The sequence below is a fragment of the Arachis hypogaea genome, chromosome 15 (genome assembly GCF_003086295.3).
Source record: "Arachis hypogaea cultivar Tifrunner chromosome 15, arahy.Tifrunner.gnm2.J5K5, whole genome shotgun sequence".
NCBI classification, from domain to species: domain Eukaryota; kingdom Viridiplantae; phylum Streptophyta; class Magnoliopsida; order Fabales; family Fabaceae; genus Arachis; species Arachis hypogaea.
Genome location: NC_092050.1, coordinates 107,970,234 through 108,042,322, shown reverse-complemented (window position 1 = coordinate 108,042,322; position 72,089 = coordinate 107,970,234). Strand labels below are relative to the sequence as shown.

At 39.2% G+C, this 72,089-nt stretch overlaps 2 non-coding genes across 2 annotated transcripts; both read left to right on the top strand.

Moving 5' to 3' along the window:
* The first annotated feature begins 20,847 nt into the window (after window positions 1-20,847).
* Window positions 20,848-20,954, top strand: LOC112752700 (small nucleolar RNA R71). The gene has a single exon (XR_003177124.1). It is a non-coding gene; the product is annotated as a small nucleolar RNA R71 (small nucleolar RNA).
* An 18,777-nt stretch (window positions 20,955-39,731) lies between these two features.
* On the top strand, window positions 39,732-39,839 carry LOC112753768 (small nucleolar RNA R71). Its single transcript, XR_003178136.1, has one exon. It is a non-coding gene; the product is annotated as a small nucleolar RNA R71 (small nucleolar RNA).
* Window positions 39,840-72,089: the final 32,250 nt, after the last annotated feature.

Genomic DNA, 72,089 nt, shown 5'->3' with positions numbered 1-72,089 from the left:
GGTTGAACCGGCGGTTAACTGGCAGAACTAGACGGTTTTTTAAAGGTTTTTCGGTTTGAGAATCCACTTTAAAACGTTGCCGTTTTGGCCTAAAATTTTTTTTTCTATACCCGAAGCCCACTAGCCCAGACCCTCCAATCCCCTTCATCTCTTCTCCTCTCTCAAATAAACAAAGATGAAACTTGAAAGAACAAACAAAAGATGAAAGAAGAACCCTAGCGAACTAGCCCCCCAACTCTGTAGCACACTGTCTCCGCAGCCATTGCAGCCGCCGCACCCACCGCAGCACCCGCACTCACCGTAACCCCCGCAGCCCCACAGCCCCGCGGAACCCACATCCACCGCATCTCCTCTCCTCTATTCGAGCGCGCTCTCTCTCTCTCTCTCTCTCTGTTCGCCGGTGTCGCGCTGTCTCCTCTGTCGTCATCGTCACTTTCCTTCCTCTTCACCGCCGGTAAGTACTGTGATAATAGTTAATTAGTTATGCTGTGTAGTTTACTTACTTAATTGGTCACTCCCCTCTATATAGTTTGCTGAGTTAATTCGTCACTCTCCTCTGTGTCCAGTGTTCCCTTTCTCTGAATTATTTTTTATTTTTTGCTGATTTAGTTTGTTGATTTAGTTTACTAATTTTGTTCATAATTTTCCTTATAATCTTCAATGAAGATCTTTGGTTCGTTATACATTTTAAATGGTTATTTCTTTTCAACTTTTCCCATCTAATTTTCAATGATTGTGATAAAATCATTAATATCATTACCTTGCCTTTTATTCAATGCAGAGGCATGTGGTGGACTTTTACATATCTGATTTTCAATTTGGATTGAGAGATTTGGTTAAAACAGGCTATGGTGCTAGGGTGACACCTTATGTCGATGATTCTATTGTAATTGATGTCAATCTAGCCAATAAAGACATGTCCCCTGAGTTTTTTCGATGGTTAAGGAAGAGAAAGCTTTCTAGTGACAATCGTATAATGCAGTTAAAAGAAGGGTAATGTACTTTATCTTATTGAAGAGTTAAAATTTTTTGGGTAAAATTGGTGTAAAATGAAGCACTTAATCCTGCTGCATTTGTTCTTGAGAAAACTTTGTTTCATTCTATAAAGATATATGTCCTTAATATTGATTTCTTATTGAGTTTTTTTCCTATTTTATTAGATAGAGGAGACATGGAAGTTGAAGTAGATTTGTCTGAAGTTGTAAAACATTTTGTTTTTGTCATTTATGTACGTTTTGATTTTCTTTAGTTATAAATTTTGATATTTGAAGTTGTTTATGAACTTTTAATTATAAATTATGGTTGCATGAAATTATCAAATTTTGAATTTTATTAGTTTAGAAATGGTTCAATTTAAATATTTAAAATTATATATTGAATTTTTTTTATAATTTTACTCTATATTTAATTAAACCGGTTTAACCACGGTTCGACTCTAGTTGAACTATTGAACCATTGAACCAGTCACTTGACCGATTCGATGACCAGTATGGTTCTCACAACCTTGATATCTTCTTTCAAGGAACTGGCGCGATCTTTCGTTGACTACTTTTCTGCATCAAGGATATATGTACACTGATAAGACTACCTAAGCACCATCAAGCATGGGCAATATGAGAGTTTAAAGGACTACATGACGCGATTTGTCAAGGCTACCATGGAAATTCCCGACCTAAGCTCAGAGGTCCATCTGCATGCCCTGAAAAGCGGGCTTAGACTGGCAAGTTCCAAGAAACAATAGCTGTAAGTAAACCAAAAACACTAGAAGAGTTTCGAGAAAAGGCCGCAGGTCAGATGGAAATAGAGGAGCTTAGGGAAGCCCGGCGAGCTGATAAACAGCTACCTCTTCGGGAGGAGGAGAAGCACCCAAAGACACTAAATCACAAGGACCACAAGAAACCCTTTAAACTGACACCAAAATATGACGCATAAACACAATTCAATACCAGGAGGGAAGATATCATCAAAGAGATACTAAACGAGAAAATCATCAAACCACCGAGCAGAACAGGTTCATACCAAGATCAGAGATATGTTGACAAATCAAAGCACTGTGCTTTTCACCAAAAGTTCGGTCACACCACCGACAAATGCGTGATTGCAAAAGATCTTCTAGAAAGGCTGGCCAGACAAGGCCATCTGGACAAATATGTAAGCGGACGAGTACATCGAGGTCAACAAAGCTCAATCGATGTCTAGTTTTAGCAAAAACTGAACACCACCGAGAAAACTAAGTACCAACCCTCACCAACAAGGGGGGTTATTAATTGTATTTTAGATGGGTTCGCAGGCGGCAGACATACGAGCTCGGCAAGGAAAAGAAGCTACCAAGCAATGCTAATGATCTAGGGAGCAATAGAAGAAGTCGTCCACCCACCATGCATGTCCATCATAACCTTCGAGCAATTTGACTACCAAGCAAAGGCCACCAATTTGGACGATCCCGTGGTCATTTCCATCCAAGCAGGAGGCCTCCTAGTTAAGAAAGTCCTACTTGACCCAGGCAACAGCACTGATCTCCTGTTCTACTCCACCTTCCAAAAGATGAAGCTAAGCGACAAAACAATGCAGCCTTCCCCGAGAAATTGGTAGGGTTCTCAGGGGAACGAGTACCTATTCTCGGGAGCATATGGATGAAAGTAACAATGGGTGACCACCTATTCCGAGGGTTACCTGAAACTGTAGGTCGATCTCGGACGAGATCTTCTGTGTTGGTCGGTGGTTGATGTGTCTGATTTGTGGGACTTGTTGGTGATGCTGATCCTTCGCCACCGGAAGGTGGGGGGTACCTACAAGGGACTCCAATGCTTAAGTTAGCAAGGGTATTGAGTAGGTTTTTAGTAGAATCAGAGTATGAGTTATACCTGGGTGCTCCAGTGTATTTATAACGGTGAGGAATGACCTTTCTGGAGATAAGATAGTTATCTTATCTTATCTTATCTTTGAGTGAAGTCATCTTATCTTCAAGGGAACCGCCCTTATCTCTATAGGCTCGTGCTGCCTTTGGATTTGGGTCGTGTTCCTTTGTTTGAGCCCTTATTGGGCTTTTCGAGTGATTTGGCCGAGTTCTTTAAGAAGAGGTCGGGTAGTCCTGACCTGAAGAGGTCGGTCGACTTGTCGTCAAACATCCCGGGTCGGACAGCTCGACCCAGAGTATGAACAGTGCCCCTGCTCGAGTGTGGTCTTCCTTTGAGGTCGAGTCCTTAGTTTTAGGACTTCGATCCTTCTCTGGTGAAGCCGAACGCGAGCATTTTGTCAACTTCTTCTTTGTAGAGTTTTCCTTTGAATGTGGAACGTTTTCTTTAATTTTTTGAAACAGGCGTTCCTTTATTCTTTTGAAACGCGCGTCTCTCTGCCTTGGGAACGTGCGAGGGTTTAATAACCCATTAATTCTTTCTTTTTCTGTTTTTTCCCCTTTCTTCATTTTGAATTTTAGTTTTTTCAAAGATTTGGCTTCCGTTTCTTCTTCTCCTTTGCTCACTGTAACTCCACTCTTCTTCGTTTTTCTGTTTTTGCCTGAGCCCCTTTTTCACGCTTCTTTTCGTGGCGTCATCGGTGGTCACTAGGGCTTCCTTTGCTCAAAAGGCTTTTCTGGATTTTGCCTCTTCGCCTTCAACTTTTTCGGTGCTTCCTCCTCTTTCAGGTTGGTTCTTCTTTCTTTGACTTCTTTCGTTGTTCTTCCTTTATACTTGCATTGTTCTATTCTTGGTAAAGTTTTGATTTGGCTTAACTTTTGTGTTGGAAAAATTGAACGTTTTGGTATCGTCGTGCATTTGCTTGTTACTGCTCTGGGAGTATCTTTTGGTTTTGAAATGGTCTTTTTAGGGTTTCTACGTGCCGTTTATTGTTTTCTTGTTTGTGCTCCTCTTCTATGAACTGCATGTTGTTACTGAGGCCTATGAACCTGTTTGCTTCCTCAAAAGATTGCTCCTTTGATGACTTTCGTTATGTTGGTAGTTTTGCTGATGAACTTCGTAGAAAATAACGATTTTTCTGGTGGTTTGTTTTGGTTTTCTTCGTGTTGTTGCTTGTTTGGAAGGGATTATTTTTCTTCGCTAAGAGTTTTTGTTAGGGTGTAACCTTGTAGACTCTTTTCTGAGTCCTTACTCTATCCCTGCCTCCAAAGGATGCCCCTAGACCCTGGTGTGTGTCTTGGGATTTTCCTTTTACTATTTGCATTGCTCTGAGTCATGTTTGTCCGAGTTGTTTTGATTTCGCCCGAGCTGTTTTGGTTAGTAATCCATTTTCTTTTTCTTGTTGTAGGACTAGTTGGCCATGTCTTCTCACAAAAATATTGTTGAGACGTCTTCTAAGGTTCCTGAGGGGATGTCCGACTGGTTGGACTCCCTTGTGTTGCTATGTGTTTCTCTAGCTAACTCTGAATTCTGTGTGGAGCTTAGAAAACATCATCGAATCTGTAGTAGTAGAGATCAAGAGAACAACAATGAATTGGTAGCACCTGATTCTGATGAAAGGGTTTGCTTCCCTGTTCCGACCCAGGGGGAGCGTCCCTTTTTTTTATGCATACGACTTCTTTTTTAGCCAGATGAACATCACCCTTCCTTTCACTCCTTTTGAGACCGACCTGTAGTGGTCGTGTAACGTAGCTCCATGTCAGCTTTATCCGAACTCGTGGGGATTTATCAAAATTTTTCAATTGGTTTGTCAAGAATTTGATGTTAAACCTTCTCAAACTCTCTTTCTGTACCTCTTTGTGTTGACCAAGCCTGGAACTTCCAAAAAGAAAGCTTCTTTGATTTCTTTTAGGTCTGTCCAGGGACACAAAGTTTTTTTTTCATGTATGATGAGTCTTTCAGGGATTTTAAGAATTACTTTTTTAAGATCCGAGCTGTTGAAGGAGCTCGTCCTTTCTTTTTGGATGAGAATGGCCAGCCCAGCTTTCCCTTAGATTGGCAGAGGAATGTAGTGGTGTCTAGGTACACCTGGGAGATGTTGGACGAAGTTGAGCAAGCTTTTGTAACTATGTTGGAAGAAAACTGGGGGCAGCCTCCCCATCTTGATACTAAGAAATTTTTAGGAAATCCTTTACTTCTCCGAACTGAGTTGGGTAGGGGTGACTTCCTTGATATTTGTCGTATTTGTTTATTTTGTCGAGTTCATTCTTCTTTCTTTCTGGTTGATGACTTGATTTTCTTTGTGTAATTTCAGAGATGGTTAACAATAATGACTCCATGAGGGCCTTTAAGAAGGCGAAGAAGGCTACAACTGCCCAAAATATCTCTGCCAAAGTGGCTGGGGAAGGATCCTTTCATGCTCTGCCAAATCAGCTAGTACTGAGCTCTCCAGGACCGAGGAGGATGATTCCTACCCCTCGGGTTCATGTGATCAATCCTCCCCAGACTTCAGCTGCTAGCTCTTCTCCTACTGCCGTTCCTCCTCCAAAAAGACAAAGAACTGTTGAGCCCTTCAATCTGGATGCCTCCGACTTTGATGCTGTCGGGTTTGTTGATCAACAGATTGCTCCTTATGGTGTTATTCCTACTGACGATGTCTCTCTTCTTCGTCATTTGGATTTTATTACTCGGAGCAGCATTAAAATGGCACATATGGGAGCAGTTTTATATCGAACTGCCCAGGATCTTCCTATCCACGCAACAAAGGCCTTTATGGAGGAGGCCAAATCAAAGTTCGATCGGATGAAGGGTTTGAAGGAAGAGCTTGAGGCAAAAGTGGCTAAGTTGGAGAAAGAGTTGGAGGGGAAGAAGACTCGGGCTATTGCTTTGGCGGCTTCTGCCAAGTTGTCTGAAGACATGGCGTTGAAGCATAAGGAGAGTTATGTCATGACTTATAGGGAGATGATGGGTCTTAGGGAGGATTTGGAGTCTACCCGAGCTAATTACGCCGAGCTCCAGGATCACCTTGTAGGTAGTGTAAATCCTGCTTATGAGATTTTGAAGGATCAAGTTCGAGTTCTTGCGCCCGAGCTTGACCTCACTCTTTTTAGCCTGGACAACATTGTAAAAGATGGTAAGATCGTCCCAGATGACCCTGATGATGATGATGATGTCGACCCTCCTCCTGTGCCTTCTGCCAAAGTCTCCGTTGCCCCGCCTCCTTCAACTCTGGCAACTGAAGTCGGCCAACCTGAGTCTGATCCCGATGTCCAGATCCTAAACCGGGATGACGGGATGGTAGATGCAGTACCTCTTCAGACTCGTCCTCCTTCACCTCGGGATGCAGCTACTGGGAAGTCCTTGGATCCGCTCTAATTATTTCAGATACATTTGTGTATAGCAAGGCCTGTGGGTTTTGAACTCTTTTATTTTGTAGTTTTGTGGTTTTTGACTGTGGATACTTTTAGTTGCTTTTCTGTTTGCAACTCTGTTTTTGGGAAAAACAAAGTAGTTTCTCAGGCTTTTGGGGTTGACTTCAGGTGGCCTCTTGATTTTTGTTATGATAACAACCTTGTTTCTTTTTGTGATATGCTTTGTCTGCATCTTTCTGAAAACTTAGGGAATCTTGAGAGTGTCGGAGCCTTGTTCTCCAATCTCTTTTGATTGCCTTTTTCTTCTACGTTGGTCCGACTTCTCCTTGTCGGTCCGAGTTGTAGCTTTAATTGGCTCGGGCCGACTTCTTCATATCGGCTTCTTCTAAGTTATTTCTAGTAATCCTCTTTTTTGGACCTTTGTCAGGTCTCTTTTAGGGATTACTTTTTATAACTTTTTTTTTGTTTTGGGCCGATTTCACCACGCTGGTCCCTTCTAAGTTATTTCTAGCAATCCTCTTTTTTGGACCTTTGTCAGGTCTCTTTTAGGGATTACTTTTTATAACTTTTTTGTTTTGGGCCGACTTCATCACGTCGGTCCCTTCTAAGTTATTTCTAGTAATCCTCTTTTTTGGACCTTTGTCAGGTCTCTTTTAGGGATTACTTTTTATAACTTTTTTGTTTTGGGCTGACTTCATCATGTCGGTCCCTTCTAAGTTATTTCTAGTAATTCTCTTTTTTAGGGCTGGCCAGGCCTCTTTCCAGGGATTTACTTTTTATAACATTGGTTATTGTGGTTGACTGGTCCGACTTTTTTACGTCGGCCTGTCTTTAAGATATTTTTAGCAACCCATTTTTATTGAGACCTCGTCAGGTCCTTTCCATGGATCACTTTCGATAACTTCTTGCATTATTCTGTTTTTGTCGCCTTTTCATCTTTGCCGATTTCGTAGAAATTGGGTTTGATCCCCGTTTGGTCGACCTTTTGATGAATTTGGTTTTCATCTTCGTTGGTCTTTATCGTGATCGAGCAGTGAATTTGATTTTCACTTTCTGCTGATCTGTAGCTTTATAATCGCGCGATGAATTTTTGCGTTTTAGATTAATGCGTCTTAATGATTTGTAGAAAATCTAAAAACTTTATTTAAAATAAAAAAAATGTAAATATATACATGTGGGTATTCTAAGTCAGGTAGTTCATGGATATTGGCTTGGTGCCTCGTTAAAAAACCTTTTTCAGGAAAAAGAGTGCACCTTATCTTAAGATCTTTTATTACCTCCTAACTGTAATGCCTTCTTAAATTGTAGGCGTGCCATGACCTTGGGAGCTCTCGTCCTTCGAGTTCGGTCAGCTTGTAGTATCCTTTTCCGAGTACTTCTATGACTCGGTAGGGTCCTTTCCAGTTTACTGCCAGCTTCCCTTCTCCAGGTCGACTTGTTCCGATATCATTTCGGATTAAGACGAGATCGTCCTCGGCAAAACCTCGCTGTATTACTTTTCGGTTATATCTTAAGACCATCCGACGTTTTAACGCCTCTTCCTTGATCCGAGCTTTTTCTCGAATTTCTAAAAGTAGGTTGGTGCGCAGAAATCGTGACGGTTCCATTCCTTGGTAACGGTGCTAAAAACTCAATACGCACGTTCATAATCTTAGTTCTTTGTCACAACTTCGCACAACTAACCAGCAAGTGCACTAGGTCGTCCAAGTAATAATTAAAAGATAAATAAAATATAAAATAAAGATAGTGATACTTATGTAATTCATTGGTGAGAATTTCAGATAAGCGTATGAAGATGCTTTCGTTCCTCTTGAATCTCTGCTTTCCTGTTGTCTTCATCCAATCATTCATACTCCTTTCTATGGCAAGCTGTATGTTAGGCATCACCGTTGTCAATGGCTACATCCTGTCCTCTCAGTGAAAATGGTCCAATGCGCTGTCACTGCATGGCTAATCATCTGTCGGTTCTCGATCATACTGGAATAGGATCCATTGATCCTTTTGCGTCTGTCACTACGCCCAGCACTCGCGAGTTTGAAGCTCGTCGCAGCCATCCCTTCCCAGATCCTACTCGGAATACCACAGACAAGGTTTAGACTTTTCGGATCTCAAGAATGGCTGTCCATGGATTCTAACTTATACCACGAAGATTCTGATTAAGGAATCCCAGAGATACTCATTCAATCTAAGGTAGAACGGAAGTGGTTGTCAGGCACGCGTTCATAGGTTGGGAATGATGATGACTGTCACGATCATCACATTCATATTAAGTTGCGAATGAATATCTTAGAATTGGAATAAGCTTGAATTGAATAGAAAAACAATAGTACTTTGTATTAATTCATGAGGAACAGCAGAGCTCCACACCTTACTCTGAAAATACATAAGTGATGAAGGTCTAGGCATGGCCAAGAGGCCAGCCCCCTTAACATGATCAAAAGATCAAAAGATAATCCAAATTTGATCCGAAGATTCAAATACAATAGTAAAAAGTCCTATTTATACTAAACTAGTTACTAGGGTTTACAGAAATGAGTAAATGATGCAGAAATCCACTTTTGGGGCCCACTTGGTGTGTGCTTGGGCTGAGCATTAAGATTTATACCTGTAGAGGCTTCTCTTGGAGTTGAACGCCAGTTTGTAACCTGTTTCTGGCGTTTAACTCCACTTTACAACCTATTTCTGGCGTTTAACTCCAGAATGCAACATGGAACTGGCGTTGAACGCCAGTTTGCATCATCTAAACTCGGGCAAAGTATGGACTATTATATATTGATGGAAAGCCATGTATGTCTACTTTCTAACGCAATTGAGAGCGCACCATTTGAAGTTCTGTAGCTCCAGAAAATACACTTTGAGTGCAGGGAGGTCAGAATCCAACAACATCTGCAGTCCTTCTTCAACCTCTGAATCTGATTTTTGCTCAAGTCCCTCAATTTCAGCCAGAAATTACCTGAAATCACAGAAAAACACACAAACTCATAGTAAAGTCTAGAAATGTGATTTTTATTTAAAAACTAATAAAAATATACTGAAAACTAATTAAATCATACTAAAAACTATGTAAAAACAATGCCAAAAAGTGTATAAATTATTCGCTCATCACAACACCAAACTTAAATTGTTGCTTGTCCCCAAGAAACTGAAAATCAAATAGGATAAAAAGAAGAGAATATACTATAAATTCCAAAATATCAATGAAACTTAGCTCCAATCAGATGAGCGGGACTTGTAGCTTTTTGCCTCTTGAATAGTTTTGGCATCTCACTTTATCCATTGAAGTTCAGAATGATTGGCATCTATAGGAACTCAGAGTTCAGATAGTGTTATTGATTCTCCTAGTTCAGTATGTTGATTCTTGAACACAGCTAATTTATGAGTCTTGGTCGTGGCCCTAAGCACTTTGTTTTCCAGTATTACCACCGGATACATAAATGCCACAGGCACATAACTGGGTGAATCTTTTCATATTGTGACTCAGCTTTGCTAAAGTCCCCAATTAGAGGTGTCCAGGGTTCTTAAGCACACTCTTCTTTTGCTTTGGACCTCGACTTTAACTGCTCAGTCTCAAGTTTTCACTTGACACCTTCACGCCACAAGCACATGGTTAGAGACAGATTGGTTTAACCGCTTAGACCAGGATTTTATTCCTTTAGGCCCTCCTATCCACTTATGCTCAAAGCCTTGGATCCTTTTTATTTACCCTTGCCTTTTGGTTTTAAAGGCTATTGGCTTTTTCTGCTTGCTTTTTCTTTTTCTTTCTCTTCTTTTTTTTTCGCCATTTTTTTCTTTTTTTTTCGCAAGCTTTTGTATTCACTGCTTTTTCTTGCTTCAAGAATCATTTTTATGATTTTTCAGATTATCAAATAACATGTCTCCTTTTTCATCATTCTTTCAAGAGCCAACATATTTAACATTCATAAACATCAACTTCAAAAGACATATGCACTGTTCAAGCATTCATTCAGAAAACAAAAAGTATTGTCACCACATCAAAATAATTAAACTAGTTTCAAGGATGAATTCGAAACCATGTACTTCTTGTTCTTTTGTAATTAAAACATTTTTCATTTAAGAGAGGTGATGGATTCATAGGACATTCATAGCTTTAAGACATAGACACTTAAACACTAATGATCATATAGTAAAGACACAAACATCAATAAAACATAAGGCTCAAAAATCGAAAAATAGTAAAATAAATAGATAAGGAGATTAAGGAATGAGTCCACCTTAGTGAGGGTGGCGTCTTCCTCTTCTTGAAGAACCAATGGTGCTTTTGAGCTCCTCTATGTCTCTTCCTTGCCTTTGTTGCTCCTCCCTCATGGCTCTTTGATCTTCTCTATTCTCATGGAGGATGATGGAGTGCTCTTGGTGTTCCACCCTTAGTTGTCCCATGTTGGAATTTAATTCTCCTAGGGAGGTGTTGATTTGCTCCCAATAGTTTTATGGAGGAATGTGCATCCCTTGAGGCATCTCAGGGATTTCATGGTGAGAAATTTTCTCATGCTCTTGTTGAGGTCCATGAGTGGGCTCTCTTGTTTGCTCCATCCTTTTCTTAGTGATGAGCTTTTGAGATGAATCTCTCCATCTCCCATGACTCAGAGGTGGAAGCTTTTGCCTTCCCTTTCCTCTTTCTAGAGGTTTCTCTGGCCTTAGGTGTCATAAATGGTTATGGAAAAATAAAAAACAATGCTTTTACCGCACCAAACTTAGAAGGTTTGCTCGTCCTCGAGTGATGAGCGGATAATTTATACGCTTTTTGGCATTGTTTTTAGTATGTTTTTAGTAGAATCTAGTTACTTTTAGGGATGTTTTCATTAGTTTTTATGTTAAATTCACATTTTTGGACTTTACTATGAGTTTGTGTGTTTTTCTGTGATTTCAAGTATTTTCTGGCTGAAATTGAGGGACTTGAGCAAAAATCAGATTCAGAGGTTGAAGAAGGACTGCTGATGCTGTTGGATTCTGACCTCCCTGCACTTAAAATGGATTTTCTGGAGCTACAGAACTCAAAATGGCGCGCTTCCAATTGCGTTGGAAAGTAGACATCCAGGGCTTTCCAGAAATATATAATAGTCCATACTTTGACCGGGTTTAGACGATGTAAAAGGGCGTTGAACGCCAGTTCTACGCTGCTGTCTAGAGTTAAACGCCAGAAACAAGTCACAAACCAGAGTTAAACGCCAGAAATACGTTACAACCTAGCGTTCAACTCCAGAAAGAGCCTCTGCATATGTAACATTCAGGCTCAGCCCAAGCACACACCAAGTGGGCCCCGGAAGTGGATTTATGCATCAATTACTTACTTCTGTAAACCCTAGTAACTAGTTTAGTATAAATAGGACTTTTTAATATTATCTTTGAACATCTTGGGACGTCTAGTTCTTAGATCATGGGGGTTGGCCATTCGGCCATGCCTGGACCTTTCACTTATGTATTTTCAACGGTAGAGTTTCTGCACTCCATAGATTAAGGTGTGGAGCTCTGCTGTTCCTCAAAGATTAATGCAAAGTACTACTATTTTTCTATTCAATTCAACTTATTCCGCTTCTAAGATATTCATTCGCACTTCAACATGAATATGATGAACGTGACAATCATCATTATTCCTCCACGAATGCGTGCCTGACAACCATTTCCGTTCCACCTTAGATTGAATGAGTATCTCTTGGATCTCTTAATCAGAATCTTCGTGGTATAAGCTAGATTGATGGCAGCATTCATGAGAGTCTGGAAAGTCTAAACCTTGTCTGTGGTATTCCGAGTAGGACTCTGGGATTGAATGACTGTGACGAACTTCAAACTCGCGAGTGCTGGGCGTAGTGACAGACGCAAAAGGAGGGTGAATCCTATTCCAGTATGATCGAGAACCTCAGATGATTAGCCGTGCTGTGACAGAGTATTTGGACCATTTTCACAAGAGGATGGGATGCAACCATTGACAAGGGTGATGCCTCCAGACGATTAGCCATGCAGTGACAGCGCATCGGACCATTTTCCAGAGAGGATAAAAAGTTGCCATTGACAACGGTGATGTCCTTACATAAAGCCAGCCATGGAAAGGAGTAGGATTGATTGGATGAAGACAGCAGAAAAGCAAAGGTTCAGAGGAACGAAAGCATCTCTATGCGCTTATCTGAAATTCTCACCAATGATTTACATAAGTATTTCTATCCTTATTTTATTATATATTTTCGAAAACTCCATAACTATTTTATATCCGCCTGACTGAGATTTACAAGATGACCATAGCTTGCTTCATACCAACAATCTCCGTGGGATCGCCCTTACTCGCGTAAGGTTTATTACTTGGACGACCCAGTGCACTTGCTGGTTAGTTGTATCGAAGTTGTGAATGAAAAACAATTTATTAAGATGTGCGTACAGAGTTTTTGGCGCCGTTGCCTGAGATCACAATTTCGTGCACCATCGAGCAAAAGAAGAGAAGAGGGAGTAGAAGAAGAAGAAAATAGATGAGATAGAGAGGTGTGAGTGGTACGGCCAATGGGGTTTTAGGTGGTTATGATGTGTGAAAAGGAAGGAGTGATGGTTTGAATTTGAGTGGGTGGGTGTAGGTGGGTTGTATGATGGTTTTGGAGGAGTAATGGAGGTGATTGGTGGAGGTTATTTTGGGGAAGAGTGTTATGAGAAGGTGTGAAGAGGAGAGAAGAAGTGGTGGGGATCCTGTGGGGTCCACAGATCCAGTGGGGCCAAAGACTTAACATCCCTGCTCCAATTAGGCGTGTAAAACGCCCTTGCTGTACAATCCTGGCGTTTAACGCCAGACTATTGCTTGTTTCTGGCATTAAACACCCAAATGTAGCCTGTTTCTGGCATTTAACGCCAGGCAGACGCTTGTTTCTGGCGTTAAACGCCAGCTTGGTGCCTGTTTTTGGCGTTAAACACCAGACAGATGCTTGTTTCTGGCGTTTAAACGCCAGACTACTCTCCTCCAGGGTGTGCTATTTTCAATGCTGTTTTTCATTCTGTTTTTGATTTTTCAGTAGTTTTTGTGACTTCACATGATCATCAACCTAATAAAACACGAAATAACAAAAAGAAAATAAAATAGATATGATTAAATAACATTGAGTTGCCTCCCAACAAGCGCTTCTTTAATGTCAATAGCTTGACAGTGAGCTCTCATGGAGCCTCACAGATGTTCAGAGCATTGTTGGGACCTCCCAACACCAAACTTAGAGTTTGAATGTGGGGGTTCAACACCAAACTTAGAGTTTGCTTGTGGCCTCCCAACACCAAACTTAGAGTTTGGCTGTGGGGGCTTTGGTTGACTCTGCAGTGAGAGAAGCTTTTCATGCTTCCTCTCCATGGTTACAGAAGGAGATCCTTGAGTCTTAAACACAAGGTTGTCCTTATTCAGTTGAAGGACCAACTCTCCTCTGTCCACATCAATCACAGCTCTTGCTGTGGCTAGGAAAGGTCTTTCAAGGATGATGGATTCATCCTCATCCTTCTCAGTGTCTAGGATTATGAAATCAGCAGGGATGTAAAGGCCTTCAACCTTTACTAACACGTCCTCTACTTGTCTATAAGCCTGTTTTCTTGAGTTGTCTTCCATCTCTAAAGAGATTCTGGTAGCTTGCACCTCAAAGATCCCAAGTTTCTCCATTACAGAGAGTGGCATTAAGTTTATTCCTGACCCCAGGTCACACAGAGCCTTCTCAAAGGTCATGGTGCCTATGGTATAGGGTATTAAGAATTTGCCAGGATCCTGTTTCTTTTGAGGCAATTTTTGCCTATCCAATGCATTTAGTTCATTGGTGAGCAAGGGAGGTTCATCTTCCCAAGTCTCATTACCAAATAGCTTGGAATTTAGCTTTATGATTGCACCAAGGTATTTATCAACTTGCTCTTCAGTAATGTCTTCATCCTCTTCAGAGGAAGAATACTCATCAGAGCTCATGAAGGGCAGAAGGAGGTTCAATGGAATCCCTATGGTCTCTAGATGAGCCTCAGATTCCTTTGGTTCCTCAAAAGGATACTCCTTATTGGTCACTGAACGTCCCAGGAGGTCTTCCTCACTAGGATTCACGTTCTCCTCCTCCTCTTTGGGTTCGGTCACATCATGTAAGGCTATGGCCTTGCACTCTCTTTTTGAATTTTCTTTTGTATTGCTTGGGAGAGTACTTAGAGGGATTTCAGTGACTCTTTTACTCAGCTGGCCCACTTGTGCCTCTAAATTCTTAATGGAGGACCTTGTTTCATTCATGAAACTCACAGTGGCCTTAGATAGATCAGAGACTATATTTGCTAAGCTAGATGGATTCTGCTCAGAATTCTCTGTCTGTTGCTGATGCACGGAAAACTTGTCTCATAACAAATTTCCTTCGGCAAGTGTACCGAATTTGTCGTCAAGTAAAAACTCACAATAGAGTGAGGTCGAATCCCACAGGGATTGATTGATCAAGCAACTTTAATTAGAGGAATGTTCTAGTTGAGCGAATCAGAATTTGAGTTGAGAATTGCAGAAAATTAAATGGCGAAAAAGTAAATAACAGAAAAGTAAATGCTAGAATAAGAGCTGAATGTAGATGACGGAAAGTAAATTGCAGAATCTTAAATGGGATTGGGGAAATTGCTCATAAAAGTAAATGACAGAAATTAAAGAGAATGGGTAAGATCAGAAATGGGGGGTTCATTGGGCTAAGGAAATGTTGCATTCTCCGGATCAATTTCATTTTCATCTCTTCCTCAATCAATGTACTCATTGATCTCCTTGGCAATCTTAAATGATCGAATTACAATTTCTTGTAATTCAATCTCTCAAATCTTGATCAATAGCCAATTCCTTGGTCAATTGCTCATGAGAAGAGATGAAGTATGGTCACTGATTATACCACATGCATTTCCCAAATCAAGTGTTGTGAGGATTATAGTCACATATCTATTCAAACCCAATTTGGTCTAGCATGAGAAAGCATTTCTAGCATGATCTCTTCATTCCTCTTTCAAGGTTCAGAAGAGATCCAAGTATGAATAGCTTCTTTTCCAAGATAACTACCCAATTGGATAAAGATCGAAAACTTTCAAGTAAAATCAAGAGAAAAGATAGAAGAAGAATAATGAAAACTAATATTGATCCATCAAATTACAACAGAGCTCCCTAATCCAATGAAAGGGGTGTAGTTGTTGATAGCTCTGGAAAATGAAGACAAAGATGGAGAATACATGATGAAACTAGAAGTACAGAGAAAGTAAAATACAGAGAGTAATTCTATGCCAAGAGGCTCCTTATAATTTCCAACTCCCTCATTTGATTCAAAGCTACTCCTATATATACTACTCTTCTGTTCTTCTAGCTGGCTCTTCAAGTCTTGGGTATGGGTATTTGGATCTTGAGTTTGAAGCAGTTCTCTTCTTCATTGGGCTTGGCTTTACTTGCAAAGAGAAAGTGTGAAGTGGGCAGAGACTTTAGCTCAGGACGTTAGTGGTGTTAACGATCAGTGAAAATATGGGTTCGAGAACGTTAGTGACAATCACCTTTTTCACTAACGTTCCTCACCCAAGTAAGAGCCACGTTATCTTCAACGTTAGTGGCACAAACGTTGCCACTAACGTTGCCCCTTTGTCCTTCGCACATGTTATTGGGACTTGCCTTTCCCAATAACGTTGAGAAGTCTCCCCCTTCCCTACGTTAGAGTCCACGTTAACTTAGTTAACGTGGCTCTTTTAACGTAGGCTTGCCAACCTTCGAGAACGTTAGTGACACTTACCATTGTCACTAACGTTCTAATGTGCCCCTATTTCTCACGTTAGAGTCCACATTAACTAGGTTAACGTGGCTTCTAATGTGGCCATGCTAGCCATCTCCAACGTTAGTGACAAAGTTGAGTGTCACTAACGTTGGCTCATCATTCCCTTATCCACGTTAGCTTCCACGTTAACTAAGTTAACGTGGGAGTTAACGTGGCTAATAGTGGTTTATGTGGGCTAATTCCAACGTTAGTGAAAATGTTGGGTGTCACTAACGTTGGCGATCACCTCCCTTCTTCACGTTAACCTCCACGTTAACTAAGTTAACGTGGGAGTTATCGTGGCTTATTGGGGCTTGTGTGGGTTCCTTCCAATGTTAGTGACAATGTTTGGTGTCACTAACGTTGTCGACCACTTTGTCTCCTCACGTTAGCTTCCACGTTAACTAACGTGGAAGTTAACGTGGCTTATTGTGACTTGGCCAACGTTAGTGACAAAGTTGAATGTCACTAACGTTGGCTTCCCCTTTACTTCTTAACGTTAGAGGCCACGTTAACTAAGTTAACGTTGAAACTAATGTGGCCACTTATGAGCTTGGTCCAACGTTAGTGATAATGTTAAGTGTCACTAACGTTGGCTCCATTTCCTTTCTTCCACGTTAGAGTTCACGTTAACTTAGTTAACGTGACTCTTAACGTGGGCAATGATGGCTTCGAGAGTGTTATTGGCAATTACTTTTCTCATTAACTTTGCAAGTTACTTCCATTCCACGTTAGTGTTAACGTTAGTGTAACTAACGTAGCCACTAATGTGGTTCTTCTTTGCTTCCTTTGTCCTGAAATCAAGCAATAAAGTGCGTCAAAGTTCTAGTCCAAGTCATGGGAAATGCAACATCCAATTTGTCCTTAAATTCATGCAAAATCCTCATGAAATCATGTAAAGTGCACAATGTATGCTTGAATCAAGATGTAAGTGAAAATCTACCCAAAACTAGCTTATTTCCTAAGGAAATGCATGAAACTACCCTAAAAACAGTAAAGAAAAGGCCAGTGAAACTGGCCAAAATGCCCTGGCATCACAACACCAAACTTAAAGCTTGCTTGTCCCTAAGCAAGTACTGGAACAAGAGAATGATGAATGGAATGCCAAGAGAAATGAGTCATTCTTGTGGAAGTCATGTCTCTGGTTTTATGGTGGTTTCATGCATAGCAACTTAGGTTCATTCCTGGCTTTCAGACCTTTATCATGTCCTAGAATAATCACTGTGATTGCATCCCATGAGACTTTTATTCATTGATCCTTTTGTTGTTATTTCAGGGCTTATTTTCGTTCTTAGGCTAAGTGCTCTGTAAGGGGGCAACTCTTTAAAATAAGCTTTCAGCCAACACTCCCGAACCAGTTGGTTCAAGGTGCTAGGTGTTGAAGCACCCCTAAGGACTTACTTGCTCAAGTCTCTCCCCCATACATACACACCACAGGCACATAGTTTATTTATTTTCTTTTCTTGAGACCTTGGTGTCCAGCACCTCTTTGGGTTTCTAAATGCTCTGTATTGAGGGTTACTCTTGATAGTGGACTTTCAGCTGATAATCCCGAGTTAGTTAACCCAAGTTACCAAGTGATAAGGCACCCATAAGAGCTTATTCATCCAAGTAGATCCCTCACACAGGAGAACCACAGACACATGCCTCAAGATTAAAACCATTGGTGCCTAACCTTATTGCTTACTCTTTTTCTTTTATTTTTCAACCTTTATTGTTTTTTCCCTTTTTCTTATTAGGATCTTCTTATTTAGCTAGTCTCATGGGGTGTGTTCAAAGCATAGTATTCATGACAGATAGTTGTCTTCTCACCTTGTGGTTGAACCAACTTAGCTAACTTATGATCACACCATAAACTCATGAACTTACTCCATAGTATGAACTCCTCTCTGGTCTTTAAAAACACTCATTCTCTTTTCATTTGATTTAAAGGGACAAACATACAAGTAAGCAAAGTAAGGGTGCAGTGACATAAAGACCAGCAAACATAGACCTTTTCAACAAAAAAACTTAAAAGACAGAATTTAAAAAGGTTTAAACATAACATGGAAGCAAGTTCTATTTCATACAAGATCTTCCTTATTCAAAGCATAGAAAAAGATGGACCAAAGAAGGAACGTCACCACCTTTTACTCTTGTGGATGCCCATGCTTTCCTCCTTGTTTGTCTTCTTTGTGTCCTCTTGCATTCTCTCGCATCCGTGCCAATCTTGCTTACTTCCAATCCTCAAGTGCCTTCTTCATGAAGTGGCCGAGCCTTTCTCATTCAATTGTCCAATCAATCTCCTTCAATGCTCCTCTCCTTTTCCCTATAAAATAAGAAAAATTAATGTCCTAAAAAGTATTTAAACTTTACGGCTAAAATAATAAAAAGAAGAAAAGATTTTGTTTATTCATGAACTCCAACTAACTAACTAACTGTGTATCCTTATATGCACATTGGTGGCACCATGGGGTGACACCAAACTTAGTTTGGAGCACTGTGATGAAAAGTTCTGTTCAAAGCTCCAAGACTAGCATGCTCTCAGTTGCATTCATGCTTTCTTGGCCCGCTTTGAACACCAAACTTGTTCTTCACTATATACTGCAATATAAGGATTTCACCAAGTGTTTGTCAAGTTTAGGTTGGAATTCATGAATATTGACTTATTTACTAGTTAAAGCTCATAAAACATGGGTTGCCTCCCATGAAGCGCTTCTTTAGCGTCACTAGCTTGACGTTTCTCCTTCATCAGGGAGGTTGATAATGCTTCAAGTCCTCCCCTCTTGCCTTGGACTTATATCCATTAGTTGTATCAATGATCTCTACATGTTCCATGGAGAGAACTTTGTTGATAGTGAAGTCCTTAGGTAACTGAGATGGTACAGTGGGGAGATTAGGGGGGATATCTGGGAAGTAAGCTGAAATCACTTTATCTCCTGGAGAGAAGTCTTCCGTAGGGATTTTCTTGTTCCTCCACCCCCTTGGTACCTTCTTCGTTGTCCCTTTTGATGTTTCCTTGCCCTTGGTTACTTCTTCTTCTAAGGAAATTTTGTTGTTGTCTTCACATGTCTCTGGTGGTTTAGGTTCCTCCAGCTTTCCTTGAGTTGTGACAACTGCTTATTTCCTTGTTCATCAACCAAGGGCTTTCCCAGATGGGCTGGTTGTGCTTCAGTGCTTGCTTCCTCTGCCAGCATCTCATTATGATCTTTGCTTGGTTCTTTGTTTTCTTGGTCTGCTTCTTGTGAGAGTTTGAAGACATTAAAGCTGAGTCGTTCATCATGGATCCTCAATATTAGCTCCCCTCGCTCCATATCTATGACTGCTCTGGCTGTAGCTAGGAATGGTCTTCCCAATATGATTGGGTGAGTGTGACTCTCTTCCATGTCCAAGATGACAAAGTCTGTGGGAAGAAAATATTTCCCAACCTTTAGTAACACATTTTCCACCACCCCTATTGCTTGTTTTTGAGTTTTGTCAGCCAGCCTGATGACTACATCTGTGGGCAATATCTCATTGATCTGCAGCCTCTTCACCAGGGATAAGGGCATTAAGTTGATGCTTGCTCCCAAATCACAGAGTGCTCTATCAAACATTGTTTCCCCTATGGCACAGGGGACATGAAAACTCCCTGGATCTTTTCTTTTCATAGGCAACTGTGGTTGAATGAGGGCACTGCACTCCTTGTTCATCACTATAGTTTGGCCTCCCTTGAGTGAGTTTTTCCTAGGAAGAAGCTCCTTCATATACTTGATGTATGCAGGCATTTGTTGAATAGTCTTGATGAATGGTATGTTGACATACAGAGATGCAAACAAATCTAGAAACTTTGAGTATATTCTCTTTTCCACAGCACCATTGAGCAGTTGGGGAAAAGGTGCATAGAGTCTCAGCAGCTCCTGTTGTGAGATTTATGGTTCTTGATGATCTTTTTCCTTCTTCTCTACTGAGGTATCTTCAGGTTGTTCTGGCAGCTTGCTTGGCTTGTCCTCAGTCTCCTTATCACTTATAGTGACCATCTTGCAATCTTCCCATCTTACTTTCTTTGTTTCACCTCTCGGATTCTTCTCTGTGTCACTTGGGAATCCATCTGTGGGTTTTGGAATTTGCTCAGAGAGATACCCCACTTGAGATTCCAACCTCTTGATTGTGTCTCCTTGGTTCTTGAAACTGGCTCGCACTTCCTCCTTGAACACCTTGTTGTCTTGAATCTCCTTGCCTATGCCTTCAAGTAGATTCTCAATCCTTGAGAGTCTGTCATCAAATGATTGTAGATCGTGATTAGAGGTGGAAGGATGAGGTAAGTTATTTTGGTTTTGATGTGGATGTGGAGAGGTGTTGTTATTGGGGTGTTGATATGGTCTAGATGTGAAATGTTGGTGGCTTGCATTGTTGGGATTTGGGCATCTTTGATCAAGGCTTTGGTCTTGTTGATTTTCCCACCCAAAGTTTGGGTGATTCCTCCATCCAGGATTGTAGGTCTTGGAGTATGGATCATGGTTTTGCCTAGGTGAATTCCCAATGTAGTTGGCTTGCTCCTGACTACCCTCTGCTTCTTCATTCACTCCTTCTTGGGTTGTTGATGAAGTGGCGATTGCTGCTACTTGGTTCCTCTCCATCTTCTTGGTGAGGTCAGCCAGCTGTTGGGTAATGAGCTTGTTTTGGGCCAGCAGAGCATCTACATTGTTTAGCTCCATTACTCCTCTTGTGTTCCCTCTTTCGGAAGCATAGAAGTAGTCATTCTCTGCTACAGTTTCAATGACATCTATAGCCTCCTCAATGGTCTTCTTCTTGTTCAAAGATCCTCCGGATGAATGGTCTACGGCCTTCTTTGACTCATAAGAGATCCCTTCATAGAAAATGTGCAGCTGCACCCATTCGTTGAACATATCTGGTGGGCACCTCCTTGTTAGGTCCTTAAACCTCTCCCATGCTTCATATAGAGTCTCACCATCTTGTTGCCTGAAAGTTTGGACCTCAGCTCTCAACCTATTGATTCGTTGAGGGGGGTAAAATCTTGCTAAGAATTTGTTCACCACATCTTCCCAAGTTGTCAAGCTCTCCTTTGGGAAAGACTCTAGCCACTTGGCTGCCTTATCCTTGAGTGAGAATGGAAATAAGAGCAGTCTATAGGCATCAGGATGAACACCATTAGACTTCACTGTGTCACATATTCTCAGGAAGGTGGTTAGATGTTGATTGGGGTCTTCTTGGACACTTCCTCCGAACGAACAGTTGTTCTGCACAAGGGTGATGAGCTGTGGTTTTAGTTCAAAATTGTTGGCATGGATGGTTGGCTTTTGAATGCTACTTCCACAGTTTCCTGGGTTTGGATTGATGTAAGAGCCTAAAACTCTTCTATTCTCCCCAGCATGATTTGCTCGACCTCTTCCGCCATGGTTGTGAGTCTCTTCTTCATGATGGTTTTCCATGTTTTCTTCAATGTTTGGTTCAAAGTATTCCTCAAAGTGTTCCTCCTCTTCTTCAGCACCAACTACACATTTTTCTCTTGCCTCCCTCTTTAGTCTAAGGAAGGTTCTCTCAGGTTCAGAATCAAAGGAAGTTGAATCCCCGCTTCTTCTCCCTGTCATACAACCAACAAGTACAAGCAAAGAGAATAGGTGCAGAAAGTATATCTGTCAAAATTACTGTTAGTGTGAGTGATGCAATATATCAAACAGTTAGTGGGTTAGTGAAATGAATGGTAAATAACAAAGAAAAAGTAGGGGGAAGGAAAAAAAATTAACTAAAACAGAAAGTAAATGACTCAAATAGAAAATTAAATCAAACAAAAATAAAATGCTCAATCTAGTTATCCTCCAATTTAATCATTGTTGATGCACAATCAATCCCCGGCAACGGCACCATAAACTTGATGCACGGAAAACTTGTCTCATAACAAATTTCCTTCGGCAAGTGTACCAAATTTGTCGTCAAGTAAAAACTCACAATAGAGTGAGGTCGAATCCCACAGGGATTGATTGATCAAGCAACTTTAATTAGAGGAATGTTCTAGTTGAGCGAATCAGAATTTGAGTTGAGAATTGCAGAAAATTAAATGGCGGGAAAGTAAATAACAGAAAAGTAAATACTAGAAATAAAGAGTTGAATGTAGATGACGGAAAGTAAATTGCAGAATCTTAAATGGGAATGGGAAAATTGCTCATAAAAGTAAATGACAGAAATTAAAGAGAATGGGTAAGATCAGAAATAGGGGGTTCATTGGGCTCAGGAGATGTTGCATTCTCCGGATCAATTTCATTTTCATCTCTTCCTCAATCAATGCACTCATTGATCTCCTTGGCAATCTTAAATGATCGAATTACAATTTCTTGTAATTTAATCTCTCAAATCTTGATCAATAGCCAATTTCTTGGTCAATTGCTCATGAGAAGAGATGAAGTATGGTCACTGATTATACCACATGCATTTCCCAAATCAAGTGTTGCGAGGATTATAGTCACATATTCATCCAAACCCAATTTGGTCCAGCATGAGAAAGCATTTCTAGCATGATCTCTTCATTCCTCTTTCAAGGTTCAGAAGAGATCCAAGTATGAATAGCTTCTTTTCCAAGATAACTACCCAATTGGATGAAGATCGAAAGCTTTCAAGTAAAATCAAGAGAAAAGATAGAAGAAGAATAATAAAAACTAGTATTGATCCATCAAATTACAACAGAGCTCCCTAACCCAATGAAAGGGGTTTAGTTGTTCATAGCTCTGGAAAATGAAAACAAAGATGGAGAATACATGATGAAACTAGAAGTACAGAGAAAGTAAAATACAGAGAGTAATTCTATGCCAAGAGGCTCCCTATAATTTCCAACTCCCTCATTTGATTCAAAGCTACTCCTATATATACTACTCTTCTGTTCTTCTAGCTGGCTCTTCAAGTCTTGGGTATGGGCCTTTGGATCTTGAGTTTGAAGCAGTTCTCTTCTTCATTGGGCTTGGCTTTACTTGCAGAGAGAAAGTGTGAAGTGGGCAGAGACTTTAGCTCAGGACGTTAGTGGTGTTAACGTTCAGTGAAAATATGGGTTCGAGAACGTTAGTGACAATCACCTTTTTTACTAACGTTCCTCACCCAAGTAAGAGCCACGTTATCTTCAACGTTAGTGGCACAAACGTTGCCATTAACGTTACCCCTTTGTCCTTCGCACATGTTATTGGGACTTGCCTTTTCCAATAATTTTGAGAAGTCTCTCCCTTCCCTACGTTAGAGTCCACATTAACTTAGTTAACGTGGCTCTTTTAACGTAGGCTTGCCAACCTTCGAGAACGTTAGTGACACTTACCATTGTCACTAACGTTCCAATGTGCCCCTTTTTCTCACGTTACAGTCCACGTTAACTAGGTTAACGTGGCTTCTAACGTGGCCATGCTAGCCATCTCCAAAGTTAGTGACAAAGTTGAGTGTCACTAACATTGGCTCATCATTCCCTGATGCACGGAAAACTTGTCTCACAACAAATTTCCTTCGGCAAGTGTACCGAATTTGTCGTCAAGTAAAAACTCACAATAGAGTGAGGTCGAATCCCACAAGGATTGATTGATCAAGCAACTTTAATTAGAGTACTGTTCTAGTTGAGCGAATCCATAATTTGAGTTGAGAATTGCAGAAAATAAAATGGCGGGAAGGTAATTGACAGGAAAGTAAATGCTAGAATTATAGATCTGAAAATAAATGACTGAAGGTAAATTGCAGAATTGTAAATGGGAATGGGGGAATTGCTCATTAAAGTAAATAACAGAAATTAAAGAGAATGGGTAAGATCAGAAATGGGGAGTTCATTGGGCTTAGGAGATGTTGCATTCTCCGGATCAATTTCATTTTCATCTCTTCCTCAATCAATGCACTCATTGATCTCCTTGGCAATCTTAAGTGATTGAATTACAATTTCTTGTAATTCAATCTCTCAAATCTTGATCAATAGCCAATTCTTTGGTCAATTGCTCATGAGAAGAGATGAAGTATGGTCACTGATTATACCACATGCATTTCCCAAACCAAGTGTTGAGAGGATTATAGTCACATATCCATCCAAACCCAATTTGGTCCAGCATGAGAAAGCATTTCTAGCATGATCTCTTCATTCCTCTTTCAAGGTTCAGAAGAGATCCAAGTATGAATAGCTTCTTTTTCAAGATAACTACTCAATTGGATGAAGATCGAAAGCTTTCAAGTAAAATCAAGAGAAAAGATAGAAGAAGAATAATGAAAACTAGTATTGATCCATCAAATTACAACAGAGCTCCCTAACCCAATGACAGGGGTTTAGTTGTTCATAGCTCTGGAAAATAAAAACAAAGATGGAGAATACATGATGAAAACTTAGAAGTGCAGAGAAAGTAAATACAGAGAGTAGTTCCTATGCTAAGAGTCTCCCTATAATTTCCAACTCTCCCAAAATATTTCAAAGCTACTCCTATATATACTACTCTTCTGTTCTTCTAGTTGATTCTTCAAGTCTTGGGCCTTTGGATATTGAGTTTGAAGCAGTTCTCTTCTTTATTGGGCTTAGCTTTTACTTGCAGAGAGAAAGTATGAAGTGGGCAGGGGCTTTGGCTCAGGAAGTTAGTGGTGTTAACGTTCAGTAAAAATATGGGTTCGAGAACGTTAGTGACAATCACCTTTTTCACTAACGTTCCTCACCAAAGTTAAAAGCCACGTTAACCTCAACGTTAGTGGCACAAACGTTGCCACTAACGTTTCCACTATGTCCTTCGCACACGTTATTGGGACTCAACTTTCCCAATAACGTTGAGAAGCCTCCCCCTTCCTTACGTTAGAGTCCACGTTAACTTAGTTAACGTGGCTCTTTTAACGTAGGCTTGCCATCCTTCGAGAACGTTAGTGACACTTACCATTGTCACTAACGTTCCAAATTGCCCCTATTTTCCACGTTAGAGTCCACGTTAACTAGGTTAACGTGGCTTCTAATGTGGCCTTGCTAGCCATCTCCAACGTTAGTGACAAAGTTGAGTGTCACTAACGTTAGCTCATCTTTCCCTTATCCACGTTAGCTTCCACGTTAACTAAGTTAACGTGGGAGTTAACGTGGCTCATGGTGGCATGTGTGGCTCCTTCCAACGTTAGTGACAATGTTGGGTGTCACTAACGTTGGCGATCACCTTCTTTCTTCACGTTAGCTTCCACGTTAACTAGGTTAACGTGGGAGTCAACGTGGCTCATTGGGGGCTTGTGTTCTTCCAACGTTAGTGACAATGTTGGGTGTCACTAACGTTGTCGACCACTTTGTTTCTTCACGTTAGCTTCCACGTTAACTAGGTTAACGTGGGAGTTAACGTGGCTTAATGTGCTTTGGCCAACGTTAGTGACAATGTTGAGTGTCACTAACGTTGGCTCCCCCCTTTCTTCTTAACGTTAGAGGCCACGTTAACTAGGTTTACGTGGACTCTAACGTGGCCACTCATGATCTTGGTCCAACGTTAGTGATAATGTTAAGTGTCACTAACGTTGGCTCCGTTTCTTTACTTCCACGTTAGAGTTCACGTTAACTTAGTTAACGTGACTCTTAACGTGGGCAATGATGGCTTCGAGAGCGTTATTGGCAATCACTTTTCTCATTAACTTTGCAAGTTACTCCCATTCCACGTTAGTGTTAACGTTAGTGTAACTAATGTAGCCACTAATGTGGTTCTTCTTTGCTTCCTTTGTCCTGAAATCAAGCAATAACGTGCATCAAAGTTCTAGTCCAAGTCATGAGAAATGCAACATCCAATTTTGTCCTTAACTTCATGCAAAATCCTCATGAAATCATGTAAAGTGCACAATGTATGCTTGAATCAACATGTAAGTGAATATCTACCCGAAACTAGCTTATTTCCTAAGGAAATGCATGAAACTACTCTAAAAACAGTAAAGAAAAGGTCAGTGAAACTGGCCAAAATGCCCTGGCATCATTCCCTTATCCACGTTAGCTTCCACGTTAACTAAGTTAACGTGGGAGTTAACGTGGCTCATAGTGGCTTATGTGGGCTAATTCCAACGTTTGTGACAATGTTGGGTGTCACTAACGTTGGCGATCACCTCCCTTCTTCACGTTAACCTCCACGTTAACTAAGTTAACGTGGGAGTTAACGTGGCTTATTGGGGCTTGTGTGGGTTCCTTCCAACGTTAGTGACAATGTTTGTTGTCACTAATGTTGTCGACCACTTTGTCTCCTCACGTTAGCTTCCACGTTAACTAGGTTAACGTGGAAGTTAACGTGGCTTATTGTGACTTGGCCAACGTTAGTGACAAAGTTGAATGTCACTAACGTTGGCTTCCCCTTTACTTCTTAACGTTAGAGGCCACGTTAACTAAGTTAATGTGGCAAGTAACGTGGCCACTTATGAGCTTGGTCCAACGTTAGTGATAATGTTAAGTATCACTAACGTTGGCTCCATTTCCTTTCTTCTACGTTAGAGTTCACGTTAACTTAGTTAACCTGACTCTTAACGTGGGCAATGATGGCTTCGAGAGCGTTATTGGCAATTACTTTTCTCATTAACTTTGCAAGTTACTCCCATTCCACGTTAGTGTTAACATTAGTGTAACTAACGTAGCCACTAATGTGGTTCTTCTTTGCTTCCTTTGTCCTGAAATCAAGCAATAAAGTGCATCAAAGTTCTAGTCCATGTCATGGGAAATGCAACATCCAATTTGTCCTTAAATTCATGTAAAATCCTCATAAAATCATGTAAAGTGCACAATGTATGCTTGAATCAAGATGTAAGTGAAAATCTACCCAAAACTAGCTTATTTCCTAAGAAAATGCATGAAACTACCCTAAAAATAGTAAAGAAAAGGCCAGTGAAACTGGCCAAAATGCCCTGGCATCAGTTGCTGAGTGGATGATGGAAAAGGTTTGCTATTGCTAAACCTGTTTCTTCCACCATTATTAAAGCCTTGTTGAGGCTTTTGTTGATCCTTCCATGAGAAATTTGGATGATTTCTCCATGAGGGATTATAGGTGTTTCCATAGGGTTCACCCATGTAATTCACATCTGCTATTACAGGGTTCTCAGGATCATAAGCTTCTTCTTCAGAAGATGCCTCTTTAGTACTGTTGGATGATTCCTTCAATCCATTCAGACTCCGAGAGATCATATTGACTTGCTGAGTCAATATTTTATTTTGAGCCAATATGGCATTCAGAGTAACAATTTCAAGAACTCCTTTCCTCTCAGGCGTCCCATTATTCACAGGATTCCTTTCAGAAGTGTACATGAAATGGTTATTTGCAACCATGTCAATGAGTTCTTGAGCTTCTGCAGGCGTTTTCTTTAGGTGAATGGATCCACCTACAAAATGATCCAATGAAATTTTAGATAATTCAGACAGACCATCTGGTAGCACAAATTGCGAATCACACTTTTCACAACGCGTACCACTGACCAGCAAGTGCACTGGGTCGTCCAAGTAATACCTTACGTGAGTAAGGGTCGAATCCCACGGAGATTGTTGGTTTGAAGCAATCTATGGTTATCTTGTAAATCTTAGTCAGGAAGTCAATTATGTTTATCAGTTGAATTATGAATAACCAGTAGAGCATAAATTAAAAGTTACTTGTTGTGCAGTAATGGAGAATATGTTGGAGTTTTGGAGATGCTTTGTCCTCTGAATCTCTGCTTTCCTCTGTCTTCTGATTCACGCACGCACGTCCTCCTATGGCAAGCTGTGTGTTGGTGGATCACCGTTGTCAATTGCTACCTTCCATCCTTCCAGTGAAAACTACGCTCACGCGCTCTGTCACAGCACGGCTAATCACCGGTTGGTTCTCGATCCGGTTGGAATAGGATTTACTATCCTTTTGCGTCTGTCACTAACGCCCAGCCTTCAGGAGTTTGAAGCTCGTCACAGTCATTCAATCATTGAATCCTACTCGGAATACCACAGACAAGGTTTAGACTTTCCGGATTCTCATGAATGCCGCCATCAGTTCTAGCTTATACCACGGAGATTCTGATTTAAGAATCTAAGAGATACTCATTCAATCGTATATAGAACGGAGGTGGTTGTCAGGCACATGTTCATGGTTTGAGGAAGGTGATGAGTGTCACAGCTCATCACCTCCATCACAGTTAAGCGCGAATGAACATCTTAGATAGGAACAAGCGTGTTTGAATGGAAAACAGAAATACTTGCATTAATTCATCGAGACACAGCAGAGCTCCTCACCCCCAACAATGGGGTTTAGAGACTCATGCCGTCAGAGAATACAAAGTTTAGATCTGAAATGTCATGAGATACAAAATAAGTCTCTAAAAGTTGTTTAAATACTAAATCAGTAGCCTAGGGTTACAAAATATGAGTGGACTATGATGGATGATGCAGAGATCCACTTCTGGGGCCCACTTGGTGTGCTGGGGCCCACTTGGTGTGTGCTGGGGCTGAGATTTCGTGCAGAGGCCATTTGTGGAGTTGAACGCCAGTTTTTATGCCAGTTTGGGCGTTCAACTCCAGTTTTTGATCCTTTTCTGGCGCTGAACGCTAGAATTGGGCAGAAGGCTGGCGTTGAACGCCAGTTTACGTCGTCAATTCTTGTGCAAAGTATGGACTATTATATATTGCTGGAAAGCTCTGAATGTCTAGTTTCCAACGCAATTGGAAGCACGCCATTTCGAGTTCTTTAGCTCCAGAAAATCCACTTTGAGTGCAGGGAGGTCAGAATCCAACAGCATCAGCAGTCCTTTTTCAGCCTGAATCAGATTTTTGCTCAGCTCCTTCAATTTCAGCCAGAAAAATACCTGAAATTACAGAAAAACACACAACTCATAGTAAAGTCCAGAAACATGAATTTTTCCTAAAAACTACTGGAAATAAACTAAAAACTAACTAAAACATACTCAAAACTATATGAAATTATCCCCAAAAAGCGTATAAAATATCCGCTCATCACAACACCAAACTTAAACTGTTGCTTGTCCTCAAGCAACTAGACAAATAAAATAGAAGACTAATAGGTTGAGAAGCAATAATATCTCAGAGTTTTTGATTGAAGCTCAGATCCTAATTAGATGAGCGGGACTAGTAGCTTTTTGCTTCTGAACAGTTTTGGCATCTCACTTTATCCATTGAAGCTCAGAGTGATTGGCATCTATAGGAACTCAGAATTCCGATAGTGTTATTGACTTTCTTAGTTCAGTGTGATGATTCTTGAACACAGCTTCTTTATGAGTCTTGGCCGTGGCCCTAAGCACTTTGTTTTCCAGTATTACTACCGGATACATAAATGCCACAGACACATAACTGGGTGAACCTTTTCAGATTGTGACTCAGCTTTGCTAAAGTCCCCAATTAGAGGTGTCCAGAGTTCTTAAGCACACTCTTCTTTTTGCTTTGGACCTTGACTTTAACCGCTCAGTCTCAAGTTTTCACTTGACACCTTCACGCCACAAGCACATGGTTAGGGACAGCTTGATTTAGCCGCTTAGGCCAGGATTTTATTCCTTTTTGGCCCTCCTATCCACTGATGCTCAAAGCCTTGGGATCCTTTTTATTACCCTTGCCTTTTGGTTTTAAGGGCTTTGGCTTTTTCTGCTTGCTTTCTCTTTTTTTTTCTTTCTCTCTTCTCTTTTTTTTTTTTTTCTGCAAGCTTTGTTCTTTGCTGCTTTTTCTTGCTTCAAGAATCATTTTTATGATTTTTCAGATTCTCAATAACATGTCTCATGTTCATCATTCTTTCAAGAGCCAACATATTTAACAGTCTTAAACAACAAATTCAAAAGATATATGCACTGTTCAAGCATTCATTCAGAAGACAGAAAGCATTGCCACCACATTTAACTAATTAGAATTTCTCTTATTAAAACTCGAAATTTTATTGCTTCTTATTTAAAAGATCTACTATTTTATTCATGTTTGCTGATGATGAGAAAAATAAACTATAGCTTAATTGGAGATAAAATCAAAATAGACTAATTACTACTATATGACGTCTAAGGTAAACTTTTTATAAGGACACTGTCACAGAGTTAAGGCAGAAATTGGAAATTAACAACCTTTATCTGGGGGTATGGGGGTTCCTCTGATCCTTGGGAGGCTTGGTATCACAGAAGATTTTTGGCGCTTCAGTTTCCTTAAGTCACGTCCCTGCTCCTCTTGTTCTTTAAGCATATGGGTTAGCATTTGACTGTGTTCCTTCTGTTGTTTTATTATTTGCTCCATAGCTTCCTGTATCTTGGTGACAGACGTCTCAAGATGTTCCCAATATTCTGCTTGAGGAATCTCTGGAAGGAATTCCTGTGCTCTTTTCTTTATAGGATCCTCCTGTGCTTGTTGTCTCTCCATTGATGCTTTGGTGATTGGCCTTTCAATTAGGATATATTCAGTTATTCCCATCTTGACTCCAGCGTCCTTGCAGAGCAGAGAAATCACGCTTGGATAAGCCAACCTGACCTCTCTTGAATTTTTGTTAGCAATCTTATAGAGCTCTGTTGAAATCAGCTGATGAACCTCCACTTCCTTTCCCATCATGATGCAATGAATCATCACTGCTCTTTTAACTGTGACTTCAGAATGGTTGCTGGTGGGCAACAGAGAACGCCCAATGAAGTCCAGCCATCCTCTGGCAACTGGTTTGAGATCCTCCCTCTTGAGTTGATTTGGGACGCCCTTTGTGTTGGTGGTCAACCTGGCTCCAAGAATACAGATGTCCTCTCCAATTTTATTCAGGCCAATGTCTGCTCTCATCATCCTCCTGTTGAAGGAGTCTGGATCATCCTTTAGCTGAGGTAGCTTTAGTATCTCTCTGATCTTGTCAGGGGTGGTATGAACAATCTTTCCCCTGACCATGGTCCGAAATTCGTAGCAGGCTGTTCCAGATAGTCTTTGCTTGTCAGTCTGCCACATATTAGCATAGAACTCCTGGACCATGTTCCTTCCTACTTTCGTTTCAGGATTAGCTAGGACTTCCCAGTTCCTGATTCGAATTTGCTCCTGGATCTCCGGATATTCATCTTCTTTCAGATCGAATCTCACTTCCGGGATCACTGATCTCAGACCCATTACTTTAAGATAATGGTCTGAATGTTCTTTAGATAAAAACTTCCCTTGATTCCAAAGTGGTTTTGGAATGCTCTCTTTCTTGTCTCTAGGAGTGTATTGTTTCCCTTTGGGAGCCATGATCTTAGTGATTTCAGAAAAACACACCAAACTTAGAGGTTTGCTTGTCCTCAAGCAAAAGAAAAGAAAGGAGAGGGATAGAAGGAGATTGAGTAGCACTTGTTGATGAAGGAGGGGGGGAGGCCGAACCCAATTTAAAGGGGGGGAGGGGTGGATTTTCGAAAAATTGGAGGAGATAAGATAAAAAGATTGAGTTGAAAAAGATAAGATAGAAGATATAGTTTAATTTTAAAAAGATAGGATAGTTTTTTTGAAAAAGATAATTTTAGATTTTGAAAAAGATAATATGAAAAAGATATTGAAAAAGATATGGATTAGTTGAAAAGATTTTTGAGTGAAAAAGATAGATTTTGAAAAAGATAGATTTTTCAGAAAAGATTTTGAAAAGAGTTGGATTGAATTTGGAAAAATGGATTTTAAAAATTAAGGATTTTAGAAATCAAGGTTCTTGATATATTTATGTAAAAATCATGCATTGAAGCATTCAAATTTAAAATTAAATTGGAAATTCGTGTGGAATCACTGGAAATGGCTCCTCCCTGTCCTCCTGGCGTTTGAACGCCCAAACACTGCCTGTTTTGGGCGTTCAGCGCCCAAATGCTGATCTCCTGGGCGTTCAGCACCCAGTTGCTGCCATTACTGGCGTTCAACGCCCAGTGGGTGGCCATTCCTGGCGCTGAACGCCCAAATGCTGCCATTACTGGCGTTCAGCGCCCAGTGGATGCCCATTTTGGGCGCTGAACGCCCAAAATGCCCCTTTACTGGCGTTTTCTTGCCATTGAGCTCTTTTACTCTGTTTTGTGTGCCGAGGTCTTCTGTAAATGATTATTTACCTTGTTGTCAATGAACTATATATAAAATATAAAGATAGAAATAGGGCAAAATGCTTGGAGGATTGTTGCCCCATGGCTGGGTTGCCTTCCAGCAAGCGCTTCTTTATTGTCTTTAGCTGGACCTTGCTGAGCTTTTAATCTAGCTTCAGCCTTGAGCATTCTTGCTCAGTGTTGCCTTCAAGATAATGCTTGATTCTCTGTCCATTGACAATGAACTTCTTATCAGAATCAATATCTTGAAGCTCCACATAACCATATGGTGACACACTTGTAATCACGTATGGTCCCCTCCACCGGGATTTCAGTTTCCCGGGGAATAGCCTGAGTCTAGAGTTAAACAATAGGACCTTCTGTCCTGGTTCAAAGATTCTAGATGACAGCTTTCTGTCATGCCATTTTTTTGATTTTTCTTTATAAAGCTTGGCATTTTCGAAAGCTGTGAATCTGAATTCCTCTAGCTCATTTAGCTGGAGCAATCGTTTTTCTCCTGCTAATTTGGCATCTAAGTTTAGGAATCTGGTTGCCCAATAAGCCTTATGTTCCAGTTCCACGGGCAAGTGGCATGCCTTACCATACACGAGTTGGTATGGAGAGGTCCCTATAGGGGTCTTGAATGCTGTTCTGTAAGCCTACAGAGCATCATCCAAGCTCCTTGCCCAATCCTTTCTACGGGTATTTACTGTCCGTTCCAGGATTCTCTTTAATTCTCTGTTAGAGACTTCAGCTTGCCCGTTGGTTTGTGGATGATATGGAGTGGCCACTTTGTGGCGAATTCCATACCGAACCATGGCAGAGTAAAGCTGTTTATTGCAGAAGTGAGTGCCCCCATCACTGATTAACACTCTAGGGACACCAAACTTGCTAAAGATATGTTTCTGGAGGAACTTCAGCACTGTTTTAGTATCATTGGTGGGTGTGGCAATAGCCTCAACCCATTTTGATACATAGTCAACTGCCACCAGAATATAAGTGTTTGAGTATGATGGTGGGAAAGGTCCCATGAAGTCAATTCCCCATACATCAAACAACTCTATTTCCAAGATTCCTTGTTGAGGCATGGCGTAACCATGAGGCAGATTACCAGCTCTTTGGCAACTGTCACAATTACGTACAAACTCTCGGGAATCTTTATAGAGTGTGGGCCAATAGAAGCCACATTGGAGGACCTTGGTGGCTGTTCGCTCACCTCCGAAATGGCCTCCATATTGAGATCCATGGCAATGCCATAGGATTCTCTGTGCTTCCTCTCTGGGGACACACCTACGGATAATTCCGTCTGCACATCTCTTAAAGAGATAGGGTTCATCCCACAAGTAGTACTTTGCATCAGTAATTAGTTTCTTCTTTTGTATTCTATTGTACTCCTTGGGTATGAACCTTGCAGCTTTATAGTTTGCAATATCGGCAAACCATGGTGCTTCCTGAATGGCAAATAGATGCTCATCAGGGAACGTCTCAGAGATCTCCAGAAAGGGGAGGGATGTCCCTTCCACTGGCTCTATCCGGGACAGATGATCAGCTACTTGGTTCTCTGTCCCTTTTCTGTCTCTTATTTCTATATCAAACTCTTGCAGAAGCAATACCCATCTGATGAGCCTGGGTTTTGAATCTTGCTTTGTGAGTAGATATTTACGAGCAGCATGGTCAGTATACACAATCACTTTTGATCCTACTAAGTATGATCTGAACTTGTCAATGGCGTAAACCACTGCAAGTAGTTCTTTTTCTGTGGTTGTGTAATTTTTCTGGGCATCATTTAGAACGCGACTGGCATAATAAATGACATGCAGAAGCTTGTCATGCCTCTGTCCCAATACTGCACCAATGGCATGATTACTGGCATCACACATTAACTCAAATGGCAATGTCCAGTCTGGTGCAGAAATGACTGGTGCTGTGACCAGCTTAGCTTTCAGCGTTTCAAACGCCTGCAGGCATGCTATGTCAAACACAAATGGCGTGTCAGCAGCTAGCAGATTGCTTAGAGGTTTTGCGATTTTTGAAAAATCCTTTATAAACCTCCTATAGAATCCTGCATGCCCCAGAAAGCTTCTGATTGCCTTAACATTGGCAGGTGGTGGTAATTTTTCAATTAACTCTATTTTTGCTTGATCCACCTCTATTCCCTTGTTTGAGATTTTATGCCCAAGAACAATTCCTTCAGTCACCATGAAGTGACACTTTTCCCAGTTTAAAACTAGGTTGGTTTCTTGGCATCTTTTCAGAACAAGTTTCAGGTGATCAAGACAGGAGCTGAATGAGTCTCCATATACTGAGAAGTCATCCATGAAGACTTCCAGAAATTTTTCCACCATATCAGAGAAAATAGAGAGCATGCATCTCTGGAAGGTTGCAGGTGCATTGCATAGCCCAAAGGGCATCCTTCTATAAGCAAACACTCCAGATGGACATGTGAATGCTGTTTTCTCTTGATCCTGGGGATCTACTGCAATCTGGTTATAGCCTGAGTAGCCATCCAAAAAGCAGTAGTAATCATGACCTGCTAGTCTCTCTAGCATCTGGTCTATGAATGGTAAAGGAAAATGATCCTTTCTGGTGGCTGTATTGAGCCTTCTGTAGTCAATACACATGCGCCACCCTGTAACTGTTCTTGTAAGAACCAGTTCATTTTTTTCATTATGAATCACTGTCATGCCTCCCTTTTTTGGGACGACTTGAACAGGGCTCACCCAGGGGCTGTCAGAAATAGGATAAATAATCCCAGCCTCCAGTAATTTGGTGACCTCTTTCTGCACCACTTCCTTCATGGCTGGATTTAGCCGCCTCTGTGGTTGAACCACTGGTTTGGCATTATCCTCCAATAGGATTTTGTGCATGCATCTAGCTGGGCTTATGCCCTTAAGGTCACCTATGGACCACCCAAGAGCTGTCTTGTGTGTCCTTAGCACTTGAATAAGTGTTTCCTCTTCCTGTGAATTTAAAGCAGAGCTTATGATCACTGGAAAAGTGTCACCTTCTCCTAGAAATGCATATTTCAAGGATGGTGGCAGTGGCTTGAGCTCTGGTTTAGGAGGTTTTTCCTCTTTTAGAAGAAAGTTCAGAGGCTCTTTCATGTCCCCTGAATCCTCCAAATCAGGCTGAACATCTTTAAAGATGTCTTCCAACTCTGATTCGAGACTCTCAGCCATGTTGATCTCTTCTACCAAAGAGTCAATAAGGTCAACTTTCATGCAGTCTGTTGATGTGTCTGGATGCTGCATGGCTTTGACAGCGTTCAACTTGAACTCGTCATCGTTGACTCTCAGGGTTATTTCCCCCTGTTGGACGTCAATGAGGGATCGTCCAGTTGCTAGGAAGGGTCTTCCTAGAATGAGAGTAGCACTCTTGTGCTCCTCCATTTCCAGCACAACAAAGTCAGTGGGAAAGGCGAATGGCCCAACTCTGACAATCATGTCCTCAATCACGCTTGATGGGTATTTAGTGGAACCATCAGCAAGTTGGAGACATATCCGGGTTGGTTTAACTTCTTCAGTTAAGCCAAGCTTCCTGATAGTGGATGCAGGTATCAGGTTGATGCTTGCCCCAAGATCACATAAAGCTGTCTTGGTGCAATCACCTTCTAATATGCATGGTATCAGAAAACTCCCAGGATCTTTAAGCTTTTCAGGAAAGCTTTTCAGAATGACTGCACTGCATTTTTCAGTGAGGAGAACTCTTTCTGTTTCTCTCCACTCCTTTTTATGACTCAAGATCTCTTTCATGAACTTGGCATAAGAAGGTATTTGCTCAAGTGCCTCTGCAAATGGAATCTTTATTTCAAGAGTCCTTAGATAATCTGCAAAGCGAGCAAATTGCTTATCCTGCTCCTCTTTCCGGAGTTTTTGAGGATAAGGTATCTTGGCTTTATAATCCTCAACCTTAGTGGTTAGAGGAGCCTTTTTAGAGGGGTTGTTATCAGCACTTGTGTGTGTCTGATCCCTCACTGGCAATTGCGTACCAGAGTCAGAAGCTGGAGTGACGTTAGACACCAACTCACTGTCTGTTCCTGGCGCCTGAGCGCCAGAAATGTGCCCCTGTTGGGCGTTCAACGCCAGATTCTTGCTCATTTCTGGCGTTGAACGCCAATCCTGCCTTGTTTCTGGCGCTGAACGCCAGTTTTGGGCATGGTCTGGGCGTTCAGCGCCAGCCTTCCACCCATTTTCTGGCGTTTTAGTGCCAGAATTATTTTTCCCTGGGCTCTTACTGTCCTCAGGGGGATATTTGGTGGGTTGCTCGTTTCTTGAATTTTTGATGCCTTGAGGTGGGGTATTTAATGTTTTCCCTCTTCTTAATTGCACTGCTTGGCATTCTTCTGCTATTTGCTTTGATAGTTGCTGCTTTGTTTGCTTAAACTGTTCTTCCATATGTATATTAGCTATCCTTGTCTCCTGTAACCTGTCTTTGAATTCAACTAGCTGCTTTGTTAGAAAATCTAATTGCTGGTTGAATTCAGCAGCTTGTTTTACAGTACTGAATTCAACAGTTACTGTTTTAACCTCTTCATTCATGGAAGGGTTGCTGCTTAGATACAGATGTTGATTCCTGGCAACTGTATCAATGAGCTCTTGAGCTTCTTCAATTGTCTTTCTCATACGGATAGATCCACCAGCTGAGTAATCTAAAGACATCTGAGCTCCTTCTGCAAGCCCATAGTAGAAGATGTCTAACTGAACCCACTCTGAAAACATTTCAGAGGGGCATTTTCGTAGCATCTCTCTGTATCTCTCCCAGGCATCATAAAGAGATTCATTATCTCCTTGTTTAAAGCCTTGGATGTCCAGCCTCAGCTGTGTCATCCTTTTTGGAGGGAAATATTGATTCAGGAATTTTTCTGTCAGCTGTTTCCATGTCCTTATGCTGGCCTTAGGTTGGTTATTTAACCACCTCTTAGCTTGATCTTTTACAGCAAATGGAAACAGTAATAGTCTGTAGACATCCTGATCTATTTCCTTATTATGTACTGTGTCAGCAATTTGTAAAAATTGTGCCAGAAACTCTGTAGGTTCTTCCTGTGGAAGACCGGAATACTGGCAACTTTGCTGCACCATGATAATGAGCTGAGGATTCAACTCAAAGTTACTGACTCCAATGGAGGGTATGCAGATGCTATTCCCATATGAAGCAGTAGAGGGGTTAGAATATGACCCCAAAGTCCTCCTGGACTGTCCATCTCCACTTATGTCCATGATGGATATATGGATATAACTTGGACTGATTTATCTTTTTATTTATTTTATGTTATAAGAAATAAATACTAAAATAAAATAAAATAACTAAAAAGAATTTGAATTTTGAAAATATATATATATATATATATATATATATTTTTTTTTTTCGTAAAAAAAATTAAAAATAATTAGTTAAAAAAAAAACGAAATTTTTGAAAAAGAGGGGAGATATTTTCGAAAATTTGAGAGAGAGAGAGTTAGTTAGGTAGTTTTGAAAAAGTTAAGAAACAAACAAAAAGTTGGTTAGTTAGTTGAAACAAATTTTGAAAAGATGGGAAGTTAGAAAAGATATTTTGAAAAGATATTTTTAAATTTAGTGAGGAAAGAGAAAACAATAAGATAGTACAAGATTTAAAAATTTTAGATCTAATGCTCCTTGTTTTTTGAAAAATTTGGAGGAAAAACACCAAGGAACACCAAACTTAAAAATTTTAAGATCAAGACAGAAGGAAACTCAAGAACACTTTGAAGACTCACAAGAACACAAGAACATGAAGGAAGAACACCAAACTTAAAATTTTTAGAAAACCAAACCAAAATTTTCGAAAATCAAAGGGGAATCAACAAGAAAACACCAAACTTAAAGTTTGGCACAAGATTTAATAAAAAATATTTTTGAAAAAGAAGGTTTTGAAAAGAGTATAAAAGATTCTAACCCAATCAAATTAATGTTCTAGCCAAATGAGTTATGGGACCTTCAAAAATTTTAAGAAAGATTATTTTTGAAAACACCAAACTTAAAGTTTGGCACAGGATTTAATAGAAAAATTATTTCTGAAAAAGGTTTTTAAAAAAATATGATAGCCAATTATCATGAACATAAACACCACGCTCTAACTAACTGAGTTATAAATTTAAAGTGTTTTAACAAGGGATAAATAATAAAAGACTCTAAACCAAAAAGAAAGATTTTTTTCCTAATCTAAGCAACAAAATAATCCGTCAGTTGTTCAAACACGAACAATCCCCGGCAACGGCGCCAAAAACTTGGTAGCACAAATTGCGAATCACACTTTTCACAACGCGTACCACTGACCAGCAAGTGCACTGGGTCGTCCAAGTAATACCTTACGTGAGTAAGGGTCGAATCCCACGGAGATTGTTGGTTTGAAGCAATCTATGGTTATCTTGTAAATCTTAGTCAGGAAGTCAATTATGTTTATCAGTTGAATTATGAATAACCAGTAGAGCATAAATTAAAAGTTACTTGTTGTGCAGTAATGGAGAATATATTGGAGTTTTGGAGATGCTTTGTCCTCTGAATCTCTGCTTTCCTCTGTCTTCTGATTCACGCACGCACGTCCTCCTATGGCAAGCTGTGTGTTGGTGGATCACCGTTGTCAATTGCTACCTTCCATCCTTCCAGTGAAAACTACGCTCACGCGCTCTGTCACAGCACGGCTAATCACCGGTTGGTTCTCGATCCGGTTGGAATAGGATTTACTATCCTTTTGCGTCTGTCACTAACGCCCAGCCTTCAGGAGTTTGAAGCTCGTCACAGTCATTCAATCATTGAATCCTACTCGGAATACCACAGACAAGGTTTAGACTTTCCGGATTCTCATGAATGCCGCCATCAGTTCTAGCTTATACCACGGAGATTCTGATTTAAGAATCTAAGAGATACTCATTCAATCGTATATAGAACGGAGGTGGTTGTCAGGCACACGTTCATGGTTTGAGGAAGGTGATGAGTGTCACAGCTCATCACCTCCATCACAGTTAAGCGCGAATGAACATCTTAGATAGGAACAAGCGTGTTTGAATGGAAAACAGAAATACTTGCATTAATTCATCGAGACACAGCAGAGCTCCTCACCCCCAACAATGGGGTTTAGAGACTCATGCCGTCAGAGAATACAAAGTTTAGATCTGAAATGTCATGAGATACAAAATAAGTCTCTAAAAGTTGTTTAAATACTAAATCAGTAGCCTAGGGTTACAAAATATGAGTGGACTATGATGGATGATGCAGAGATCCACTTCTGGGGCCCACTTGGTGTGCTGGGGCCCACTTGGTGTGTGCTGGGGCTGAGATTTCGTGCAGAGGCCATTTGTGGAGTTGAACGCCAGTTTTTATGCCAGTTTGGGCGTTCAACTCCAGTTTTTGATCCTTTTCTGGCGCTGAACGCCAGAATTGGGCAGAAGGCTGGCGTTGAACGCCGGTTTATGTCGTCAATTCTTGTTCAAAGTATGGACTATTATATATTGCTGGAAAGCCCTGGATGTCTACTTTCCAACGCAATTAGAAGCACGCCATTTCGAGTTCTTTAGCTCCAGAAAATCCACTTTGAGTGCAGGGAGGTCAGAATCCAACAGCATCAGCAGTCCTTTTTCAGCCTGAATCAGATTTTTGCTCAGCTCCTTCAATTTCAGCCAGAAAAATACCTGAAATTACAGAAAAACACACAACTCATAGTAAAGTCCAGAAACATGAATTTTTCCTAAAAACTACTGGAAATAAACTAAAAACTAACTAAAACATACTCAAAACTATATGAAATTATCCCCAAAAAGCGTATAAAATATCCGCTCATCACCATCATAGAATATATCCAGGATGGTCCATTCTGAAAGCATGTCAGAAGGACACTTTTTGGTCAGTTCCTTGTATCTCTCCCAAGCTTCATAGAGGGATTCACCTTCTTTTTGTCTGAAGGTTTGAACATCCACTCTAAGCTTGCTAAGCTTTTGAGGAGGAAAGAACTTGGTTAAGAAAGCCGTGACCAGCTTATCCCAAGAGTTCAGGCTATCCTTAGGTTGAGAGTCCAACCATATTCTAGCTCTGTCTCTTACAGCAAACGGGAAAAGCATGAGCCTGTAGACCTCAGGATCAACCCTATTGGTCTTAATAGTATCACAGATTTGCAAGAATTCAGTTAAGAACTGAAAAGGATCTTCTGATGAAAGTCCATAAAACTTGCAGTTTTGTTGCATCAGAGAAACTAATTGAGGTTTCAGCTCAAAATTATTTGCTCCAATGGCAGGGATTGAGATGCTTCTTCCATGTAAATTGGAATTAGGTGCAGTAAAGTCACCAAGCATCTTCCTTGCATTGTTGTTATTTTTGGCCATGTCTCCTTCTTTTTCGAAAATTTCTGTCAGATTTTCTCCAGAGAGTTGTGCTTTAGCTTCCCTTAGCTTCCTCTTTAGAGTTCTTTTAGGTTCAGGATCAGCTTCAACAAGAATGTTCTTGTCCTTGTTCCTGCTCATATGAAAAAAAAAGAGAACAGAAAATATGGAATCCTCTATGTCACAGTATAGAAATTCCTTTATGTGAGTAGAAGAAGATATGAATAGAAGAAGGAGAATCCAAATACAAGGGTGAGGAGTAGGTTCGGATTCTTAGATGAAGGGGGGTGTTAGTAAATAAATAAATAAATAGAAGGAGGTGAGGGAGAAGAATTTTCGAAAATTAGATAAAATAAAATAAAAGTATTTTTGTTTTTAAATTAGAATTAAAATTAAAAATTCAAAAATTAAGAAAGGAAAAATTAAATCAAATTAAATTAAATTTAAAATAATTAGTTAATTTAAAAAGGAATTTTGAAAAAGATGAAGGTGATTTTCGAAAATTAGAGATAGAATTAGTTAGGTAGTTTTGGAAAAAGATAAGAATCAAACAAAAAGATAGGATTAGTTTGAAAAAGATTTGAAAATCAATTTTTGAAAAGATAAGAGGTTAGAAAAGAAGTTAAAAAAAGATTTTGAAATTGATTTTGAAAAGATGTGATTGAAACTTATTTTGAAAAAGATTTGAAAAAGAAATTTAAGTTGATTACTTGACTAACAAGAAACTAAAAAGATATGAGTCTAGAGTTTAAAGATTGAACCTTTCTTACTAGGCAAGTAACAAACTTAAAAAATTTTGAATCAATCACATTAATTGTTAGCATTAATTTCGAAAATATGAAATAAAAATAAGAAAAAGATTTTGAAAATAATTTTGAAAGGTTCGAAATTATGAAAGGAAAAAAATTTGAAAAAGATTTGATTTTTGAAAAAGATTTGAAAAAGATAAAATTTTTAAATTGAAAATTTGATTTGACTCATAATAAACAACTAGATTTTAAAAATTTTTGAAAAAGTCAACTCAAATTTTCGAATTTGATGAGAAGAAAAAGGGAAAGATATTTTTTTTATTTTTGAATTTTTAATGATGAAAGAGAAAAACATTAAAAAGACTCAAAACATGAAAATTATGAATCAAAACAAGAAAAATATGCAAGAACACTTTGAATGCAAAGATGAACACCAAGAACACTTTGAAGATCATGATGAACATCAAGTATGTATTTTTGAAAAATTTTCAATAAAAGAAAACATGCAAGACACTAAACTTAGAAATTTTTAATATTTAGACACTAAGAAATTGAAAATGCATATGAAAAACAAGAAAAGACACAAAACAAGAAAATATGAAGTTCAAACAAGAAGACTTGTCAAGAACAACTTGAAGATCATGAAGAACACATGCATGAGTTTTCGAAAAATGCACAAATTTTAAAAACATGCAATTGACACCAAACTTAAAATTTGACACAAGACTCAAACAAGAAACATAAAATATTTTTTTTTGGTTTAATGATTTTATTATTTTTTTTTGGTTTTTTTTCGAAAATTATTTTGGGAAAAAAGAAAAAGAAATTTTTTTTGTTTTTTGTATTATTTTCAAAAATAAGAAATAAAAATCTTAAAAATAAAATAAAATTACCTAATCTGAGCAATAAGATGAACCGTCAGTTGTCCAAACTCGAACAATCCCCGGCAACGGCGCCAAAAACTTGGTGCGCAGAAATCGTGACGGTTCCATTCCTTGGTAACGGCGCTAAAAATTCAATACGCACGTTCATAATCTTAGTTCTTTGTCACAACTTCGCACAATTAACCAGCAAGTGCACTGGGTCATCCAAGTAATAAACCTTACGTGAGTAAGGGTCGATCCCACAGAGATTGTCGGCTTGAAGTAAGCTATGGTCATCTTGCAAATCTCAGTCAGGAGGATTCAATTGATTATGGAGATTTAATAATTAAAAGATAAATAAAATATAAAATAAAGATAGTGATACTTATGTAATTCATTGGTGAGAATTTCAGATAAGCGTATGAAGATGCTTTCGTTCCTCCTGAATCTCTGCTTTCCTGTTGTCTTCATCCAATCATTCATACTCCTTTCTATGGCAAGCTGTATGTTAGGCATCACCGTTGTCAATGGCTACATCCTATCCTCTCAGTGAAAATGGTCCAATGCGCTGTCACTGCATGGCTAATCATCTGTCAGTTCTCGATCATATTGGAATAGGATCCATTGATCCTTTTGCGTCTGTCACTACGCCCAGCACTCGCGAGTTTGAAGCTCGTCGTAGCCATCCCTTCCCAGATCCTACTCGGAATACCACAGACAAGGTTTAGACTTTTCGGATCTCAAGAATGGCCGTCCATGGATTCTAACTTATACCACGAAGATTCTGATTAAGGAATCCCAGAGATACTCATTCAATCTAAGGTAGAACGGAAGTGGTTGTCAGGCACGCGTTCATAGGTTGGGAATGATGATGACTGTCACGATCATCACATTCATATTGAGGTGCGAATGAATATCTTAGAATCGGAATAAGCTTAAATTGAATAGAAAAACAATAGTACTTTGTATTAATTCATGAGGAACAGCAGAGCTCCACACCTTAATCTATGGTGTGTAGAAACTCTACCGTTGAAAATACATAAGTGATGAAGGTCCAGGCATGGCTGAGAGGCCAGCCCCCTTAACATGATCAAAAGATCAAAAGATAATCCAAAGATGATCCGAAGATTCAAATACAATAGTAAAAAGTCCTATTTATACTAAACTAGTTACTAGGGTTTACAGAAATGAGTAAATGGTGCAGAAATCTACTTCTGGGGCCCACTTGGTGTGTGCTTGGGCTGAGCATTGAGCTTTACACGTGTAGAGGCTTCTCTTGGAGTTGAACGCTAGTTTGTAACTTGTTTTTGGCGTTTAACTCCACTTTGCAACCTGTTTCTGGCGTTTAACTCCAGAATGCAACATAGAACTGGCGTTGAATGCCAGTTTGCATCATCTAAACTCGGGAAAAGTATGAACTATTATATATTGCTAGAAAGCTCTGGATGTCTACTTTCCAACGCAATTGAGAGTGCGCAATTTGGAGTTCTGTAGCTCCAGAAAATCCACTTTGAGTGCAGGGAGGTCAGAATCCAATAGCATCTGCAGTCCTTCTTCAACCTCTGAATCTGATTTTTGCTCAAGTCCCTCAATTTCAGCCAGAAATTACCTGAAATCACAGAAAACCTTACAAACTCATAGTAAAGTCCAGAAATATGATTTTTATTTAAAAACTAATAAAAATATACTGAAAACTAACTAAATCATACTAAAAACTATGTAAAAACAATGCCAAAAAGCGTATAAATTATCCGCTCATCATAGGTCGAGTTCCTCTTTTTGAAGTAGGGAATTGGCCACTTCATTGTAGTGGATTACTCTGGGTGATCCTTCTTCGACCTCCACTAGGATCATTGCCTCCATTCCGTAAGCTAATCGGAAAGGTGATTCCTTTGTGGTGGAGTGTGGAGTTGTTCGATATGCCCATAGGACTTGTGGAAGCTCTTCAGCCGAGGCTCCCTTTGCATCCTGTAATCTCCGTTTTAGCCCGGCTAATATAACTTTATTGGTAGCTTCTGCCTGTCCGTTAGCCTGGGGATGTTCTACGGATGTAAATTGGTGCTTTATTTTCAAGTCGGCCACTAATTTTCTGAAGCCTGCATATGTGAATTAAGTGCCATTATCTGTGGTGATGGAGTATGGGACCCCAACCCTTGTGACAATATTTCTATATAGGAATTTTCGACTTCTTTGAGCAGTGGCATTGGCTAGGGGCTCTGCTTCAATCCATTTTGTAAAGTAATCTACCCCGACGATGAGGAACTTGACCTGTCCTGATCCTGAGGGAATGGCCCGAGGAGGTCGAGTCCCCATTTTGCGAATGGCTAGGGTGAGGTTACACTCATGAGCTCCTCTAGTGGGGCAATATGAAAATTAGCATGTTTTTGACATGGTGAACATATCTTTACGAATTCCCATGCTTCTTTTTGCAAAGTTGGCCAATAGAATCCGGCCCGGAGCACTTTTTTGGTGAGGGCTTGTGCTCCAAGATGGTTGCCACAGATGCCACTGTGTACTTCTTCTAAAACTTCTTTTGTGTTGGAAGTCGGTACGCATTTTAACAGTGGTGATGAAATCCCTCTCTTGTATAGAGTATTATTTATGATGGTGTAGTATTGTGCTTCCCGTTTTAACCTCTTTGCCTCCTTCTTATCTGTAGGGAGTGTTTCTGTTTTGAGGTAATTAATTATGGGGGTCATCCATCCCTGATCCAGACCTGTTATGGCTAGGACCTTTTCTTCTTCCGAGATTGACGGGTTCTGCAACATCTCTTGGATGAGGCTTCTATTGTTGCCCCCTGGTTTGGTGCTGGCTAATTTTGAGAGTGCATCAGCTCGAGCATTCTGTTCTCGGGGTATGTGGTGGACCTCATATTCCCTGAGTTGTTTGAGCTGTTCCTTGGTTTTGTCCAAGTACTTTTTCATGGTGGGATTCTTGGCTTGGTAACTCCCTGCTATTTGTGAGGTGACTACCTGTGAGTCACTGAAGATGATAAGCTTTTAAGCTCCAACCTCCTTAGCCAGCTTCAAACCAGCTAGTAGTGCCTCATACTCAGTTTGGTTGTTTGAGGTAGGGAACCCGAATTTGAGGAAAAGTTTGATTTGGGTTCCTTGGTCGCTTTCAATTATCACGCCCCGTGCCACTTCCGGTTTTGTTTGAGGAGCCGTCTACGTAGAGATTCCACTCTGTAGATATTTCCGGGGCGTCCGTAAACTCTGCAATAGAGTCGGCCAGATACTGTGATTTGATGGCTGTTCGACCTTCATATTGAAGGTCGAATTCGGGCAACTCGACTGCCCATTGTAAGATTCTTCCTGCTAAGTCTGTTTTCTGCGAAATGCTTTTTATGGGCTGGTTGGTCCGAATCTTGATGATGTGGGCTTGGAAATATGGGCGGAGTCGTCGAGATGTTAGTATGAGAGCATAAGCGAATTTTTCTATTTTTTGATAGTTCAATTCGGACCCTTGTAATACTTTGCTGATGAAGTATATATGTTGTTTTCCATTGTCATCTTCTCAAACTAGTGCTGAGGCTATTGCCCGATTTCCTACTGTGAGGTATAATATAAGTGGTTCTCCTTCTCGTGGCCGAGTTAGAATAGGTGGTTGTCCCAGGAACCTTTTGAAATCCTGGAAGGCCTGCTCGCACTCTGTTGTCTATTCAAATCTCTTTCCCTTCCTTAGAGTGGCGTAGAAGGGGAGAGATCTTATTGCCGATCCAGCTAGAAATCTGGACAAGGCTGCCAATCTTCCATTGAGTTGTTGTACCTCTTTGACGCTGGTTGGACTCTTCATGTCGAGTATAGCCTTGCATTTATCCAGGTTGGCTTCAATTCCCCTTTGTGTGAGCATAAAACCCAAGAATTTGCCGGCTTCTACTGCGAAGGTATATTTTGCAGGATTAAGCCGCATGCTATGCCTTCTTATAGTGTCGAATACTTGGGTGAGGTCGGATAGTAATGACTCTTCACTTTGTATTTTTATTAACATATCGTCCACGTAGACTTCCATGATTTTCCCGATGTGGTCTGCGAAGACTTTGTTCATTAGTCTTTGATAAGTGGCTCCTGCATTTTTGAGTCCGAATGGCATGACGATATAGCAGTAGTTTGCTTTCGAGGTTAAAAATGAGGTTTTTTCTTGGTCAGGTGGGTATATTGGGATTTGATTATATCCTGAATATGCGTCCATAAACGAGAGGTATTTGTATCTGGAGGAGGCATCCACCAGAGCGTCGATACTTGAGAGTGGATAAGGGTCTTTTGGGCAGGCTTTGTTGAGATCAGTGTAGTCGGTGTACATCTGCCACTTCCCATTTGATTTTTTCACCAAGACGACGTTAGCGAGCCATAGTGGGTACTTAACTTCTCTTATGAATCCTGCCTCCAGTAGAGATTGTACTTGCTCTTCCACAGCTTGGGATCGTTCTGGTCCGAGCTTTCTGCGTCTCTGCTGTACTGGCCGAGATCCTGGGTAAACTGCCAACTTGTGGCACATTAACTTAGGGTCTATGCCTGGCATGTCTGCGGCCTTCCATGCAAAGAAGTCGACATTATCTCTTAAGAACTGTATGAGTGACTCCTTTACGTCTCCTTTTAGGATTGTGCCGATATTGGTTGTATTGCTTGGGACATCTCCGATCTGGATTTTTTCTATTTCGCCTTCGGGTTGTGGACGAAGTTCTTCCCGCCCTCGAACCCCCCGAGCTCGATGGTGTGGAATTCTTCTCCTCTGCCTCTAAGGTTTAGACTTTCGTTGTAACAGTGGCACGCCGTCTTCTGATCTACTTTTATTGTAGCTATTCCTTCTGTGGTTGGGAACTTCATGCACAGGTGTGAAGTCGAGACTACTGCGCCGAGCTAATTTAACGTTGTCCGACCTATTAGGGCATTTTAGGATAAACTCACGTTGACCACAATGTAGTCTATATTGAGTGTCCTTGACCAGTTTCCTTTTCCAAAGGTTATGTGTAGTGATATGTATCCAAGTGGTTGGATTGGAGTGTCTCCCAGCTCGAATAGGCTGTTCGGATATGCTCTGAACTCTTTTTCTTCCAAGCCGAGTTTGTCGAAGGCGATTTTGAATAAGATATCAGCCGAGCTTCCCTGATCTACCAGTGTGCGGTGGAGATTAGCGTTGGCCAATATGGTAGTGATGACTATGGGATCGTCATGCCCCGAGATGATGCCAGCTGCGTCCTCTTTAGTGAAAGTGATAGTGGGGATGTCGGGTACTTCTTCCCCTCCCTCAACATGATATACATCTTTAAGATGTCTTTTGCGAGATGATTTAGAGATTCCTGCTCCTGCAAATCTTTCGTGTATCATGTGGACATGTCTCTCTGGTGTACGAGGTGGTCGTTCAGTTCGTCCGACATCTTTGTCCCTTCTTCTTTTTCTTGGTTCATCTACTCGGCTGGCTAAATAACGATCTAGTTTTCCTTCTCTTACCAGTTTTTCTATGTCATTTTTCAAGTCGAAGCATTCGTTGGTGGAATGTCCATAGATTTGATGGTATTCACCGTATTCAGTCAGATTTCCTCCTCCTTTCTTGCTTTTAAGTGGGCGAGCTAGGGGTATCTTTTCAGTATGGCATACTTCTCGATAGACATCTATAAGAGACACCCGCAGAGGGGGTGTAATTGTGGTATTTCTTGATCTTTTTTCCATGCTGATCTTCTTTTTTCTTGGACTCTTTGTCCTTATCCCGGGAGGAGTAGGAGAATCCTAATTTTGAGGTCTCTCCTAGTCGAGAGTTTTCCTCCATGTTGATATATTTTTCTACTCGTTCTTGCACTTTATTTAAGGATGTGGGATGTTTTTTTGATATTGAGTGACTAAAAGGTCCTTCTCGTAAGCCGTTGATGAGACCCATAATGGCGGCTTCAGTTGGTAGACTTTGTATGTCCAGACATGCTTTGTTGAATCTTTCCAAGTAGTTGCGGAGACTTTCCCGATCTCTTTACTTGATTCCTAATAGACTTGGGGCATGCTTAGTTTTGTCTTTCTGGATGGAGAGCCTGGCTAGAAACTTTTTGGCTAAATCATCAAAGCTTGAGATGGACCTAGGGGGCAGGTTGTCGAACCATCTAATTGCTGTCTTTGTTAACGTAGTCAGGAAGGCTTTGCAGCGGACTGCATTCGAGGCATCAGTGAGGTACATTCGGCTTCTAAAATTACTGAGATGATGGCTGGGATCTGCTGTGCCATCGTATAAAGTTATGTTGAGAGGTTTGAAGTTCTTTAGGATTTCGGTCTTCATGATCTCTTTGGTGAATGGGTCTTGGTCCTTATGGGAGCTATCTTCGTGGCTGGATCGAGTAGTTTTGTCCTTGAGATCGGCTTCGAGTTTTAGGAGCTTGTCCTCTAACTCGCAGCGTCGCCTAGTTTCCCTTCGTAGGTCTCTTTTGGCTTCCCGTTGATACTCGACCTCTTTTTCGAGTTGTTTTAGGCGATCCTGAAGTGCCTCCATGGCTCCCGTGTTTGGTGTATTCTTGTCTTTGTTAGGTTGAGAAGTATCGTCTATTGTGACCTCTGCATTCTTATGTGGCGTTCTGTTTTCTAAATTAGAATTGTGATCGTTGTCAAGGTTGCCCACCATGATGATGGGATGACTTCCAGATTCCCTGGCAACGGTGCCAATGTTCCGAGGGTTACTTGAAACTGTAGGTCGATCTCAGACAAAATCTTCTGTGCTGGTCGGTGCTTGATATGTCTGATTTGTGGGACTTGTTTGTGATGCTGATCCTTCGCCACCGGAGGGTGGGGCGGTACCTGCAAGGGACTCTAATGCTTAAGTTAGTAAGGGTATTGAGCAGGTTTTTAGTAGAATCGGAGAATGAGTTATACCTGGGTGCTCCAGTGTATTTATAACGGTGAGGAATGACCTTTCTAGAGATAAGATAGTTATCTTATCTTATTTTATCTTTGAGTGAAGTCATCTTATCTTCAAGGAAACCGCCCTTATCTCTATAGGCTCGTGCTGCCTTTGGATTTGGGTCGTGTTCCTTTGTTTGGTCCCTTATTGGGATTTTCGGGTGATTTAGCCGAGCTCTTTGAGAAGAGGTCGGGTAGTCTTGACCTGAAGAGGTCGGTCGACTTGTCGTCAAACATCCCGGGTCAGACAGCTCGACCCAGGGTATGAACACCACCCTTTATCGAAAACAAAGGACGTGCAGTTCTTAGTGGTTGACTATTTTAGTCCTTATAATGTCATACTTGGTAGACCTTCTTTAAATTTTTTTAGTGCTATCATATCAAATGTTTACCTTTGTGTTAAGTTTTAGGTACAGAGCAATCAGGAAGCCACTATACACTTCAATCACAGGGAGGCTCGCATTGTTACAATGAAAGCTTGAAAATTAGATCAAAGAATACACCAAAAACTGAGCTCCTGAAAAACACATTCAACGTGGCAAACATCTCGAACACAACAGACCCCCCAGAGAGGATCTTCAAGACAGACCCTCACTAATAGACGATCTAGAAAAGGTAACATTAGACAATAATGACAATCATTTTTCTTACATAAGCCGCTCTCTCCTTGAAGGAAACAAAGAAAGCATCATCAACATACTCCAAAAAAAAATGCCGACCTCTTCGCATGGACTCCATGAAAGAGTATAACCGTCGGCTTAGAAAATTCTTCTTGGTAAAAGAGAAATAACCTCGTTGCAAGTATAGTTCCAAACCGACAAGTAATGCTCAATCAAAGTTTAATTTTGGTTGTCACAAGTCCACCAAAATAAAAGTAACTGAGAGTATTACTCCCGGGTCGTTCTCTCTAAGAATCACAATCAAGTGCTCAATTATTGGTTATGAGTATCATGGGGGGTTAGGTTGATAGAACAAAAAATTAAAATGGCAACAAATGTAAATTAAACAACTAAAGAAAGCAATTACTAAAGAGAGACATTCATGGAAAGGATTGAGAATATAAGCTTTCTATCCTAGTCATTAATTATCATACAACAATGATTAATAAGAGCTAATCCTATTTAGTCATCTCCGAAACAGGAAGAAGGTATAATGTTATCTTCACTTGAGAGAAAGTCAAATAAGACTAGTTAATCTCAATCCAAAAGTCCTAATCAACTCACTAATTGAATTAGCAAGATATTAGAGTCAATGGAAACAATATTAACTAACAAATCTAGATCACCAACATGAGTTGGGTATCAATGACTTAAGATTGCCTAATTTCTCTTTCCAAGCTAAGAATGCTCAAAAAGCTACTCTAACATCCAACCAAGCATTTTGTCAAACACTTGGAAGGCATAAAAGGAAAGCATCATAAAAGTGCAAGAATAGTAAATTCTACAACTACCCAATGCAAGAAATTAACAATAACAACTAGGGAAAGCACATTAAACATAAAATACCTCAAAATTGCATTAAAGAGAATGAAAATTAACAAGAGTGCATGAACATAAAAGTAACCAAATGAGAAATTAACAAGAAGAAATAGAAAAATCAAGACAGTAGAACAAGGAATTGTAAAGAAAACACGATGGAAACAAGAAATTAAACCTAGATTTAAGAGGAAAAATAAACTAAGAACCCTAATTTCTAGAGAGAAGAGGGAGCTTCTCTCTCTAGAACTAACCTAAGGCATGTTTCCTAACCTAATCTAACTGCTCCCTCTTGACCCATCTTGAATTCTGCATCAAATAGCCTCAGAAATGAGTTGGATTTGGGCTTGGAAAGTTCAGAAATCTCCCCTAGTGTCTTTAATTTAATGAGGTCACGTGATCAGCGTCACGCGTGTGCATGGACAACGCGTGCGCGTCGTTGGCAAATTCCCCCTTCACGCGTATGCGTAGGTAAGGCGTGTGCGTGACTTGAATGTCTTCTTCACGCGTACGCGTGGATGACGCATGCGCGTGGCCATGAATTCTCCACTTTGCATGCTTTTCTCTTCACTTCTTCCATCCAATCCTTGCCTTATATGCCTAAAATCACTCAACAAACATATCAAGGCATTGAATGGAATTAAAGTGAATTAAAATTGGCAAATTTAAGGCCTAAAAAGCATGTTTTCACTCTTAAGCCTAAATTTAAAGAGAATTAGAAAAGCATGATATTTCATTGAATAAATGTGGGATAAGTTGATAAAATCTCCTAAATTAAGCACAAGATAAAACACAAAATTGAGGTTTATCAAACCTCCCCACACTTAAACTAAGCATGTCCTCATGCTAAAGTAAAAAAAAAGACAAAGGGTATCAATATTTATTCAATGCAAACTATCTATATGCAACCTATCTATATGCACTCTATCTAAATACATGCAATTACTTGGTCAAAATAAATCAACTTCCATGAAAGCATATATGAACATAAGGGCTAAGGCAATAGCAATAAAATCAAACCCATAATTAAATTGAGTTATTGAAAGAATTTACAAACTTGCAAGAAAAGAGATGATCATAGGTGAAAACATGTAATTGAGCAATCGAACCCTCACCGGATGTGTATTCGCTCTAGAGACATTCATGGCAAGGGTTGAGATCATAGGCTTTCTATCCTAGTCATGCATGATTAATTCATCTTATTTAGTTAACTCACACATCGGGAGAATGTCAAACAAGACTAATTAATCATGTCACAAATAGAAACAAGAATTTATCTCATTACGTCATCTCCAACAAATAGGGAGAAAGTCTAACAAGACTAGCTAATCTCAATCCAAAAGTCCTAATCAACTTACTAATTAAATTAGCAAAAGATTAGCGTCAATGGAAACAATACTAGCTAACAACTCTAGATCGCCAACATAAGTTGGGTTTTCATGACTCAAGATTGCCCAATTACTCTTTCCAGGCCAAGAATGCTCAAAATCTACTCTAACATCCTTCCAAGCATTTTGTCAAACACTTGGAAGGTATACATGGAAAGCATAATAAAATGTGCAAGAAATATAAATCTACCAACTATCAATTGCAAGAAATGTAAATCAACAACTCAATTCATCAATAAAAAGGACATCAAACATTAAATTGCATTAAAAGAAAATTGAGATCCAACAAGGTTCATGAACATAAAAGCAACAAAATAAAAGAAATGATCAAGAGAAACTAAGAAGTCTAAGATGTAATAACAAGAAATTAACAAGGGAAAACTAAATCAAAACAAGAATTATAACTTGGATCCAAGAAGAATTAACTAAAACTACCCTAAAATCTAGAGAGAGGAGAGAGCCTATCTCTCTAGAATTCTACCCTAAAACATGATGAAAACTAAACAATTACTACTTGATTCATTCTCCCTTCAATCCTTGGGTTCAATAGCATCAGAAATGGGTTGAATTGGGCCCAAAATGAGCTACAAAATCGCTGGGGGCGATTTCATTAAAGTGGGCCACGGACAGCATCAGCGCGCGCGCGCAAAGTGCGCGTGCGCGCCCCTGAACGCGAAGCAACATATAGAAAAATTTATATCATTTCGAAGCCCCAGATGTTAACTTTCCAACGCAACTGGAACCGCCTCATTTGGACCTCTGTAGCTCAAGTTATGGTCGATTGAGTGTCAGGAGGTCAGGCTTGACAACTTTACGGTTCCTTCATTTCTTCATGAGTTCTCCCACTTGCATGCTTTTCTCTTCACTTCTTCAATCCAATACTTGCCTTATGAACATGAAATCACTCAAAAAATACATCAAGGCATCAAATGGAATTAAAGTGAATTAAAATCACCAATTTTAGGACCTAAAAAGTATGTTTTCACTTTTAAGCACAAATCAAGGGAGAATTGCAAAACCATGCTATTTCATTGAATAAATGTGGGAAAAGATGATAAAACCACCCAAATTAAGCACAAGATAAACCACAAAATCGGGGTTTATCAAATCTCCCCACACTTAAACTAAGCATGTCCTCATGCTAAGAATAAAAAAAGGACAAGAAAAGGGGTATGAACATTTATTCAATGCAAAGAAACCATATAAACCTATCTACATGCATGTAACTAAATAAAAAATGATTCTACCTACTTGGTTAAAAGTAAATCAATCTCCAAGAACATATATAAGCAAGTAGGGCAAAGGTCATATGACGACTCACTAACTCTACCAATTCAAATATCAAAAAGAAGTTCAATTCGACTTGCAAGAAGAAAGCTCATGAAAGCCGAGAACAAGGGATTGAGCATCAAACCCTCACCGGATATGTATCCGCTCTAGTTGCTCAAGTGTATAGGGTCGATTCACTCAATTCTCTTCTACTCATGCTTTTCATGATTTGTTTTTCATCTAACAATCAACAATTATTCAATGCATGCATACATTCATCATGAAGACTTGTTCATAGGTTGTAATGGGGCTAGGGTAAAGGTAAGGATGCATATGGTCAAGCGGGCTTGAAATTTGTATCTTTGATTAACCTAAGCTTTCACCTAACCTATATAACAACCTATAAAATTCTAATATAGTACCTAACTACCCATGATTCTCACTTTTTCACATACTCATGCATTCATTTTAATTCACATTATATATGCATTGATTTTTATTGAACTTTACTTTGGGGCATTTTTGTCCCCTTTTTATTGCTTTCTTTTCTCTCTCTCTCTCTCTCTCTCTCTCTCTATATATATATATATATATATATATTTTATAAATTTTTTTTCATATATATTTTTTTAAACTAAAATATATACAAAGATGTCAATGCATATGGTTTTACATATTTAATGCATAAGCATGTACCCAATCCCATGATTTTCAACAAAAATAAAAATTACACTTTTACCTCAACCAATATCCCAAGTTTTCCATACCCAAATGATACACACTCTCACTAGCCTAAGCTAATCAAAGATCCAAATCAAGGACATTTATTATTTTTCACTTAGGGGTAGTGTTGTGCTAACATTAAGAACAAAAGGGATTTAATAGGCTCAAATTGGCTAACAATGGTTGATGAAAGGTAGGCTATTTGGGTAAGTGAGCTAAATGAAATGATGGCCTCAATCATATAAATGCATGTATGCATGGAATAATGGACATAAAGAATCAAACAAATCAAAGATTACAATCATAGAAAGAAAATAATGCACACAAGAATGAAAATAAGTGGTTATATGATGTAACCACACAATTGGGCTTAAAATTCACATGCTTGTATTCTTAGCTCAAAAACCATATTCCAAAATACATTCTTCAAGCAAGTTTATCACAATTTTTTTTTTTCAAATTGGTAGGGTGCCCTAAAAATAATTTTTCTTGGAAAAGAAATCATCACCCTAACCAAGTAGTCCTAATATAAAAAGAAATGGTGAAATATGTACAAATTCTAACTAACATGTAATCTATCATGCAATGCAACAACTAATCTAACAAAGACAAAAATTAAAAATTGGTGTTGAAAAAGGAAGTTGTTACCCATGGAGGTCGGTCGGACGACTTCCCCACACTTAAAAATTTGTACCGTCCTCGGTGCATGCAAAGAAGAGCAAGGTGGACGGGTTGCTACAATTGATGAGCTCCTTCAAAAGGTTGTGTGGATGAACTTGTTTGTTGCCCCATTTAGAAGCTTTCTCATTCCTTTCCCTCTTGGTGGCCAACCTAAAAGGAGAGAAAAAGAAAGACAAGTAAGCCTACAACAAAGATATGAAAGCAATTAGAACATAGGCGGGGCGCATGCCAAATAAGAGTAAGGTTCTCACTACATGTTAGCTACGCATGTAAGTGAGAAAAAAAATTCAAGCAAAGGCATATTAACTAATACTTGATGCAAGAGGAAAGTCAAAGCATAAGTGAATAACATGAAGAGCATGTCGAGCATCAAGTTCAAACAACAATTAACACAAACAAGGTTAGTGATAAGCATGAGAGCATTTGGTCCCATCCTAACTCAATAATGATGAGGTATAAAACAAGGAATCATGAGTTAGGAAGGACTAAAGCACTAATCTTGTGTGTAGAGAAAATATTATAATTAATGTCAAACAAGTCACAAAGCACCGAGATTAACCAAGAAATCCTCAACAATTGAATATAAGAATCCAACACCATTATTAAAACAAGAACTTAGAAAAGAAAATATGAACAAGCTATAAAATCAAAATTAAAATGTAATGAATGAAAATAGGCAAATGCAATAAAAGAAAATGGAAGAAAAGAAAATTTTTTTTTTTATTATTATTTAAAAATTTTTTTTTAAAATTTTTTTTTAAAATTTTTTTTATCAAGTGTATAGGATTGATTCACTCAATTCTCCTCTAATCATGCTTTCGAAGAATTATTTTTCATCTAACAATCAACAATTATTTCATGCATGCATACAAATATCATGAGGACTTTCCCATAGGTTGTAATGGGACTAGGGTAAAGGTAAGGTTATATATGGTTAAGTGAGCTTAAAAATTGAATCTTTGATTAACTTAAGCTTCCCACCTAACCTATATAACAACCTATACAATTCAAATGTTAACCTAACTACCCATTCTTCACTTTTTCACACATTTATGCAGTCTTTTCGCTTCACATCCCATATGCATTGATTATTATTGAAATTTACTTTGGGGCATTTTGTCCCCCTTTTTTTTAATTTTCTTTTTCTTTCTTTTTCTTTTTCTATTTTTTTCTTTTTTATTTTTCTTTTCTTTTTCTTTTTGATGAATTATATACAAAAGTACCAATGCATATGGTTAAAGTATTTAATGAATGAGCATATACCCAATTCCCAATATTTTAACAAAAATACAAAAACATACTTTTACCTCAACCAATGTTTCCAAATTTCCCAAACTTGAATGATAAACACTCTTACTAGTCTAAGATAATCAAAGATCCAAACAAGGGACATTTATTATTTTTTACTTAGGGGTAGTGATGTGCTGAAATTAAGAACAAATGGGTTTAGCATAAGCTCAAAGTTAGCTAACAATGAAAGATAAAAGGGTAGGCTATTTGGGTAAGTGACCTATTTGAAACAATGGCCTCAATCATATAAGTGCATTCATACACAAAATAATGGACATAAAGAATCAAACAGATCAAAGATTGTAATCATAGAAAGAGAATAATACACACAAGAATGAATATAGTGGTTATATGATGTAACCACACCATTAGGCTCAAAACTCACATGCTTATGTGTTCTTAGCTCAAAAACATGATCCACAATATATAATTCAAGCAAGTTCTATGAATTTTTTTCACTCAAATCAATTGGAGTGCTGATGAATACATATTTTACGATAATTTTTTGTTAGAATTGAGTGGATTTCATCATATAAACCTACACTTATTCCATTAAATAGCATGCTTTTGAGCTTTCCTCCTAAATTGTGCTTGATTATGAAAACATGCTCTTTTGTGCCTAATTTGACCTATTTTATTCCATTTGCCTTCCATTCGATACCTTGATGTTGTTTGTGAGTGATTTCAGATGTATAAGGTAGGAATGGCTTGATGAGAATGGAAAAAGAGCATGCAAGGAGGAGGAAGCATTAAGAAACAAAGGATAAGAGCAAAGCGATGTGTGCATACGCACAACCCCTTGTGCGTACGCACAGGTAGCAGAGCAGAGCAAAGTGTGCGAGCGCACAATATCTTGTGCATCGCATGATCATTCAAAGCATTGTGAAGTGTGCGTGCACACAACCCCTTGTGCGTACGCGCAACCTGAGATTTTTGCCAAGTGTGCGTGCGCACACGTCTGTGCATACGCACAGGTACCCGCACATTCCTTCATTAAAAATGCACGTGACTCGCATTTTTGATGGCTTGGAGGCCCAATTCTGATGCTGGAAGCTCATATTGGAAGGGGCAAACCTTGTAGAGGGGGAGCATATCATTATGAGTAGTAGATAGTAGTAAGAGGCTTTAGTTTAGTTTTTCTCTAAGTTTTCTCTCAACACCATTAGGGTTTATATTAGGGTTTTACATTTCAAGTGCCATTTCCATTTTTGATCTTGGTTTGTGCTAGCCTCCATTGTAAGTATCTCTTAATTACTACTATTTATAGTTACAATTTTGATACTCTTTCTTGTAATTAAAGTTATAGTGTTAATATATATACTTTTTGTAATTTTGATTTCTTGTTGATGATTTTGATGATTGATGATTGTTATATGCTTAGTTGAGTTGCTATTGTTGCTTTTGATCATTTGTTGCTCATAGTTTCGAGCATTTTCTCAATTTTGTCATGATTTGTGTTTATGCCCACCAAGTATTTGTGGAAATGTCAATTTTGATTATGAGCTAAATTTCTACCTCTTGGCTTGGGGAAAATGAGCATATGGGTTCCTAGAGTTGGAATGTCCAACATTTAGTGATAATTCTTAGATTAGTAATTGTTCTTGTTTCTACTAAAGCTAACTTGTTGCTAAGGCAATTAGCAAATGAGTTAGGATTTGTAGATTAAGAACAACTATGCTCCTTAATCTACTCTCCAAGGTGAGAGTTAACTAAATGAGATTAATCAATTACAATTGTCATGATTGTGGTTCCAACAAGGAAAGGATCCCTAGCTCATACAAGCAAAGACTCCATTTATGCTTTGAATCACACACAACATAAATACATCAATCTCTTTTATATCTTACTTGTCAATATTATATAGCTAGTTCTTTAATTTCTTTATTAGTTCATCACTTGTAATTTTGAAAGTTCTTTTATTTCTTTAATTGTTTATCTCTTCATTGAAAATCTTGTTGCCTTCACAACCGAAATTGTGCACTCATTGATCACTAGTCCTTGGGAGACGACCCAGGAATTCAAACTCCCGGTTTATATTGGTTTTGATTGTGATAATTTGTGATTCCAAACTTTGGTGTTGGTTGGTTGTCGGGTTGGGACTATACTTGCAACGCTAATTCCCTCATTTTATTGAGGAAAATTCCTGACCCGCTTCGGGCCTCTCATCAGGTCCCCTATAGATAAAATCCTTGAAAAATTTCATTATTTTGACTAAGCTTATAATTTATATATGCAAAATAAGAAAATACAACTAAAAATCCTAAAAGACCTAAAAATGAAATGCAAAAATGTTGGGATTAGAAATTCGTCACCCAAAAATGCCGATTGGTCAGACGACCTCCCCACACTTAAAAGTTTGCACTGTCCTCGGTGTATTCAGAGATGAGCAAGGGGGTATGACGACTATACGGGTTGCCACCTTCAGTTGGTGGATCAACTGGCTGCTGCATGTTCTTTCTCCCACTTCCATTTTTTCTTATGATGAATCACCCATGAAAAATAGAGAATAGCACAATAAGATGAGAGAATGTAAAAGCAAGAAAGCGTAAATTGTTGGAATAAGGTAAATCACTAGAATTGAATGAGTGAATTAGTGTGACATTGATGAAAAATAGGTGTGTGAGTTCTAAGATGCATGCAGTTTAGAACACACACTAGGATAGAGAGCTATGTCACGATTACACAAAGAAAATATGCACTTTACTCATTCTAGTGTGCTTGAAATACTTCAAAGAAAACTTGTAGGTTAAGATCACCAAACAAGGAATGAAGAAGCATAAAAGCATTCAAGCAAAAATCAAGCAATTGTGAATTGGATAATGAATGGACATTGATTGATGTGTAAGTAAACTTAGTGAACCAAATGAAATATAGAGCTCACACATCAAACAACGACACATATTGAAGTTGTTGCAACACCTAAGTGACATAGAGGTGGAACACATGGGTGCTATGGAACTTAGGAAAAAGAAGATAGAAATTAAACTCAATCACATAGCAAGCATGGTCCACAAAGCTTGAAAAGCTAAAAAATGTGCAATTAGGTAAGCTTACGATCCAATTTCACTATTCCAAAATCTCAATGCATGAACTAGTTGATGTGAATAAGAGTCAATCATAAACAAGCATCACCTAATAAAAAATACATTGATAATACACAATTGTCTCATCATAGATAATGAAATCAAATCACATGGTGGCCAAAACATGCAATTCAAAAGATTTAAAAAGCTTGAAGGCAATATTGTGAGTACTTGGTATTCAAAAATGTTAAGCATGAAAAATTCAAAACCAAGTAATAAATTGTAACCTCAACAAAGAATCTAACAATGAATATTAACAAAAATGATGTTAAGATAACATCCTATCAGTAATCAACAGCAGTAGACAGCAAACAAGATTAATAATCCAACACTTATAATGAAAAATAGAAAATTAAAATAAATCAAACTAACTAAATAACTAACTAACTAACTAACAACTAACAAACTAAAAAAAATGGTAGATGGTGAATGGTGAATGGTAGTGTTGGATGATGGTTGAAGGATGGAAAGAAAAGAGGAGAAGAGAGAAGAAAGAAAAAAATGGAAAGAAGAGAAGAAAAGAAGGGGGTGGAACAGGGCAGTGAGTCACACGTACGCTTCATGTCACGCACACGCATGGATGGCAGAAGTGAGGTGCGACGCATACGCATCATCGACGCGCACGCGTGAGTGAAGAAAGATAGGTGACGCGTACGCGTGGGTTAAAATTGTGCTAAAGGCATAATTTCAGCACACTACCCGCGCAACTCTCTAGTTTTTGTACTGCGTCTGAAAAATTTTGGTGGTCACACGTACGCGTGGGTGAGGCGTACGCGTGAGTGATTGGAAATTTGGGGGTCACGCGTATGAATGGGTGACGCGTATGTGTGGCTGGGTGCTATGTTTTTCAAAATTTTTCAAGTTCTAGCACCAAACCAAGCATTCCAAACCTCTAAACAGCTACCAAAACACCATAAAACCTTATTTAACATACTAGATTACTAATTAGACCATACAAACCAAAAAAAAACATGAAATTAAACTAGTTTACCAATATGTACAAAAGAGAAAAATGAAAAGAGTTTACCATGGTGGGGTGTCTCCCACCTAGCACTTTTATTTATTGTCCTTAAGTTGGACTTATAGGGAGCTCTCATCAAGGTGGCTTGTGCTTGAATTCATCTTTGAACTTCCACCAATGCTTGAATCTCCAATAAACTCCAACATTCCAAATCATTTGCATCAAGCCTTATTGGACTTCTTCACAAGCTTGGAGCTCCGTAAGTTGATCTTCATCTTGTAATATGGGATTCCAAACTTTGTTTTCACACCCGTATTCAAGTTGATCATCATGATTCCATCCGGGTGGCAAGCACATAGAATTCTCATATAGGCGCCCAAACAACCTCATAGATCCATGAAAATTGGTTCTACACCAACCATTGCTCCTAAACCTTGAGCTTCCAACCATAATGGACCGTGAATCATGATGCCTACCACTAACCAACCCTTTCTTGCTTTTCATTCCACAAAGAGCTCTAAGTTGACCATCCGTTTCAAGCAACCCATATTCAAGTAGAATAAGAAAGCTAAGGGATATGAATTTTACCCACTTGAATGGTGTAAAGGATGATGGTGACTTAGGAAGGGAGACCTCCCCACACTTTAACAATGCGAGGTCTACTCCCGTGTGCTCTTCTTTGGTTACATCCACCTCTTTGCAAGCTTCTTTAATTTCAACATCTTCCTCTTGGTAGCTTTCTTCCAATTCAATCTCTTTTTCTCCAACCTCTTCTAGCTCTTCTCCATTCTTCATGTCACAACTTGGAGGTAATATGGAACTTATCTCAACATCAACCTCAATTTTAATGGAGGAAGACTCCTCAAATACCAAAGGAACATGTGTTGGTGTGGAATCATTATCAAGAGGGAGATTTGTTACTTGCACAACTTCTTCTAATTCTTCATCATTCCCCATGTGCCTTGGAGGTTGTGCACCCTCCTTAACATTGATTTCAAGCTCAATAGAAGAAGGCTCAATGGAATCTTCAAGGTGATTTGTTAGTGAAGACAAGAACTCATCAATGATTGAGTCCAATTCTTGATCAACCTCTCCTAATTCTTCAACCACTCCTTCCAGTTCACTTGTCTCTACTCCTTCCTCTTGTTGCACTTCTTGCTTCAACTCCTCTTCTCCACCTTGAAGCTCCAAATTCTCATTTTCATTATGCTCCTCAACTAATCTTCCACATTTAACAATAAGGGTATCTTGGATAGTTGAGCACAATGATGCCAATTGGCTCATTACTTCGGTTAAGCTAGCCATGACTTCCCCTTACTTTTGGCAACGAGTTAGAAGTTCTTGTTATTCTTGCATTAGGGGTTGGAGAGATTCGTCCAATGAATGTGATGGTGGAAGAGAGGTTCATTGTTTGGAGGAAGAGTGTCATAGTTAGAAGGTGGTTCATCTTGGTAAGGATATGGAGGTGAGGTATATGGAATTGATGGTTCTTGAGAATATTGATGTTGGAATGGTGGTGGCTCTAAGTATGGTTCATATGGTTGTTGGTATGATGGATAACTGTTAGGATCATATGGGGGTGTTTGGTGGTAAGGGGCTTGTGAGTATGATGGTTGAGGGCTATGTTGAGGAAACGAGTTATATGTATGTGGTGGTTGTGGTTGACAACCACAATGAAGGTCACCACATCCATTAGATTGGTAAGCATTAGGAGTTGGATTGTACCCATAAGAAACTGGAGGAAATTGTTGCCAAGAAGGTTGTCTATATGCTTGAGACTCCTCCCACCTTTGATTGTTCCATCCTTGATGCATACCTCCATTAAAGCTTTCATTTCCATTTCCTACAATATAGTTTCAACCAAACTCATAGCCAAAAGGATGAGAATTCAGAGTAGCAAGAGAAAATGAAAACAAAAACTAACAAGAAACAAAGAAAACCAAATCCAAAAACTAGCAAACAAACAAAAAATAAAGCTATTCACAATATCAATATATATACAATAACCAATAACAAGCACACATTGCAATTCCCCGGCAATGGTGCCAAAAACTTGAATGAGTATAACCGTCGGCTTAGAAATTTCTTCTCGGTAAAAGAGAAATAACCTCGTTGCAAGTATAGTTCCAAACCGACAAGTAATGCTCAATCAAAGTTTAATTTTGGTTGTCACAAGTCCAAGCCAATAAAAGTAACTGAGAGTATTAGTCTAGGGACGTTCTCCCTAGGAATCACAATCGAATGCTCAATTATTGGTTATGAGTATCATGGGGGGTTGGGTTGATAGAACAAGAAATTAAAAAGGCAACAAATGTAAATCAAACAACTAAAGAAAGCAATTACTAAAGAGAGACATTCATGGCAAGGATTGAGAATATAAGCTTTCTATCCTAGTCATTAATTATCATACAACAATGATTAACAAGAGCTAATCCTATTTAGTCATCTCCAACACAGGAAGAAGGTATAATGTTATCTTCACTTGAGAGAAAGTCAAATAAGACTAGTTAATCTCAATCCAAAATTCCTAATCAACTCACTAATTGAATTAGCAAGAGATTAGAGTCAATGGAAACAATATTAACTAACAACTCTAGATCACCAACATGAGTTGGGTATCAATGACTCAAGATTGCCTAATTTCTCTTTCCAAGCCAAGAATGCTCAAAAAGCTACTTTAACATCCAACCAAGCATTTTGTCAAACACTTGGAAGGCATAAAAGGAAAGCATCATAAAAGTGCAAGAATAGTAAATTCTACAACTACCCAATGTAAGAAATTAACAATAACAACTAGGGAAAGTACATTAAACATAAAATACCTCAAAATTGCATTAAAGAGAATGAAAATTAACAAGAGTGCATGAACATAAAAGTAACCAAAATGAGAAATTAACAAGAAGAAATAGGAAAATCAAGACAATAGAACAAGGAATTGTAAAGAAAACATGATGGAAATAAGAAATTAAACCTAGATCTAAGAGGAAAAATAAACTAAGAACCCTAATTTCTAGAGAGAAGAGGGAACTTCTCTCTCTAGAACTAACGTAAGGCATGTTTCCTAACCTAATCTAATTGCTCCCCTTTGACCCATCTTGAATTCTGTATCAAATAGCCTTAGAAATGAGTTGGATTTGGGCTGAAAAGCTCAGAAATCGCCCCCTAGCGTCTTCACTTCAATGAGGTCATGTGATCAGCGTCACACGTGCGCATGGACGACGCGTGCGCGTTGCTGGCAAATTTCTCCCTCACGCGTATGCGTGGGTGACACGTGCGCGTGGCTTGAATGTCCTCTTCATGCATACGCGTGGATGACTCATGCGCGTAGCCATGAATTCTCCAAATGCTCATTTCTTTATGAATTCTCCCCTTTGTATGCTTTTTTCTTCACTTTTTCCATCCAATCCTTGCCTTATAAGCCTAAAATCACTCAACAAACATATCAAGGCATCGAATAGAATTAAAGTGAATTAAAATTGGCAAATTTAAGGCCTAAAAAGCATGTTTTCATTCTTAAGCACAAATTTAGGGAGAATTACAAAAGCATGCTATTTCATTGAATAAATGTGGGATAAGTTGATAAAATCCCCTAAATTAAGCACAAGATAAACCACAAAATTGGGTTTTATCACTCCAGAAGACATGCCCGGCATCGATCCGAGCTTCATATGCCACGAATTACAAATTGATCTGAAAATCCGACCTATATCACAAAAGAAAAGAAACATGGGCGACAAAAAAGGTCGACATGGCTGGATAAAACTCGAAAAACTCTTGCAGGCAGGATTCCTAAAAGAGTTGCGTTTTACAACATGGCTGTCCAATGTCGTTATGGTAAGAAAGGCCTCAAGTAAATGGCGAATGTGTATAGACTTTACTAATTTAAATAAAGCATGTCCAATAGATGCTTACCCCCTCCCATGCATTGACAAACTTGTTGATAATGCGTCAGGATATAATGTCTTAAGTTATTTTCAAAGCAATGCCATTGTGGTCAAGACAAACCAACCTCTAAGGCAGATCTTAACAAGACCCGAGGTTTCTGGAAGATTGATAAAATGGTCGATCGAGTTGTCCGAGTTTGATATCACATACGAATCTCGGACAGCCATCAAAGCACAATTCTTAGCCAACTTCATAGCTAAACTAGCAGAACAACAAGAGCAATATGACACCTGGCAACTATACATGGATGGAGCCTCAAATACAGAAGGATCAGGCACTAGAGTACTACTCACCAATAACCATGACCTACATGCTGAGCAGTCCATATTCTTTGCTTTTCAAACAAGCAACAATCAAGCCGAGTACGAGGCACTTTTCGTCGGGCTTAGATTGGCTCAATCCTTGAACATCCTCCACCTACAGGTATACTGCGACTCACTATTGGTCGTACAGCAGGTAACAGGACACTTTCAGGCCCGTGATCAATTACTAAAAAAATATTACTTGATGGTAAAAGACCTTATTTCTCAATTTAATTCATTTCAAATAACACATATAGCTCGGGAAAAGAATACCCGAGCAGATGCACTATCTAAACTAGCAACAACTAGAAAACTTATGAATGAATCTATAATTCCCTAACGAACCCTTGTTGAACCAAGTTTTAGCAGCAAATCTGTTCTATTTATATCCCAAGACCAAGACTGGAGAACATCATACAAAAAGTCCCTATGAATAGGAGGCATACCAACGGGAGTAACTAATCCGACCTTATTCAAAAGGCGGACAGCGTCCTTTACAGTGATAGGAGATGGCCTATATAAAAGAGACTTCTCTCAACCACTCTTACATTGCCTAGATCAAGAACAATGCAAGGTCGTCATGGACAAGGTCCATGAGGGGGTATGCAGTAACCACATAGGAGGAATGAGTTTAGCACATAAAATAGCTAGGGCAGGATACTACTAGCCGACAATGAAACAAGATTGCATCAACAAAGTCAAAAGATGTGATAGCTGCCAAAAACATTCCTCAATAATACACAACACAGCTGAGCTGTTACACACCTTAGAGATAAGTTGGCCACGCGTACGCGTCGCTGGTCTTTTCACGGGCCACACGTAGGCATCAGCCATGCTTGCTCGTCATATGTCGAATGCACCATTCACGCGTACGCGTTGTCCACACGTGTGCGTTGTTACCAGAATCTGAAATCCTTAATTTCTTATGTTTTTTCCACTTTTGCATGCTTCTTTTTCATCCTCTAAGCCATTCCTGCCCTATAGACCCTGAAAACACTTAACAAATATATCACGGCATCGAATGGTAATAGGAGAAGATTAAAATTAGCGAATTTAAGGCCAAAGAAACATGTTTTCAATCATAGCACAAAATTAGGAAGAAAAATGTAAAACATGCAAATTATATGAATAAGTGTGAGAATAATAGATAAAATCCACTCAATTCAATACAAAATAAACTGCAAAATAGTGGTTTATCAATCTTCCTACACTTAAACATTAGCATGTCCTCATGCTAAGCTCAAGAGAACCAAAAGAGTGAAGAGGGATGGTAGAATTCATGAAATGTAACCTATCTATATGAATGCAACTAAATGCAAAATGCTTTTTACCTACTTGGTTAAAAATTAATAAACCTTTCAAGAACAAACATAAACTGGATTCTACTAATTCAAATTCCAAAATAAAGTACAAGTAAACGTGCAAGAAGAAAGCTCGTGAAAGCCAGGATCAAGAATCAAGTATCGAACCCTCACTGGAAGTGTATACACTCTAATCACTCAAGTGTTTGAGGTTCGATTCTCTCAATTCTCTACTAATCTTTCTTTTTAAGGCTTGCTCTTCTTCTACCAATTAACAAAAATTTAATGCACAAATACACATATCAAGAGGTCTTTTCAAGGGTTGTAATGGGGTTAGGGTCAGGGTAGGAATGTATTTGGTTAAGTGGACTAAAATCCGAATCCTTGATTAATCTAAACTTCCCACCTAACTTAAGACAATCCATGTGATCAGAATATAAAATCTAACTACCCTTTAACTATGTTGTCCACATATTCATGCATTTGAACTTGAGTACAACTCATATGCATTGCTATCACCATTTACTTTGGGGCATTTTGTCCCCTTTTTATTTTATTTTTTTCTTTTATTTTTTCTTTTTCTTTTTCTTTGGTTTTTTTCAATGCATACGATTAAGGTATTGAATGCATGAACATGTCCTCAACATTCTTTTCACCTTTTCACAAAAAAGTCTAACATACTCAATTCCCAAACCAAATATTTTCAAACCCAACTTCCCCACACTTAAATCATGAACACTTTCACTAGTCTAAGCTAACCAAGGATTCAAATTAAGGTCATTCATTATTTTTCGCTTAGAGTTAATGATGTGCTAAAGAAAAGAATAAACGAGGTTAAAAAGGCTCAATATTGGTTTGCAAAGGATAATGAAGGGGTAAGGCCATATAGGTATGTGACCTATAGTAAAATAAAGGCCTCAATCATGTAAGTGTATGCATACATCAAACAATGAAAATATAGAAACAAGCAAGACAAAGATTACAACTTTAGAGAGAATAACACACACCAAAATAAAACATTGGTTGATAAGATGCAACCAGTTAAATAGGTTCAAAATCTCCCTGGATTTTGTGTGTTCGAGCTCTAAACCATGTTCCAAAATAAATTTCTTCAAGCAAGTTCAACAAAAATTAAAACTTTAATTCAAATTAGTGAAATGCTACAAAATAGTCTCTTGGAAAAGAATTCATCACTTCAACCAAGTAGGACATAAATGCAAGCAACTAACTACACATGCAATCTATTATGTAATGCAATAACTAATCTAACAAAGAAGAGCAAGAATTGGTATTGGAAAAGGGAATTGTTACCCATGGAAGTCGGTATCGACCTCCCCACACTTAAAAGATTTCACTATCCTCGGTGCATGCAAAGATGCGCAAGTGGACTAGGGTTGCTACAACTGATGCATTTTCTCCAAAGATGGTGTGGCGGGACTTGTTTGTTGCCCCATTTAGAAGTGTTCCGTTCCCCTTGTTGGTGGCTATCTTGAAAGAAGAGAAAAAGGAAGAAGAATAACTCACAAACAAAGATATGCAAACAAATAAAGTCAAAGTGGGCTAATGCCAAATAATAATGAGGTTCTCAACTACATGGTAGCTACAACATGCAAGTGAAAAAATAATATAAGTAAGTGACATATCAATAGTGCAAGAATTGCAACAATGAGGGAGAGAAAGTGGGTCATGAATGACAATGTAAGTTCATATCAATGCAAAAGGAATACAAGTATCATAGGAGATTAGCATTGACCTATGAATGATAATATCCAACAATATAAAATAAGTCACGAGGCACCAAAACAATGTAAGAATATTCAACAGGTGAGTAAAAGTGAACACCAATGGAAAAATAGTAAAGTCAGAAAAGAAAATAAAAACATGCACAAAGTTAAAATACAAAAAATGAAAATATGCCAATGTAATAAGTAAAAGAGAATAAAAGAGGATAAAGATGAGAAGTTAAAGAAATGAAGAAGAAGAAATTTAGAAAGAAAGAAGAAAGAATAAGAAAGGAGAGAAGAAAAAAGAAGAAAGGAGAAGAAAAAGAAGTTGCACAGGCGACGCGCGCGTGAGTCACGTGTGGGCGTGAAAATAGAAAAAGGTAGCTGACGCGTATGCGTCGTCCACGCGTAAGCGTGGGTAGCCCAAAATAAAAAGTGAAGCGTAAGCGTGACTACTCGTCATGCCAGACGAATGATTCCAGCACAGTTCCAGCTCAACTCTCGGGTTAAAGTACTGGACCAGCAAAATTTTGGCGTCGACGTGTACGCGTCATCCATGCCTACGCGTGGATAGTAAAAAACGCAAATGACGTGCACGCATGGGTTGTGCCGTGCCTTTAGCACCCCACTAGCACGGTCCTGGCACAACTTACTGTCTTGGCCGCGTCGTCACGGTGCCAGCACGGTTTGAGCACGAACCAATTTGAGCGTTGACGCGTACGTGTCAGGCACGTGCATGCGTAACAGCCCCCCCCCCTTTTTTAAGAAGCTAACAAGCTATCAAAGTAATTCCAAACATTATTAAACAAGTAAAACCAGAACTTAAACCAAATAAATTTAACTAAAATTGAAAATTAAACTTATTGCCAATATAAATAAAAGAGAAAATAGAAAGAATTTACCATGGTGGGGTGTCTCCCACCTAGCACTTTTAGTTAAAGTCCTTAAGTTGGACATTTGGTGAGCTCCTTGTCATGGTGGCTTGTGCTTGAACTCGTCTTGAAACTTCCACCAACGCTTGGACTTCCAATAAGCTCCAACATTTCCAAGTGAATTCACCAAGCCTTGTGAAGTTCTTCACAAGCTTTGAACTCCCAAAGTTGATCCTCTTGTATGTCGGGATCCCAAATTCTATTTCTACACCCGTCTTCAAGTTGATCATCATTATTCCAACTGGGTGGCAAGCAATCCGAATTCTCATTGAGGCATCCAATCAACTTCCTATACCCATTCAATTGTGCTCTACACCAATCCTTGCACTTAGACTTTGAGCATGCAATCATATTGAACCTTGCATGATAATTCCAACTACTAACCATCTCCCTTTTGCTCTTAAAGTCACAAAGAGCTCGAAGTTGACCATCTGTCTCAAGCAAACCATATTCAAGTGAGAAAGTAAAGTTTAAGGATAAGACTTTTACCCACTTGAATGTTGTGTGAGATGGTAATGGCTTGGGGAGAGGTGTTTTTAATGATCTTGCAAGCTCCACTCCCTTGTGCTCTTCCTTGACTACTTCTACCTCTTGGCAAGCTTCTTCAACTTCTTCAAAGTCTTCCACTATGATATGCTTTGGAGATTGTACACCCTCCTCAACATTAGTTTCAAGCTTCTTGGAGGGAAGTTCTATGACTTGAGATTCCCATGGAGGTTCGCCATCTCCTAAATCTTCAACAATTTCCACTTCTTCACTAACTTCGGCGTTCTCCACTTGCTCTAGTACAAAATCCAACTCCTCCTTGATGTCTTCCATCTCTTGACAACTTTCTTCAATTCCTACTTTCTTGTTAACTTCTTCCAACTCTTTCTCATTGATCAAGTCATGTGTTGGAGGGTGTATACATTCCTTCTCAACATTGGTTTCACATCCGATGAAAGAGGGTTCAACAAGATCCTTAATGTCACTTGGTGTAGAGTTGTCTTCAATGATGGAACATCCCTCTTGTTTAACCTCCCGTAATTCTTCAACTATTACTTCATTTTCAAGGGTCTCTACTTCCTCCACCTTTTGGGCCTCTTCTTGCTTCTCTTGAAGTATAGATGCGTGAATCCGATCCATTAAGTCCCTAAGTCGATCCCTTCTCTCTTGTTCCATGTTACCAGCATAATTGGGATCATATTGCTCTTAGATTAATGGATATGGGTGAAAAGAAAGTGCACTAGAGCTCGATGGTTGAGTATTGGGGGTAGAGGGTGGATCCACAAGGGATATAAGAGTTTGGAGAGTAGAGGTGAGATCAGTGAGAGTAGAGGTAAGTGTGGTTTGAAGCGCTCATTGCCCTTGGTAAATAACACTAAAGGTATCATCTGTGGGAGCTTAGGGTGGATAAGAGGGTTCATTTTTTGGGAGAAAGGACTCATAATACGAAAGTGGTTCTTCTTGATAAGGATATGAATATGGTGTATATTGAGGTGGTGGTTCTTGGGAGTAATTGTGTTGGAATGTGGGTGGTTCTATGTATGGTTCATATGGTGGATAAAGGTTAGGGTCATATGGAGGTGTTTGATTATAGGGGGCTTGTGAGTATGGTGGTTCAAAGCTATGTTGAAGAGGGTGTTCATAGGTATATGGTGGTGGTTGTTGATTGTCACGAAGAGGTCCACCATAACCATTGTCTTGGTATGCATCATGGAATGGTTGTTCCTTATAGTATGTTGGTGGAGGTTGTTGCCAAGAGAGTTGTCCATAAGCTTGAGGCTCCTTCCACCTTTGATTGTCCCATCGTTGATGCATGTTCTCATTGTAGCTTCCATTCCCTACAACATAATTTGAACCAAACTCATTACCAAAGGGGTGAGAATTCATAGTAACAAGAGAAAATAAAAACAAAAACTAACAAGAAATAATGAAAATAGACTCCTAAAACTAGCAACAACTAACAAAGAAACTAAATGCAAACATATTCACAATATTCATAATAACCAATAACAAGGCACACATTTGCGATTCCCGGGCAATGGCGCCAAAAACGTGACGGAGGAAAAATATCGGTAAAGATTTTCACAAAATTATCGCGTTGCAAGTATAGTTCTAAACCGACAATTAAACCTCAATCAACGTTTAAATTGTTTGTCACTTATGCAAATCCAATAAAATTAACCGAAGTATTTAAACCTCGGGTCGTCTCTCAAGGAATTGAAGGGAAGTATGTTTATTATTGGTTATGGGAAAGTATATTTTTGGGTTTTTGAAATGAGAACAAGAAAGTAAAATGGCGAGAAAATAAAATAATAACTAAGAAAAGTCCTAGCAAGGGTTGAGAATCAGAATGCCTATCATCATTATTATTGTCAATTGTGATGGTAATTACAAATTGCTCTCACTTAGTTAACCTCTAACAATTGAAAGAAAGTCAAGTGAGCAAATCAACTTGAGTTCACAAGTCCTAATCAAAGACTAGAGTTAGTGAAGTTCAAGCCAACTAGCAACTTTCAATTACCAACCCACAAGAGACTTTAACAATTCAAGAGTCTCCAAATTACTCAATCCAAGCTAAGAATAAAAAAATCTAATTTAAAATCCAACCAAGCATTTTATCAAACACTTGGTGGGCACAAAATAAAAGCATGGTAAAACTGCAAGACATAGGAAATTCTAAGACTAACCAAAGCAAAGAAATAACCATAACAAAGCAATTGAACAATAAGAAACATGAAACATAAATTGCATTAATGAAAATTGAGAGTAATACATGAACTCATAAACTAAATTAGCAAAATAAAGGAATCAATAAGGGAAGTAGATAACTAAAGTGCTAGAACAAATAAAAGTAAGAGAAAACTAAATTAAAGGAAGGTACAAATCTGAATTTTAGAAGAACTAAAACTAAAAACCCTAAAGCCTAGAGAGAGGAGAGAGCATCTCTCACTAAAAAATTACATCTAAAACCTAAAAATTGTGTATGAATGAATGAGAAGTGAATCATCCCCTTTCCAGCTCCACTCTGCAGCCTCTAATCAGTATTTTCATGCCTAAAACTGGGTCAAAAGCAGCCCATAAATTGCCCCCAGCATTTTCTGTTTAATGCAGCACATGACACTTGTCACGCGTACGCATCGCTGGACTTTTCACTGGCCATGCGTAGGCATCAGCCATGCGTGCGTGTCATCTGTTGAATGCACCATTCACGCGTACGCGTCATCCACGCGTGCGCGTCGCTACCAAAATCTGAAATCCTTAATTTCTTGTGTTCCTTCCACTTTTGAATGCTTCTTTTTCATCCTCTAAGCCATTCCTGCCCTATAGACCCTGAAAACACTTAACAAATATATCACGGCATCGAATGGTAATAGGAGAAGATTAAAATTAGTAAATTTAAGACCAAAGACACATGTTTTCAATCATAGCACAAAATAAGGAAGGAAAATGTAAAACATGCAAATTATATGAATAAGTGTGAGAATAATAGATAAAATCCACTCAATTCAATAAAAAATAAACTGCAAAATAATGGTTTATCATACGCGTGGGGAGGAAATCTGCCAGGCGACACGTACGCGTGACCCACGCTTACATGTGACAAGCGTCACGTGACCTCATTAAAGTGAATACGTTGGGGGCGATTTCTGAGCCATCCAGGCCCAAGTCCAACTCATTTCTGAAGCTATTTGAGGCCAAAATCAAGAAGGAAGAAGGAGGGAGCAATTACATAGTGTAGGAATCATGCTTTAGTTTTGTTCTAGAGAGAGAAGCTCCCTCTTCTCTTTAGAAATTAGGGTTCTTAGTTTAGTGTTCTCTTAGATTTAGGTTTAATTACTTGTTTTGATTTAGTTTCCTTTACTTTCCTTATTGATTTGCTTCAATCTTCTTAGTTTCTCTTGTTAATTTCTCTTTTATGCCTCTTTTTAGTTTATGAACACTCTTGTTAATTTTCACTTTCTTTAATGCAATTGATGTCTTTTTATGTTTCTTATTATTTAATTGAGTTGTTACTATTGTTATCTTGCATTTGGTAGCTTTAGCTTTTATATTTCTTGCAATTTTACCATGCTTTTCTTTTATGCCTTCCAAGTGTTTGACAAAATGCTTGGTTAGGCTTTAGAGTAGATTTTGAGCATTCTTGGCTTGGAAAGAGAAATTAGGTGCTCTTGAGTCATTAATACCCAATTTACATTGGTGATCTAGAGTGATTAGTTAATCTTGTATCCATTAACATTACTTATGGATTGGGATTAACTATGCTTATTTGACTTTCTTCCGATGTGAAGATAACGTAATAGGATTAGCTCTTGA